Raw genomic sequence first — 72,089 nt, forward strand, 5'->3', positions numbered from 1 at the left:
AACACCGTGATTTGTTTTACCGAGGTTCGGTTCTAAAGAACCTAGTCCCCGTTGAGCTGGTCACAAAGACCGGGTCTCTTTCAACCCTGTCCCTCTCTCAAACGGTCACCTAGACCGAGTGAGCTTTCTCCTTAATCAAACGGGTCACTTAGACCCCGCAAGGACCACCACACACTTGGTGTCTCTTGCTTTGATTACAAGTCACTTGGGAACAAGAATGAGGAAGGAAGAAAGCGATCCAATTAACAAGAGCACAAAGAACACGAACAAACACTCTCTCAAGTCATTAGGTGGTTGGAATGAATTTTGGCACTTGGAGAGGCTTTGATCTTTTGATTTGTGTCTAGGAGTGAATGCACTAGCTCTTGTATTGAATGAGAAACTCAGAAAACTTGGATGCTTGAGGTGGTGGTAGTTGGGGGTATTTATAGCCCTCAACCACCAACAAGTCGTTGGGGGTGGCTACTGTTGATGGGTGCACCGGACAGGCCGGTGCGCCACCTGACACTGTCCGGTGCGCTAGCCACGTCACCCAACCGTTAGGGTTCTGGAGCTTTTGACCGTTGGAGGCTTTGTCTTCTAGTGGCACCTAACAGTCTGGTGCCACACCAGACAGACACTGTTCATTGTCCGGTGCGCTCTGACTCTGCCGCGCACTGTTGCGCACTGTAGCGTTGCAGTGAGCCGTTGCAGTCGACCGTTGCGCTGGATAGCCGTTACTCCGCTGGTGCACCGGACAGTCCGGTGGCACACCGGACAGTCCGGTGAATTATAGCGGAGTGCGCGTGAAGAAACCCGAGAGTGGATCGTTGGACTCTGCACGGTCCTTGTGCACCAGACACTGTCCGGTGGCACACCGGACAGTCTGGTGCGCCAGACCAGAGCACATCCGGTTTCTTTGCTCCTTTGAATTTGATCCCTAACTTCAATCTTTTATTAGTTTGTGTTGAACCTTTATGCACCTGTAGAACATATAATCTAGAGCAAACTAGTTAGTCCAATATTTGTGTTGGGCATTCAACCACCAAAATTAATACTAGGAAAAGGTTAACCCTATTTCCCTTTTGTAAGTGCAATCAACCCCAAGTGAGGGTTTTGGTGATTTAATGACAAAACAAATAAGGGTACTAACAGTTTTTGTTCTCAGTGTATGATTAGAAAGAAACAGGAACTTAAGGAAGCACCAAGGACTTCATGCAACGGACTTATAAAAATTTATGTAAAATCTTGTGTTGCATGATGTAATTCTTCCTTATTCTTTTCCGCACAGGTATAGGTGTTTGCTATAGCTCAAGTCCCCAAATTCAAAAGCTATTTTTGAAAACCAAAAATCACTCTAACATTATTTGGTTGACCATGGTTAGGGTTGAGAAACCTAGAGTGTTCTTGCTGAAAAGCAACTGAACTTCTTCAACTGCAGCTGAGTTTTCCAGCTGAACTTAACTTCAGCTGTGTTGAGCTTCTTCAGCTGCAGCTGAGCTTTTCAGCTGAGCTGGACTTCAGTTGAGTTGAACTTTCAACTCCAGCTGAACTTCAACTTCAGCTGTGGACCTCTTTGACCATACCTAGCTGAACTTGCCCCCGGGCAGCTGAGCTGGGGTTTTCTCTCCAAAACTCTCTGGTCTAGACCAGCTGAACTAGTCCTGGGGGGCAGTTCAACTGGTCTCTGACCCCTCTGACTTCTGATCTGCAGTCTGCCATTCAGACTGGCAGTCAGGTCACCAGGGTTGTCAGGGGGCGGTTCAACCGCCCTAGGGGGCGGCTCAACTGGTCCTGTCCTATCTGACCCGCCTGCAGGTTAGTCTGCCAGTCAGTCTGGCAGTCAGACTGGCAGACAGTCTGCTGACCTATCAGGGGCGGTTCAACCGCCCTAGGGGCGGCTCAACCGGTTTTCTGTGAGGTTTCTAGTCAAACGGCTAGTTTTTGAGCCGTGACTATAAATAGAACCCTCTCTCTCCCTTCTTCAATGCGGCTGGACACTCACACATTTATTGCTCACCTAACTTGAGACAAAGCACTCATCTCTCCCATCTCTCTCACACTTAAATCTTGCTCAAGATTCAACCTTGTTGGAGGAGCTCTTGGGTGTGAGGTTTGTGCTTGTGCTCACGATTTGGCTTTCCTCTCCCATCTCTTTTTACAAAGACTTGAGCTTGTGCAAACCCCTCTTGTGCTTTCTTGGTGTTCTTGAAACCCTAGGTTTCAAGACCTTTTGAGGTTGCTTGGGAGTCTCCAAATTTGTGGACGACCCCAAGAAGTTTGTATCACCCGCTCTTTGAGCTAAGATAAGAAGAGATTGCCTTGACGGCTTGACCTTTGTGGTCAGCTTTTGGAGGATTAGGGTTGAAAAAGACCCAGCCCTTTGTGGGCTCCTCAACGGGGAGTAGGACACCTTTGTGGTGTGGCCGAACCTCGGATTAAATCTTGTGTTTTGTGTTCTTGCTTGTCTTTAACTTAAGATATTTTTACTTGCAAGATTGACATAAAGATTTTTCTGTAGAGTTTATCTAGAAGTGAAATAGCCTTTACATATTCATCTTTTCATTCTAACTTAGCTATGCCTTACTTCTCACAAGAACTCGTGAAATACTTTTTTGAGTAGATTTTAGTCTAAAGTTTATAAAACAGTTGGATTGGTTCAGAGTGGTTCAACTTGCGCACGTAGCTGTTGAACCGACCTGCACCAGTCGAACTGTGTATTTAACAATCTTTCGAAGTTTGTTGTGAAAATTTTTAGATTAGCCTATTCACCCCCCCCCCCCCCTCTAGGCTACTTTCACCTTTCAATCTCCCCCTTTTTGGTGATTGATTCCAACACAAACCAAAGCAAATATATAAGTGCAGAATTTGAACTAGTTTGCATAAGGTAAGTGCATAGGTTACTTGGAATTAAACCAATTTATAGTTTCACTAGATATGCATGGATTGCTTTCTTTTATTTAATATTTTGGACCACATTTGCACCACTTCTTTTGTTTTTGCTAATTCTTTTTGAAAATCTTTTCAAGATCTTTTTGCAAATAGTCAAGGGTATATGAATAAGATTGCAAGAAGCATTTTCAAGATTTGAAATTTCTCCCCTGTTTCAAATGCTTTCCCTTTACCTAAACAAAACTCCCCCTGAATGAAATTCTCCTCTTAGTTTTCAAGAGGGTTTTACCAATATTTGAAAATACAAACCAATTGAAAAATTATTTGAAAACATAGTTCGATACCAATTTGAAAATTTTTCGAAATGAAGTTTTAAATTGGTGTGGTGGTGCGGTCCTTTTGCTTTGGGCTTAATACTTTCTCCCCCTTTGGCATTTATCGCCAAAAACGGAGACTTTGAGAGCCCTTTTTACTTTCTCCCCCATTGGTATAAGTAAATATGAGTGAAAAGATTATACCAATCGAAGAGTAGTGTGGAGTGACGACGAAAGATAGAAGATACCGGTAGAGTTGAGTGGAAGCCTTGTCTTCGCCGAGGACTCCATTTCCCTTTCAATCTATGACTTAGCATAGAAATATACTTGAAAACACATTAGTCGTAGTCATGAAAGAGATATGATTAAAGGTATACAAATGAGCTATGTGTGCAATGTTTCAATCAAAATTCCGAGAATCAAGAATATTTAGCTCATTCCTAAGTTTGCTAAAGGTTTTCTCATCTAATGGTTTGAAAAGATATCGGCTAATTCTTCTTTGGTGCTAACATAAGCAATTTCGATATCCCCCCTTTGTTGGTGATCCCTCAGAAAGTGAAACCGAATGTCTATGTGCTTAGTGCGGCTGTGTTCAACGGGATTATCCATCATGCGGATAGCACTCTCATTGTCACATAGGAGAGGGACTTTACTCAATTTGTAGCCATAGTCCCTGAGGGTTTGCCTCATCCAAAGTAATTGCGCACAGCAATGGCCTGCGGCAATGTACTCGGCTTCGGTGGTAGAAAGAGCTACTGAGTTTTGTTTCTTTGAAGCCCAAGACACCAGGAATCTCCCCAGAAACTGACAAGTCCCTGATGTGCTCTTCCTATCAATTTTACACCCTGCCCAATCGGCATCGGAATATCCTATTAAATAAAACGTGGATCCCTTGGGGTCCAAAGCCCAAACTTAGGAGTATAAACTAAATATATCATGATTCTTTTCACGGCCCTAAGGTGAACTTCCTTAGGATCGGCTTGGAACCTTGCACACATGCATACGGAAAGCATAATATCCGGTCGAGATGCACATAAATAGAGTAAAGATCCTATCATCGACCGGTATACCTTTTGATCTACAGACTTACCTCTCGTGTCGAGGTCGAGATGCCCATTTGTTCCCATGGGTGTCTTGATGGGCTTGGCATCCTTCATTCCGAACTTGTTAAGTATGTCTTGAATGTACTTTGTTTGGCTGATGAAGGTGCAGTCTTGGAGTTGCTTAACTTAAAATCCTAGGAAATACTTCAACTCCCCCATCATAGACATCTCGAATTTTTGTATCATGATCCTACTAAACTCTTCACAAGTAGATTTGTTAGTAAACCCAAATATGATATCATCAACATAAATTTGGCATACAAACAAATCTTTTGCAATAGTTTTAGTAAAGAGTGTAGGATCGGCTTTTCCGACTTTGAAGCCATTAGTGATAAAAAAATCTCTCAGGCATTCATACCATGTTCTTAGGGCTTGCTTGAGCCCATAAAGCGCCTTTGAGAGTACACGTGGTTAGGGTACTCACTATCTTCAAAGCCGGGAGGTTGCTCAACATAGACCTCTTCCTTGATTGGTCCATTGAGGAAGGCACTTTTCACGTCCATTTGATAGAGCTTAAAGCCATGGTAAGTAGCATAGGCAAGTAAGATACGAATTGACTCAAGCCTAGCTACGGGTCCATAAGTTTCACCAAAGTCCAAACCTTTGACTTGTGAATAACTTTTGGCCACAAGTCGGGCTTTGTTCCTTGTCACCACACCATGCTCATCTTGCTTGTTGCGGAATACCCACTTGGTACCTACAACATTTTGGTTAGGACGTGGAACTAAATGCCATACCTCATTCCTCGTGAAATTTTTGAGTTCCTCTTGCATAGCCAGCACCCAATCTGAATCTCTTAGTGCATCCTCCACCCTGTATGGCTCAATAGAGGAGATAAAAGAGTAATGTTCATAGAAATGAGCAACTCGAGATCTCGTAGTTACCCCCTTATGGATATCACAAAGGATGGAGTTTACGGGGTGATCTCGTTGAATTGCTTGGTGGACTCTTGGGTGTGGCGTTCTTTGACCCTGAATCCCTTGATCATCTTCCTTGTCTTGATCAACTTCATCTCCCCCTTGATCCTTGTCCTCCTCTTGAGGTGGCTCATCCTCTTGATCTTCATCTTCATTGTCTTGAGCCTGATCCTCATCTTGAGTTGGTGGAGATGCTTGCATAGAAGATGACGGTTGATCTTGTGCTTGTATAGGCTCTTTGGATTCCTTAGGACACACATCCCCAATGGACATGTTCCTTAGCGCTATGCACGGAGCCTCTTCATCATCTAGCTCATCAAGATCAACTTGCTCCACTTGGGAGCCATTAGTCTCATCAAACACAATGTCACAAGAAACCTCAACTAATCCAGTGGATTTGTTGAAGACTCTATATGCCCTTGTGTTTGAGTCATAACCAAGTAAAAAGCCTTCTACAGCCTTGGGAGCAAATTTATATTTTCTACCTCTTTTAACAAGAATAAAACATTTGCTTCCAAAGACTCTAAAATATGAAACATTGGGCTTTTTACCGGTAAGGAGTTCATAAGATGTCTTCTTGAGGATTCGGTGAAGGTAGAGTTGGTTGATGGAGTAGCACGCGGTGTTAATTGCCTCAGCCCAAAACCGGTCCGGAGTTTTGTACTCATCAAGCATGGTCCTTGCCATGTCCAGTAGAGTTCTATTCTTCCTCTCCACTACACCATTTTGTTGAGGTGTGTAGGGAGAAGAGAACTCATGCTTGATGCCCTCATCCTCAAGAAATCCTTCTATTTGTGAGTTCTTGAACTCCGTCCCGTTGTCGCTTCTTATCTTTTTTATTCTCAATCCGAACTCATTTTGAGCCCGTCTCAAGAATCCCTTCAAAGTCTCTTGGGTTTGTGATTATTCCTGCAAAAAGAATACCCAAGTGAAGCGAGAATAATCATCCACAATTACTAGACAGTACTTACTCCCGCCGATGCTTATGTAAGCTATCGGGTCGAATAGATCCATATGGAGTAGTTTCGGTGGCCTGTCCGTTGTCATTATGTTCTTGTGTGGATGATGGGCGCCAACTTGCTTTCCTGCTTGACATACGCTACAAATCCTGTCTTTCTCAAAATGAACATTTGTTAGTCCCAAAATATGTTCTCCCTTTAAAAGCTTGTGAAGATTCTTCATTCCAACATGGGCTAGTCGGCGATGCCAGAGCCAACCCATATTAGTCTTAGCAATTAAGCAAGTATCGAGTTCAGCTTTGTTAAAATCAACTAAGTATAGCTGACCCTCTAATACTCTCTTAAATGCTATTGAATTATCACTTCTTCTAAAGACAGTAACACCTACATCTGTAAATAGACAGTTGTAGCCCTTTTTACATAATTGAGATACAGAAAGCAAGTTATAATCTAAAGAATCTACAAGAAAAACATTGGAAATAGAATGGTCAGGTGATATAGCAATTTTACCAAGTCCTTTGACCAAACCTTGATTTCCATCCCTGAATGTGATAGCTCTTTGGGGATCTTTGTTTTTCTCGTAGGAGGAGAACATTCTTTTCTCCCCTATCATGTGGTTCGTGCATCCGCTATCAATTATCCAATGTGAGCCCCTGGATGCATAAACCTACAATTTAGGCCTTGTTCTTAGGTACCCAAACAGTCTTGGGTCCTTTCACGTTAGAAACAAGCACCTTGGGTACCCAAACACAAGTCTTTGACCCCTTGTGTTTGTCCCCAACATATTTGGCAACTATTTTACCTGATTTGTTAGTGAGCACATAAGAAGCATCAAAAGTTTTGAATGAAATATTATGATCATTTAATGCAGTAGGAGTTTTCTTTTTAGGCAATTTGACATGAGTTGATTGCCTAGAGCTAGAAGCATCATTCTTATACATAAAAGCATGATGTGAAACAGTATGAGATTTCCTAGCATGAACTCTCCTAATTTTGTGTTTAGGATAATTAGCAGGATATAAAATATAGCCCTCATTATCCTGAACCAAGGGAGCTTTGCCCTTAACAAAGTTAGACAATTTCTTAGGGGCCTTAAGCTTGACATTGCTTCCCTATTGGAAACCAATGCCATCCTTAATGCCAGGGCGTCTCCCACTATAGAGCATGCTTCTAGCAAATTTAAATTTTTCATTTTCAATCTCATGCTCATTAATTTTAGCAGTTAGTTGAGCTATATGATCATTTTGTTGTTTAATTAAAGCAAGGTGATCATTTATAGCATCAACATTAACATCTCTACATCTAGTACAAATAGAAATATGTTCGACAGTAGATGTAGAGGGTTTGCAAATATTTAATTCATCTATCTTAGATTTTAGCATGGCATTTTCATCTCTAATCCAGGAAATAGAATTTTTGCAAACATTCAATTCATCAATCTTAGCAATAAGACTAGCATTTTCATTTCTAAGATTGGAAATTGAATCATTACAAACATTTAGCTTTTCAACCTTAGTAATTAAACTAGCATTCTCAGTTCTAAGGTTTGAAATAGACTCATGGCAAATGCTAAGCTCTTTGGTTAGGTTTTCACATTTCTCTACTTCATGAGCATAGTCATTCTTCAACTTAACATGCTTTTTATTTTCCTTAAATAAGGAATTCCTCTTGGCTATCCAAAAGTTCATCCTTCTCATGAATAGCTCCTATCAATTCATTTAATTTTTCTTTTTGTTGCATGTTAAGGTTGGCAAAAAGAGTAAGCAAGTCATCTTCATTTTCACTAGAACTACCCTCATCACTAGATGTAGTATACTTGGGGCGGTTCTAGTTTGTACCTTCTTTTTGTTGTCCTTTGCCATGAAGCACTTGTGGCCGACGTTGGGGAAGAGGAGTCCCTTGTTGACGGCGATGTTGGCGGCATCCTTGTCGGAGGAGGAGTCGGTGGAGCTCTCATCGGAGTCCCATTCTCGACACACGTGGGCATCGCCACCCCTCTTCTTGTAGTATCTCTTCTTTTCCTTCTTCTTCCCCCTCTTGTCGTCGCCCCTGTCACTATCACTAGACATTGGACATTTAGCAATAAAATGACCGGCCATACCACACTTGTAGCACACCCTCTTGGAGCGAAGTTTGTAATCCTTCCCCCTCCTTTGCTTGAGGATTTGACGAAAGCTCTTGATGATGAGCGCCATCTTCTCATTATCGAGCTTGGAGGCGTCGATGGGGAGCCTACTTGATGTAGACTCTTCTTTCTTCTCTTCTGTCGCTTTGAATGCGACGGGTTGCACCTCGGGTGTTGAGGTGGCGCCTTGCTCCAAGTTGACGATGTGTTTGGAGTCTTTGATCATTAATTCAAAGCTCACAAACTTTCCAATTACCTTCTCGGGAGACATTAGCTTATATCTAGGATCACCACATATTAATTGAACTTGAGTGGGATTACGAAATACGAGGGATCTAAGAATAACCTTGACCATTTCATGGTCATCCCATTTTGTGCTCCCGAGGTTGCGCACTTGATTGACCAAGGTCTTGAGCTAGTTGTACATCGCTTGTGGCTCCTCTCCTTGGTTGAGGACGAATCGACCGAGCTCCCCCTCAATCGTCTCTTGCTTGGTGATCTTGGTCACCTCATCTCCTTCGTGCGCGGTCATTAGGACGTCCCAAATCACCTTGGCACTTTTTAACCCTTGTACCATATTATACTCCTCACGACATTGAGAGACGAGGAGTATAGTAGTTGCTTGGGAGTTAAAGTGCCGTATTTGGACGACCTCGTCCGAGTCGTAGCCCTCGTCCCCCACCGTAGGTACCTGCGCTCCAAATTCAACAATGTTCCAAATGCTTGCGTGGAGTGAGGTTAGGTGATGCCTCATTTTATCACTCCACATACAATAATCCTCACCATCAAATTATGGTGGTTTGCCTAATGGAACGGAGAGTAGAGGAGCGCGCTTAGAAATACGAGGATAACGAAGTGGCATCTTACTATACTTCTTGCGCTTATGGCGCTTAGAAATGACGGACGTCACGTTGGAGCCGGATGTGGAGGGCGACGAAGAGTCGGTCTCGTAGTAGACCACTTTCTTCATCTTCTTCTACTTGTCGCCACTCCGATGCGACTTGACGCGGAGAGGGGATCCCTCTTTGGCTTTGGTACCGAACTCCCTTGATGGAGCCTTCCCGTGGCTTGTGGCCTTCTCACTGGTTTCCATCTTCCTCTTGGCGGATCCTCTCGACATCTCTTCGAGTTGTTAGACTCTAATGAAGCATCGGGCTCTGATACCAATTGAAAGTTGCCTAGAGGGGGGGTGAATAGGCGGAATCTGAAAATTACAAACTTAAGCACACACTACAAGTCGGGGTTAGTGTTAGAAATGAATCCGAGTCTGAAAGAGAGGGAAAAAACAAATCAAGCGGATGAACACGGTGATTTGTTTTATCGAGGTTCGGTTCTAAAGAACCTAGTCCCCGTTGAGGTGGTCACCTAGACCGAGTGAGCTTTCTCCTTAATCAAACGGGTCACTTAGACCCCGCAAGGACCACTACATACTTGGTGTCTCTTGTTTTGATTACAAGTCACTTGGGAACAAGAATGAGAAAGGAAGAAAGCGATCCAAGCAACAAGAGCACAAAGAACACGAACAAACACTCTCTCAAGTCACTAGGTGGTTGGAATGAATTTTGGCACTTGGAGAGGCTTTGATATTTTGATTTGTGTCTACGATTGAATGCACTAGCTCTTGTATTGAATGAGAAACTCAGAAAACTTGGATGCTTGAGGTGGTGGTGGTTGGGGGTATTTATAGCCCTCAACCACCAACAAGTCGTTAGGGGTGGCTGCTGTCGATGGGTGCACCGGACAGTCCGGTGCGCCAGCCACGTCACCCAACCGTTAGGGTTCTGGACCTTTTGACAGTTGGAGGCTTCGTCTTCTAGTGGCACCGGACAGTCCGGTGCCACACTGGACAGACACTGTTCATTGTTCGGTGCGCTCTGACTCTGTCGCGGACTGTTGCGCACTGTAGCGTTGCAATCGACCGTTGCGCTGGATAGCCGTTACTCCGCTAGTGCACCGGACAGTCCGGTGGCACACCGAACAGTCTGGTGAATTATAGCGACGTGCGCCTGAAGAAACCCGAGAGTGGCTCATTGGACTCTGTACGGTCCTGGTGCACTAGACATTGTCCGGTGGCACACCAGACAGTCCGGTGCGCCAGACCAGAGCACATCCGGTTTCTTTGCTCCTTTGAATTTGATCCCTAACTTCAATCTTTTATTGGTTTGTGTTGAACCTTTATGCACCTGTAGAACATATAATCTAGAGCAAACTAGTTAGTCCGATATTTGTGTTGGGCATTCAACCACCAAAATTAATACTGGGAAAAGGTTAACCCTATTTCCCTTTCACGATCGCAATGGCCAATCCTAAAGATCACAACAACGTTGTCCTAAACATTAACATAAGGCTGACTAACTCGTCGGCCGATGAGGATGAGAAATTAGAAGACCACATAAAAAGGTTGGACGAGCAATTCCAACGACAACAGGCTTAGATAAGCAAGGTGGCGAAAAAGTGGTACCTCTCGCACTTCAAGGTAGATCACCACCAGAAGGTCGTCAAGGAGAGGGAAGTAAAGTACGATTCACTATCAGCCTTGCTGCATCAGCTCCCCATTGTAACACCACACCATTAGCCAATGTTCAATCTGTTAAAATTTATTTTGATAATTGGATTAAAAGTATAATGGAGGATATAGTGAATATGACACATGTATTAGAAAATACTCATACACCTGATTTTTTGTCACATAAATTGGGCACTGAAATAACTGCGTCAAAAACATCGGCGACAAATGGGGCTTCTCAGTCCCAATCATATTGTGGTATGTCGATGCACTAATATCCGGGGAAAATGATGTCACCATCCTCACTACATGGTAGATCGACTCTCGGCACGGCCCGACAGTCCGCGCACGATCATGGACTGTCCGACCCTCCAACGGACCATCCGACACCTTACGTCGGACAGTCCGGAGTTGCACCGAGCCTGTCACAAGTCTCGTAGGCAAAGCAATGCACGACCGGACGGTCCAGTTACAATACCAGACCGTCCGGTCCCTCTGCGGAGTGTCTGATCCCCAAGATCGGACTGTCTGGGTGTGCATACGCAAACCAGGACACTGCACGCCAGACACAATCTTTATGCTCCACCACACCTGTAGCGCACTATAGTCGCAGCATGCCATCACCCACGCATGAGGCCAGAAAAAATACAGGTCGCTGAGCTTGTTTGGCCTGCTAAGGCCAAATCTGCTGCTCGCTCTCCCCTGTATTCGGCACAAAGGGAAAGCTAAGTTCACATTTAATGTTGCTAAGTGTGATAAAATATTTGATGAACTACTTAAGAACGGCAACATTAAATTGTCGCACACAATTCCTCTGATTGTGGAATTGAAAAAGTGTATATTGTAAATGGCATGGTTCCTTCATAACACCAATGATTGTAATATCTTTCATCGACAAATACAATCGGCTGTAGACTAAGGTCGATTGAGATTTCAAAAAATGAAGATTGACAGACAATCTTCCTGTCGACACGTTAGGACCGGTGGACAAGAAAGTCTTGGTTCGACCACATTCAGCCGATAAAGGCAAAGGAAAAAAATATTACCATTGGTTACCCTCGTGCACCAAATCTAACACATGGGGTGTTTACTCGGAAAGCTCCGGACAAAAGAAAGGCTAATAAGACCGGAGGCACCAGGGGGCATGGTGCACCAGGTATGCCCAAATGTAAATGTTTTGGGGGTGAAGGTCGTGATAAAAAAGGATAAAAGGTCGAAGGTTACTTTTGAGCAACTTCTAACTAAATATCATGAGCAAATTAAGGCAAAGGATGTTGATCAAACTGGCATTGCTAAGCCATCTAGATCACCTTTGAAGCCATCAAAATCACCTCCGAAGCGTAAATCTAGAAATCAGAATTGGCGAGAAGAGTTTCATGTATCAGCAACATATCCTCCTTTTGGGCCGCCAATACCAATGCAATATGGTTCAGCTCCTTCGCACTTTCATCCTTATCCATCTTGGGGCTGGTATGATTCAAATGCTTATTCTTCTTCATATTTTAGACCACATAACATAGAATATTCATCTCATTTCGATTCTGATTTTGAGAAACGATCATATGAGAAACACCGTTTTATTTCTAAGAATCGGTCTAGAGCTCAAAATAAGAATTGAATGGTCAAGCAAGTTTATGTAGTGAAGAAATATGATAGAAAAGCCAAAAGTTCAGATCTGAATTCTTGCATTACAGAGCTGGAGGAAGTGTTAGATACTTCGGCTAGCAGTACCCAAACAATAGAGAAATTAGCTAGCGATAGTCCAGGTACTAAATTTGAACTTAAGAAGCCTAATGTGCCCAAACAACCGAGAAGCCCACTCGGATTATCAATATGACACAAGAGGCTAGAAAAACTCGGTGCACAGGAGTTGAAGGAGAGAGGCATGACATGGGCCCCTAATGGGGGTTCTCAAGATCCAGGTAAGGATGATTCTTTTGGAAGAAGTGGAGTAAAGGCAAACAAAAGAAAGAAAGCAAGTACAAGACGTTTGGATGAAAGGTTTGCCCCAACTCAACAAAGCTATTGGTCATTGCATCGTCCATATTTTTCAGCTATGCCATATACGTCGCCCCAAGGTATTTTTGGTTATCCTTTATGGCATCATTTTGCTCCATATGCATCTTCATATTATGGAGGAGTGCAACTGAATTGCTATGCATATGGATAGTTGTGATATGCTGCTACTTACATGAAGTCGAAGTATTTCAGTTGTTGGTAGTAATGATTCTTGCTATAATTTGCTTCGGTCATGTTTATTCAAGGGATGAACATGCTTATAATATTTTCTTATCACTATTCGGTTATTATTTAATTGCGAACTACATAATTAGTATTGCTGGATAGTTTCAAGTAAATGATTCATTTATTAGTGCAGCCAATACTCGAACTTATGCATCATTGAGTTGGCTATTATTGTGTTCTTCCATGGGAGCAAGCTCTATAGTTCATTAGACATCTTTTCTCTCAGTGTTTGGTATGGCCGATGAATCCTTTCTAATCATCGTGCTAAGTTTATGTCCCCATCCAAAGGGTAGGATGGACGCTCAGGGGGCAAGCATAATCAGATACCCGATCATGGTCACCTACTCTGTGTACGCCGAACGGTCTGGGGTAGGCGCGGACAGTCCGACCACGAAGGTCGGACGGTCTGCGAACAACCAGAAGTAGCAGCGATCATAGACCGTCAGACCACATCGTCCTAAGATAAGTGCTAGTGAGAAAAAACTTCAAGAACTTTTGGCCGGCTCAGCAGAGTCGGTCCTACTTTAATCAATTGCTTGCTAAATATATGAAGAAGGTCGTCCCACACGATCGGCCACTAAAACGAACAAAGTCAAAAGGACGATCTGTGCGAAAGCAAAAGCTGATTAAATCGGCCTAAAAAGTGGTACAACCAAGATCGCCTGGCCATCCTCCTCTTTGGATGTCATGGTGCTTTCCAGTTTATTCATCACCGATGTGTTGTCCTACTCAAGTGTGGGTTGGTACGGCGATGAATCCGTATTACTGGCCCAACCTGTTTGCTTATGCGGGTTGGGGGGCACCACAAGTTTTGCCAATTGGCATGTTGATCAGACAGACATGTCAAAAGAAGATGTAATCCAAAATGGCCTCTGTACATCGAATATTTATATTATCTGATCACAAGAGCCGATGACTTGCATCGAGCTGAGTCCTCACTTCGGGAACAAAATAACTCATGGGTCTATTGTTTCTGATGTGCGCTGGTGCTTTTGGTTCGCCAAGCTCCACCAAAAGGCAGGGGCATATGTTGAGCACCAAAACGGGCGGACGGTTTGGCCCTTCGGCCCGGACAGTCCGCGTGCCCCACGATTAGATTAACTCGGGTGATTATCCTTATCTCATACGTGGTTATCCATCTAATCACGTGGGAGTTGTTGGCTATCTCCTAGAAACAGGTCTATACCTCCTCCCCTATAAATATAAAGGGGTACGGCTGATTGAGAACCTGCGATCCAATTGAATCTATCTACTTTATTTACCTTTCATGTCCTAGGAGTAGATGTAGTGTAGTTCTAGTTATAGCCTTCCGCATATCCACCTCCACCCCTATTCGACTCTAGGTCGTAGATCCGTCCTGGGGTGGCCTGCCGACCCCAGGACGACCCTATGATCTTTACCCCTTCTGAGGGGCAAGATCTACTTCGTCTACTTCAATCAAGACCTCTTCCTCGAATTGATCTCTTAATTCCTAGGCACCTCTACATCGTCTGGGGACGTCCCGGGTGACCTGCTGACCCGGAGCACCCTAAGGTCTCTCCTCCGGGGACAGGACCTAGGTCCTACGAGGAGAAGAAGATGACCCCGCGCCATCGCGGACTGTCCAACCCAGAGCGCGGACCGTCCAGACTGCGCATAGGGAAGAAGTCGCTCCTGCCGCTAGGTCACAGACCGTTCGGACTAGAGCCACGGACCATCTGCACCCCCGCAGCGAGCATCGCTAGGAGACCCGACGACCCGTCGCAGACCGCCGTCAGTGTTCACCTCGCGGAGCCAAACCCAAGGTATTGCTCATCACGAGAACGCCCTAGGGTTCGTTGGTGTTTGGTCCCAAATAGGTGGTGACCATCATAGAGGTGTTGCCCCACCTTCAGGATAACCACTTTATTCGACCCTACATCATCTAAAGGTGCCAAGTACCGCAAGTCAATTCATTATAGTGTTTGGTGACCAAAAAGGCGCCAACACTCATGACAAATCTACTTCCATTTGTGGGTGCGGATTAAGACCCACCTCCAACAACTTATCCATATAACCGTGCTCCGTGCAAAACACTGTAGAAACATTAGAAGCAGCTTACTCATATAACCGTGCTCCGTGCAAAACACCGTAGAAACATTAGAAGTCAGTTGTTTGCTTCGGTTTAAAGCCAGCTGTTTGGATTGCTCCCGCTGCAATCCATAGAGACAAAACAGTGTAGAAACAGTAGAAGCCGGTACGGATTAAAGGAAAGCGAACATGTTGAGCATCTTCAACAATGCCTCAAATTGAAATATAGGGCTCTATACAGAAAAAACTACTCTAACACTACCCTATTTTGTAAAAATTTGTCAAAAAACATATATGACACTCTCTCAAGTGGCTCAAATATACTACACCGAACACCGTAGTGCCTTATAATCCAGATTTAGAGTTTTACCAGTTGGATCGGAATATTTTATTGGTGCCCTAAATCATATAGAATATACTTATTTTTAAATTATATGGTATTTTTATAGGACAGGTTGTTGGAGATGCCTTTATACTATATACTGCAATGTTTATAGGGCAGAGTTTAAATATAGAGATAGAGATAGTTAAGCTGCTGAATTTTGACCGTATAGCATAAATCCATGTAATTTCAGAGCAACTTTGTCGGATGCGCTGTAACCTGTTTATATTGGAGTGTTATCCCTGTTGAGATCTGCATGAGTGGGTCTCGAGCTGAGGGACCCGCAGGCTTGAGGCTCTAGTGCAAACCACGTATCCGCGTACAGTAGTTCTTTCAAGTAAACACTAAATACACTAGCTACAGACTACATCAGACTTCCATTGATGGACATCAAACACCTAAATGAGCCTCAACATTAAGACGAAAAAGAATGTTTATTTCCTAACCAAACTAGAGAACAAACATCAAGTCCCATATCTGTCGAGAATGAGAAAAAAATAGCCTTTTTTTAATCCAGGCCTGCCACATATTTTCCGTATCCTCGTAAATAATAAATCTATCTCCATGTGTGCAGTAGGGCTAGAAATAAATCATGGCTGGTGCAGCTGGCGCCTCGCTTCTGAGCTGCAGACGCCGGGAAGGGAATCACGTGTGCGAGCCTGCTTCTGGTAGCCACAACTTCTTCCGGATCACCAAGATCATCTCGTTCTCCTCTGATTCCGAGCTGGGCTCGGCATCTGCAGCCGCTACTGCTTCCCAGTGGAGCGCGTGGAGGTACTTCTTGATGAATTCGATGACAGTGCCCTTGTCCCTCACGATGGCAAACCCGGTAGGCCTGAGGATACGGTCCATTTCGAGGAGCAGGTCTTCAGCACTGCAGCCTCTTTTATCGAGGTCGGAGAAGACTGCCCATGCGTGGAGAAGATCATATGTTCGAGGATAGGTCGAGAAGGCTTCACACCTGCAAAGTGCAAACACATTATTGTATCTTGAGTAAACTGTACATGTGGAAGCACGATGTTGTTCCCCGCTTCTGCAGAAACTCGCCAATAATAACAATCTTGATTGCAAACAACAGATCCATTAACAAGCCTATGTATAACCATCAGAGAGAGAGAGAGAGAGAGAGAGTGGCCAATAGACCATACAATGTTAGCATTATGGGTCAAATACCATTGCAGCAACCAAAACAGATTTCCTTTAGCACAAGACACCCAGTATTCTCAGATGCATCAAGGGTAGAACAGTAGCAGAGTGGTTCTAATGAGTTTCATCCTAGGACCTAGGGTTCTTTTCGTCTATGCCATTACAATTTTCAAACTTCTGACATATGTCGTTACTATTTATCTATTTGGAAACTTGCCATTGCGATTGTCTTTGTACCCGATTCATGCCATTTTCTACGCCTGAAACGATACTGGACCCCTCTGACTGCCCTCTCTCCACTCATGATATGGACCCACAGTCATCCCCTTCCTCTCACCATCTTCCCACCTTCCCCTTCGCCATGGCCACGGAGCACGTACGCACTGGCTTGGCAGGGGCCGACGCGGTCTCCCGGGCATCGAAGGCAACGGCCAACGGCCTCGCTAGAGGCCGCGTCCCTGACCTCATGCTCAGAAACAGCATTGCGCCTGCCAGGACGAGGAGCAGCCGCGTTCTTGAACATGCCGTCGTCTATGGTGTCATCACCGCCTGCCTCTACCTCATTGACATCGTGCTGCTCAGGTGCGAGTCTATGGCCTACCACACAGATGTCGCCTCGCCGTCGGCCATGCAGACTCCCCCTCACCACTGACTCAGACGCCGCTCGCCGCATCCTACCTCCGCACCGTATCGGCCCCCGAGTCCCCATTCCCCCTCCTCACAGCAGCAATGGCCAGCGCCGGTAGGCCCCACTCACTTCTCACCACGCATTCACCGCCCAGCTCTCAGATCTCATCGGAGAAGCTGACTTATGAGGCCCACACGTCAGCAAGTAGATGAAGAAACAGCAGGGGTAGTTGATCCATACGATAATGCAATGGCTTTTGGTCACTTGTGCATGGCCCTAATACCACCAAATTCGCAGAAAATGGCATGATTCAAGTTGAAGAATTGTAATGACAAGTTTTTAAATAGGTGAAATAGTAATGGCATGTCAAAAGTTCAAAATTTGTAATGGCATGGATCAAAATAACCCTTTCGTAGGATTTTTGGCGGTTGGGAAACTCCTTACAAAGTATTGAAGGAATTCGCTCCTAAGTTATAGTTGCATAGGTCAGCACAGCCAATAGGTTCAGCAGTGTTTCATCATAAAAATTCATTCGTTCTCTTGTAAGTTGTAACCTAAAGTCTGATCAGAATATAGCTGTGAGAAACAGCATTCATCGTCAATATAAAGATGTAATTTGCCCTTTAATTAACTAAAACGTAAGGGCACAAAGCATGGCACACCACTGCACCAGGCCTGCCCTTGAATAATAACAATGGATAAATTTATAGGTGCTTAACACATACCAGTCATGATTGCTGCCTATCAGCCCTCTATCATAGATTATCTTGAGGGTGCTTGGTCCATCATGTGGCACAACATTCATCACCCATACGTCTTTTTCCTTGAGTGCAGCAGCAAATGACCCAAAATTTGCTTTCATGTCCATGATGTTTCTAATAGTGTCTGGTTTTACCTTTGGGCCCAACAAACTCCAATATTTTTCTACTCGTTGCTGCCACATTTCCTGCACAGCAAGAATTACACCAGCAATCTTTATGCAGTTCTTCAGACTCAAATAAGAAAGTTTTGAAGATAAACGGTATGTCATGATCATAAAGACATTGTAAGGTCAACTAACCGTGTCCTTTTCAAATGTGTCAGCAGTAACATACAAATCAGCAAGACGGGGAGGCGGGGTTGTTAATCGAGCAGGCCAGGGAGCTAGCCCACTTCCCCCATCTCTGTGCATTTCTGAAAATACAAAATGACTTGTTCAGTATTCTCCTTGCATCCCAAGATTAGAAAAAGTGAAATAATAGGGGCAGAGGGAACTTCTACCCTATTGCTAGCTATTACTAACAAACATGAAAATTATGTACTGAAAACATACAATTGTTTCCGGAATTGTTTATCTACAGAGAAGGAATCATGCCTTGACATAAGCAAAAAAAAACATAAGACCATGAATTAACAAAGAAACTAATTTAGTGTTATATTCACATCCCAAAGCCAGAAATCATGTATGACAAATGAGAGAAGCAAAATATCACAACTACGTACTTTTTTTCTCAGGAAAAAAGTAGGGTGCACCCTTAGTATCAAACGACTAGTTGGGAACAGGATAACTACTCACGTTCAGGATACGGAGTAATGCAAGCTTCCATTGGCACTCCCCATACTGAATCTGGATCATCGCCACTTTTGCATAGAGGTGGCGTTGTACCATGTGCTCGTCTCTTGTAACAATCATTGTTCAGGGGTTTCACCCAAATAACAGTTTGGTTTCTTTTCTCTGCAATTTTCCAGCACATCCTTTCTACAAGGGCACTCATTTCTTTCCAGATTCGGAGATCTTCCTCATCTTGTGCATATGCTTCAGGAGAGGAGTAAGCAAAATAACCTCCAGGCCGTAGCAATCTGTCTAGTTCGAGCAGAAGAATCCCATCTCTTTGAAGCCAGTCGATCCTACAACGTGAACAATGGGCTAGTTCAAATGATCTACTCGGGTATGGAAGCCTTTTTGTTCCCAAAACACCAAGATATGCAGGGATTCCTCTTTCGAGTGCAAACTGAATCTGATTCTGATGCACGTCGTTTGGTGCCAAAGACATTGCTATCACATTAGAAGAAAGAAGGTATCCTCCGAAACTAGCAACTCCACAACCAACATCAAGAACTGTACGAAGCATCCCCTCATTGTTTATATTGTTATCTTTGAAATTTAGCATCTGCCAAATAGTAGAGATGGTCAGATAAAAGAATTTCAGGGAAACTTACAAAGGAGTCAAGACAAAAGGCTTACATTTGCAATATTTGATATGTATTTGTCAGCTCCATGGTGAAAATGGGTCCCACCACCTGGAAACTTGATTTTTTCACCAGCTTCAACCATCCAGTTCTGGTCTGACTTCTCTTTTGCAAGGTGAGTGTGTGGAATGTTTGCTTTCCATACTACATCACGACTTTTTGGCCATTTTATAGGGACCTGGAAAAAAAATTGTGGGTCGGATACAGCTCAGCAAGGATGCAATCAAACAGAACTAATTTCAGATAGGAAGGTCAGTCTGTCAGGGCACGTGTTATTAACAAGAAAAAAATATGAATAAAACAGAAAAGCACAGGGAAAACTTATAACCATGTCTTGAGACAACTAAGGCAAAATTATCTTAGTCAACTTGCAAAAGAGCTTGTATTATTGATCGAATGAAGCACATACTACTATATACAAGATGCAGTATTGCAGTTGCTGCAAATATTACATTAAAAAGACTGGTTGAAAGCTTGAAATAGTCAGTCTATGAACTCAAGTCAAGCGAAGATATATCTCATGCAAGATCTAATTGGAATAAAAGAACACTTTGAGAGAAGAGTTAGATCAGTAGTGACCTTATAGCCATGTGGTGGAGGAATCAAGCAATTAAAACGCCTTTCAGGTGGAGGGCAATGCCTCTCATAGTGCTCCATCAGGTTTAAATCCAGCTTCAGCCTCATTTGATATATCAAGTTCCGATCCAAGCAGGGGATCAGCTCAGAGTGCCGGTCATCACACACCTAAACACCCAATAAAAAACACTTACAATCATGAATAGACAATCCACAAAAGAAAAGGACTGATCACTCGTTGGGACTTACAAGAAAGCTCTTAGGCTTGACATCATCTGCATCCCCGGTTCCAAAAATGGACTCTTCAGAACCATCATCACTGCCCCATCCAAGTGACCGTGAGAATTTGGTCCCGTACTCAAATGCGGTGCTCCCAGCCTGTCCATTGGAGCCCGAGAAATACAAGAAGAGGAGGCATAGGCACACGATCATCACACAGCACAGCACAACCGGCTTGCTGTTCCCGGAGTCATTTCTCCCCCTCATCTCGGATCCTAACTTGCCTTGCCCTCCCTCTAGTAAGCACAGGCCCCAGGATTCATAAACGACTGACTGGAATTCCTCCCCTCTCAGTCACAGATCTGCAAAGAACATCAATCCTCAGAAACAACCCTATCACTGTCAGAAGCTATCAGTAAACAAGAAACCCTACCACAAACACACAACCTGCAGAACTGAAACCAAGATGGAAGCCTCCGAAGAACGGAAATCGTTGGGAAGAATTAAATTCTCCAATCAAACGCCACAAGACATGTCCAATATGCAATTAAACGGGGAATTTCCTGTCAAGTAAGCCAACCTTCAGTGCCCAAAGCTGAAAAAGAAACAGCAGCAGCAGTGAAGTGGGGGACAGAACACAAAGAGCAAAGACCACCACCCCTTTAAATAAAGCTCCCTTTTGCGGGGTTCCGATCTCGGGGGTTCTTGTTGGAGGAAGCGGGCTTGGAGTTCGGTTCACCCGCACCGAAACTTACGAACTTGGATTAGGCGGCAGAGCATACACGGAAAAGAAAATTCGGATTTGACGCTTTTTTTTATTAGGCAACCAGACGCATAAAAAAACTTTGAATTTGACGCGGTTCAAATGCGCGACAGCGACGAGCACCACTGCGGCAGGGTACAGCAGTGCGACGCGTGATGGAAGTGGAATACGTGCGGCGCAAGAGCAGAAACAGATTGAAAAATCGCAAACTAACCACTTGAACGCGCAGCCTACTCCCAAAACTGACGAAACCAACTGAATCCTAATAGACGAGAAAAACACCGAACGGAAGCAACAACAGCACGGGATAGAAAATCCACCGCGACCGCTGCGCAGGCACCGGGCTGAAATCGCGCAAGCGAGCGCGCGTATCCACGGCTGCTGCTACCTCCGGCGAATCCCGTCGGCTCCGAGGGAGCGCCGGGCCATGCGAACGGCGGCAACAGATCGAGCAAGGCTGCCCCGCCCGAGGCGGCGGCCCGCATTGCGTCGCGGGCCGGCCGAGAGGAGGGAAGGGGTGGAGGGACAGAGCAATGCACCGTATCGCGGGTCGCAGCGCCACCGCGGGGCGCGGTCGTCTCCGGTCTCAGGGCAGGGTCGGGGCGGAGAGGCAACCAGTCGCGGGGCGAGCGAGCGAGCGAGAGCCAGCGGAAGGCCTCGACTTGCGGGGTAGTCGGGTAGAGCGAGCGAATGTGGGTATTGGCCTATTGGATGAAAGCTGGGCTGCGGTGAGTTAGTGGCAGGATGACGACGACGCGGGGATTAATAATTAATAGTAACATGACAATTAACTATAGATGTTTAATAAGCACGAGGCACGCGAGCCCGACACAAAGCCCGTTGTTTGGGTCTGGTTTGAGCCCGGCACGGCCCGGTTCTATGCGGGTTCGGACCGGCCTAGACAGAAAACTAGGCATGGTAGGCTAGCACAGCACGGCCTATTTACCCTAAACCCGTTAAATCCGTTTTTTTGCACTAAAACGTGTTTACCGGCCCGTTTAGCTGCTTTTCGGTCCGCTTTTTCGTGCTAAACGGGACAGCCCGACCTGTTTAGGCCCACTGCGGGCCGGGCTCGACCAAGAAATCGAGCCTGTGGGCTTAAACGGTCCGGCCTAGTTTTCTAACCGTGCCTGGCGGGTCGGGCCCAGGCCGGACCGGGCCGGGCGGCCCGTTTGGCCATCTCTACAATTATCTGAGCCCAGCAGATTTTCACGGATCGGTTTATGAAAGTAAAAAATAGACAAAAACGGATTTAGATTGTATACCGCGGCTGCTTATCCATCCTACCTTTCGTCATATCTCTTAAGGCTAATTTGAAAGCCACAAAACCTAAAGGGATTGAAGAATCTAAAATTTCACTTATTCAATTTGAATAAAAGGGGGATTTTAGTCCCTTAAAACACTCTGGTATTTTAACTCCTAAATTAGTCCTAATTTTAAACTTAGATCTCGTTTGGTTTCAGGGAGTAAAGATTATTAGTCTCTTCATTTTAGTCTTTAAATTATCAAACGGTGGGACTAAAACATAGACTAAAATAGTCTCTAGTGACTAAATTGTCAAACAGTGGGAGTGACTAAAAAGAATTAAATCATATTAATTTCACTTTTCACCCCTCATTTATTTCAATTGCACTATTTTTGCGGGAAAATGCTAAAAGGCATTTTGGTCTTTTTATGATTCATTTAATGTGTTCTTGATACTTTAGTCCCTACAACCAAAGCAGCGCAGAGACTAAACTTTAAGACTCGTTTGGTTTGAAAGACTAAAGATTAGTTTCTCTATTTTAGTATCAATTAATCACTAAATTGTCAAACAATGAGACTAAAATAGAGACTAAACAGTTTGTCTCTAGTCTCTCGAGAGGTGACTAAAAGTGACTAAATCATATTAATTCCACTTTTGCCCTCCTTTATTTTAGTTGAACTAATGGCGGGAGAATGCTAAAGGGTATTTTGGTCCTCTTATGAATCATTTAATGCGTTCTGAATACTTTTAGTCCCAAGAACCAAACAGGATAGAGACCAAACTTCAGTCATTTAACTAAACTTTAGTCCATAGACTAAAGAACCAAACCAAACGAGCCATGTTTGATTTTCTTAGTCCATACTAAAGTTTAGTCCATAACTCGTTTGGTTATAGAGACTAATAAGTAGTAAGAACACATTAAACGACTCATAAGACACTAAAAATGCTCCCTTAACATTCTCATACTACTAGTGCAATTGAAATAAATGAAGGGCAAATATGAAATTATTATGGTTTAATCCATTTTAGTCACACTTTGAGGGACTAGGGACTAAAGCAGTTTAGTCTCTATTTTAGTCCCACTATTTGGCAATTTAAAGACTAAAGGCTTGTTTGGTTTGTGACTAAATATGTCACACTTTGCTTAAGATTAGTCGTCCGAATTGAATAACTAACCTTACGCAAAAAAAAGTTACATAAACTATGGCAACTTAGCTAGCGAACCAAACATGACTTAAATGTGATTAAAATAGAGAAACTAATCTTAGTCCCTAAAACCAACCAAACGGGCCCTAAAGTAACCAAACAACTCTTAAAACTGTACAGCCGTGAGTACGAGGAAGAGCTGGATGCTGAGAGGAACAGAATAAATCTTAGATTAGCATCAGATTTAGCGGCGTTGGTTGGGAATTTTGGACAGAATATTTCTGTCGGCGTCCGTCTAGTGGTGCCACTGTAGTGACGCTACTGTTTGCCTGTGCATCATGGCGCTGCCGACCTGCCGTGCTCTTGTCACGTGAGCCAGATTCCACGCTCGCTTTTCAATTCTAATTAAAAAAGATTTTCCCCCCATTTCGACATGCTGGTATCAAATCGCACGCCATTGCTACAAGAATCAGCGGGGGCATTGTTACCAGAACAGCAAATAATTGCGCAGAATTAAATCTCCGAGAAGAGTTATCTGCCCGATCAGACGGATGGCCAACCAATCGCATCCCCCATCGGAATCAAAGCTGTGTCGGCTCTCAATATCTCATGAGAGAAGAGATGGGCCCCGGCTCCTCGAGCCTGCCTGCTTGCGCACAGGAATGTACGATCTGAGATCCGGACACAGCTTGTGCACGCAGGCACCGACGCACTGGCTGCCCAGTGGTGAGGTGGACTGGAGCGATTGCTGAAGCCTAGAGAGTAGACAGACTCACACAAGAGAGCGAAAATTTTTTTTGGTGCAGCTGCAGCCACCCCTCACAAAAGCAGGATTGATCCCACCTACAGATCCACCAGATAACGTTTTAGTTATGTTATTGCTGCTACAAGTGGGGTCAATCCTTTTTTTTGTGTGAAAGGCTGCAAACATCCTAGTTTGCAGCCGGCTGCACCAAATTTTTTTCCAGAGAGAGAGCATAGCCGCACAGGACCGCCTACACTCTACAGTGACCCCCACTGAGACAGCAGACAGACACATGTGGTGCCCGCCAATTTTGGAATGCCTCATGCCTGTATCGGCACTCAGTGTCATCATAACTGCAGGCCAAATTTGGTACAAAAGATTGAAAACCTCTCGCAATCATACTGGTCATCGTTTGGCTGCAAATACCCCAGCAAAGACTTCTTTGGGGATCCTATGCCACGAGAAAGAGTAATAAACCCTAAGTTACAGCAAGCCGTGTCGCTTTCTCCTACGAATAAGGCATGTTTAAATCAAACGGTATTTACATCAACTTAACATCTCTACCTTCTGCCTGTGGGAATTGAACAAAACGAGTCGCCACCACAAAATCCCCACCGTTTCTGTGCGTCTAACAAACGCATTTACACGACGATCTCGTGGCCAGGGACGCCTCCATCTTGTCCAGCAAATGCGCTATGAATGCCAACCCTAAGACTAGCTCATCTCCCTGTCTTTTCTGGTGACACTAGCTCTTCAAGATCTACTAGACTTGTCGTGGCAGTCTTCGCTCTCATCAATCCACAGACATGTGGTGCCCACATGCACCCCTACCACAGTGGTGCAGTGCTTCCTCGGGGTTTAATTGACCGGTCAAACATCACCTGTTCCCTGCCATCGCATCTACTTGATCTGCATGAAGCCCGATACATCCGCCATGAAGCTAAGGAGGTTTTTCCTGAATCTCTGCCTGTTTGGCCGGTCGAGTGAGCTTGAGAGATTGTTTGAACTTGTAAGGTTATGGAACGCAGTTGCCAGCCTTGATTTTACGGTCGGATTCTGCTGTTTATCCAACAACTCATGGACCAACCTCTGCAGACAAAAGCAAGGTGACGATATGTAGCAAAGAACACAACTAGTATCACGTTTGCGCCTGATCTGATGACTGTTAATCCATTACAGAATAAAATGGACGTATTGGTATAACATTGTCTTCATGGTATTTTATCATCTATAAATTAAAAACACACAGTAGAATACCAAAGGAGAACCAATGCTCATGTTACTAAGATTATAATATGCATAATATATTACTTATTTTCAGATCAGAGGGAAGGGAGGGGGAGGAACCTGATATAGCTCCTGTTCACAGAACAATAAAGGAAGCAAAGCATCGGCAGCATAACCTGCTAACTCCGATCTGCAAAAATAGCATGCCATCTTAAAAGTTTTTACATAAAATTAGAGCTACTAAATGATTGGCAAATTATGCCAAATAAAATTTACTTAGCTTAAGATTCACATCAGTCAAAACCAAATTACTAATACGCAGAGCTCACCTGAAATCTTCAAAAAGAAGTATTTGCAACAGAAGTCTCAAGAAGTGACTTGATATGCTTTCCTGCAGTTTGCCATTAGATCCTTCAGATTCCATGAGCTGCGAGTTCAGTCTTCCTCTCCCTCCTAATCTTTCTTTGAAATTGTATGAAGCAAGAGCATTTACTGCTGCCAGGCACCTCTCAACAACATCGCTATCCTGCATATTGATCCCCAAACTTACTGGTGCTAACCAAAAAAACAACTTATGACACAAAATAAACAGAGTAAATGCAGATAAAGGAAGTGCACATGCCTGATTACGGAGCCCGAAGTCAAGACTTCCAATAATCCTTGTAAAAGCATCACTATTTAAGTGAGCAACCTTTTCCGGGTACAGTTCCAACAAGTGCGATATAAGCACAAAATACTGCAAAGAAACCAGACTAAAGATTAGCATTTGGTTTTATTATCCTCTATTACAAAAAAAACTAAAAGAGAAAAGTCAAAAATACTTACATCACGACTAAGTTTAGGGTATTTCAGAAGATCCAAAGATATCAAGGGGGTCACAATATCAAGACCAATGTAGATAACCTGTGAAGGTAACATCTCAATCTTTATTAAGTTTCAAACTAATTAATGTCAGTTCTTTATGGGAATAATAGCAATAAACTTGGCTAATAAATAAGTTATTTGACCTCAGTAAGTTTTCTTCCCTGGATGGAAAATATAAAAGCTAGCAGAATGCAGCACCTTACAATTTCAAAAGAAGACAAGTTTGACCTTTGTATTTGTTTGTTAATTTGTATCCTAAAGGTTTTTTATTATTATTAACCCAAGTAGAGTTAGCTAAAAATGGCATGGACGAAATGAAAGCTCTGGTATTTTCTGTGGGGATTCCAAGTCTCAACAACCCGACATTCAACAGGCAAGATAGAAGGCCAGCAACTACATAGTTTTTTTTTTTTTGCAAGAAACATCAGCTGCATACCTCTGCGATATCAGGTGAACCTTCACCGCCACAATCAGACAGAAAGCCAACCTGCATTGACAACTGTGTCTATTAGTTATGTGGAGCTTTTCGTCAAATTACACAAACAGGGTGTAAGGGAACAAAAGTTACCAAATCCTTCGAACATATATTTGTCAGAAGACGAAGCAAAGCTCGCAGATCCTTATATTTTTCTGCTTGTGACTCATTACGCAGACTTGAAGAAAGAGAGAGCATTACCTAGAAAATAGAGATACCATAGTCAGGCCCTGAAGAAAATTATCTACAAACTCCACAAATGGTAACATTAATGTTGGGAAGTGGGACATATACAAACAGCATGCCATATTTAACCTTTTTAATGCATTATTACTCACTTAGCACATGCCATATTCAGTTCAAGGCAAGCCCTGAGTTATCAACATTAGATGACTACATGAACCTGTACTGGTGTCACTTGAACATCTCCATTTAGATCTTTTCTATGTCTAAGTAGATTAGCATTTCTGCATAAATTAGCACACAAAGCACCAGAAGCCAAATAAAAATAAATACAGAAAAAATTAACACTGAGAATTGAAGAGCTTGAAACTCAGGACAACGATGGAGACTGTCATCTTCCCTTCCCCCCACCCCCCTCCCTCCTACTCCCCTCCCTCTCCTGACGCCTTCCCCTTCCTGCCCTGCGCCGGCGACCAAGCCATCTCCGGCAACCATCCTCCCCACCAGCCCCACGTCAGTTCTTACTCCAAGCCCGGCGGCCACCCTCAATGCGTCGGGAACCTCTAGTTTTCGTCCCTTCACCACTGCTGAAAATCGCAAGGCTTGGTGTGAAGTTACGCCTCCTTCCAGAGTTCCGTCGGGAGTGAAGTCGCCATCCTTCAAGGAGGTCCTTCTCGTGGCGGTGTCCAATGTCCCGGACTCAACGGCAGCTGGCGGCGCTGCTCGCCAGACAGCCTCGACCAAGACTCTGTCATCTGCTTCCTGTGGTGCGACCCCGGACACGGTCTTGACGGCGCTCGGCGGCGCTACTCGCCAGACTGCCTCGACCGCGCCCTTGCAAGTGTCACCCAAAGGCACCTCCTCGTGAACGTCCGGTGCTTACGAAGCTCCCTCCCTGTGATGCTTCTCAACATAATGATACACAGTTCTCCTGCGTGTTCGAGAAAAAAATGAGGCAGACACGCTTCCTGAGCTCTAGTGCTTCTTCCCTGCCATCCCCTGTCGAGGTGGAGCTGCGAGGAATCCCGACGCACGCCTAGGAGTTGGCCATGACAGAAGCCCTCCTAAATGATTTCTGTGGGATCACGAATATTCATCTAGACTCTTAAAATCAGTGAGAAACGTTCACCTGATGTTCTTGTCCTGAACTCATACCCAAGGAGATGGCGCTTGAGATTGTGGAACCAGTGGTGATCGAAGGAGGAACCCTATGCCACACGCTCTCTTACGACATGAACGTCAAGGTGCTCCCGTTCGATCTACATCCCATTGAGTCGGGACCTTCTCCTTCGATGGACGGCGATCAAGGACGCCAGAAGAGGCGGCGACGACGACCACAGAAGACTTCTGCCTCAGCGAAGGCTGCTTCAGGGGGGAAGGGGCGACGGCGCGCGAATCAGCTCGCCCCCCCATGCACTGCACGGCTGGGCCCATGGGACGGTTCATTTCCCTCCGCGGACTCAATTCCCGATGTCGTCTGATCGACGCACCGAGGAAATCTCATCAAGTTCGTTGGCGACTAGATATGAGCCTAAGGAGCCCATGTCAAAAACCTCCCTAGAAGTTGTCCCTCTGTCGCCCCCTTGCAATGGCTCGCGTCCCCGAGGATGTCGCGACAGTATTGGTCCTTTGCCTCGAGGCTGCAACGACCAAGAGGGCCTGACCTCCTGCTCTCAGCGTCAGTGCAAGCTCCTGTGGGATATTCTAAGTGGGTTGTTGGCTTTGTCATCAACTTGGGTTCTCCTCAATGGTATTCCTGGTGAACTGATCAACCATCGCCGAGGATTACGCCAAGGAGATCCTCTGTCTCCGATGCTTTTTCTAATTGTCATGGATGTGCCCCGGTGAAGGAAGGCGACGACGGTGGGGAACATTGCGGCATCAAGGGCCCAGGCCACGCCCGCGCCGCGATGGAGGAAAGCGACGGTGGCAGCTGCCAAGCTCGAGGAGATGGCGACACCGACGACCTAGAGGAGGGGGCGGGACGGCGTTCGTGGTGAAGCCCGGGGGAGGTCGGTCGGCCGTGTGGGGGAGGGGCCATGGACCGCCCATGCCAGGGAGGTGGCCGTGGCTAGCAGCAGTGAGGCCGCTCGCGCCAGAGCCGAGGTCGCCCGTGCCTAAGGGAGGTGGGGGTTCGGCCATTGAGGGAGGGAAGTAGGGGGAGAGGGTGGCGGCCGGAGCATTGTAGGGGAGGTGGCAGTTGTAGGGGAGGAGGGGGAAAACCAGCTAGATACCATGTTGGGAAAAACCCTAACCCTAACCAGGGTTGGAAATGTATTAATAATTGAGTAAGGTGGGTCAAGACCCATTACAATAGGGGTCTATACAGAAACCCTAAACAGCCCTAAACACAATTACGCTAACCTTATTGTTGTTTTTTTGTTGTTCGGCTGTAGATCTCATGCGTGGTTCTTGTTCGAGAGAAAAATTTAACGCTCGTGTTAATATCTCTAGCTGACTTTATTAAAGGATCATCCTTACTTAAGTTATCAACATTAGATGACTAAACAATAGAGCCATTTGAACAGTATCGTCAAATCTTTTCTATGAACAAAGTCCACTAAGGAGATCAGTATTTCTGCAGAAAATAACAAGAAAAGCACAGGTACAGGCTTAAATATTTTTTGGCATAGGGAAGCTGTCAATGGTGAACACCAGAAAAGAGAAGGAAATTGTAACTAGTATCATGAAGTTACTACAATTGCTGGCATCGTTTCTTTGAGAATAGTTACGGTCAGAGTCATCAGTCAAATTGGCAAAATAAAAAGAATATTATGATACAGAATAAAATAGAAGTATTCATATCCTTACCTTCCCAATGTTATGAGAGGAGTATATCTGGAGTAGTTGCAAGCAAAAGCTCACCAAAGCTGATGTCTCTTTAGCATCCAGGAATACAGCTTGACCATCAACAAAGTCCACCACAAACTTGAGTATCATGTATACGACTGTGGACTAAAGGGATGAGGAAAAGTTAATTGCATGATCTTCAACATTCACTTGTAGAGTGATAGTATGAAGCTTGAAAAATAACATTACATGATTTTTGTAGACCTCCAGAAGAGTCAAAAGTGGGTTCATCACAGTATGAGCCATCTCAAATAGAACTTTTTGAGTTCGGGGTTGAGTAGCTCTAGCAGCGCCTCTTAGTCGTTCCAATAGGCAACAGACCTACAACCATTGACCTATGTCCTTTATTCTTCTCTAAAAGAGCACAAAGCAAACATTATACATACTTACCATGTAAATAACATCTGCTTGCTGTGCCACAGATTTTAGATCACTCCTGCTAGCATTTTCTACCAGGCACCCTGCCACTGGTCCCATGAGATCCCTCAGGTACCTTAAAAGGAATCAATACAGGCACTATCAAACCTCTCATCTCTGTTTCTTAGAATAACAGCCAGAAGTAAACAATAGTCCTACTGTGCAGATGCTTCAGGATCTTTGATGCAGGAAGCTGCAGAGGCAAGTGTTTCTGCTAGAGACCTCTGTAAAAAATAGCAATAGAAGCATAAGATTTTCAAAAATATAATGTCATAGGCTAGAATAACATGATTTGCACATGGTACATCACTTGTAAACGTCCACTCAATGAAAGCAAAGACCGTCCACTTGCAAAAGCTCTTGTAAGATCACGCCATGAATCCTAAAATGTACATGGAACACCACAAAGATTAGGAAAACAAGGAAAAAAATCTAGCAATCAATACAACATAGTATGTTTTTCTTGTTCAGGCAGAAACAAGCAGTACATACAATAATATTCTAGACAACACATTTAATGCAGTGCATGTGGAAAATGGAAGCCACAGCTTTGTGATCACTGCCGGAACAACCTTTTTATAACTATTAGTATCTTCTTGGTCATTAACATTTTGATCTTACAATATATCAATTCGTATAAAGAGCAGACCCAGTGCCAGTGGCTCCCACATGAGTGGGGGGTGGGGGGGGGGGAGGGATAAACTGAGCACCCCCCCCCCCCCCCCACAAATGCGGAGAGACTGCTTCGAACCCATAACCTGGTGACTCAGTAAGACAACTATTCAACTATCACCACTGTATCAGGCCTGCCCTTCATAGTAACTAGTACAAGAATCAATAATTTCTTCTAAATATAATGATACGCAGCTCCCCTATGTCCTCAGAAAAAAAAGAACGAGAATCAATAATTGAACTGGAGTGTGTTCACTAAAACATGGAATTACTGTACATCAGATGATACAAATGCTACCAAACATTTAATGCGTGCACAAATTAATGTGCATTGTACTATATGAAAATGCAAACATCAGTAACATGTCATTGGTTATCACAGTAGATTTGAGCTTACCAGTTGAACAAGATAAGTGCATGTGTGTTTCCGGCGAACGACTGTAGCAAGTAGCTTCTGGCATGTCAGTGTCTGTGAACAGGAATCAAAACAACATATAAGGGACATTGGAAACTTTTATCTTGTCTAACGCTAGTGAAAACACTCTAATGAGAAATCTTGAAAGTTGATGGCATTGTTAATGTTTGGTCAAGTTATGCAGTATTTGGTATTTTGGATCAATCGCACAGTGTGATGGAATGATAAGGCTAAAGTCACATCAAAGAGATAATGAAATCAAAAGATCAAGATGTTTTACTCGAGCATTTTTGCATTAGGCACTGCAAATTGAACTGGGGCAAACATGTCTGGGCACTCTGCACAATTCCATCATGATTAAAAAGTAAAAATGAAGCTTACCTGCAACTCATTTTCTCCCTGATAGGTAGTAAGAGCTAACATTGAAATGAGAACAACAAAATCAAGAACAAGCTCTCCTTGGTTATTTTCCCAAGCAAAACTGTTTAGCAGTTTTCTGGAATGTTGGGATCCATTTGTACCCACATTATCAATTTCTCTGCTTACTTTTCCTCTACTCACGTCAAGTGGCACTAAATAGGTTGCAACCCATCTGGCCAAGAACCAGATCACAGCCTGCCAACATCAATAAAGAACTTAAGACAGACTCTTTTCAAAATAAGTATAAAACAACGTCTAAGAACCATTCACAGAAAACAACAGTTAGCTCAGGTCCAGAACAAAATAGGGTTTCTTTTACATAAAGAAAATGAGGAAGGTAGATAATAATAGTACAGAAAAGTACCTCCATTAGTCGTGGACTGAAGTATTTTGCCCTAATTCCTGGATCTAAACACTGCCTGGAAAAATTTATTATAGACCTGCATCATCAAGAGACAAAATATTCACATTATATTGCTATAAGTATTAATACTTTTAATACAGTCAAATGGGTTACCAGAGCTGGAACTGGCCCAAAAAACAGCAGGTCAAAGTCTTTGCACTAAAAAACTCTAAAAACAGCAACAAACAGATTCCTGATTTTCAACGAAATGAAAAGGGGAATAGATTGAGGTAAGATTTTTCACCAGGAGAGTGTAACAACAGGATGATGTGCTGCTTCAATCACATTAGGGAATCCAGCCTGTAATGCTTCAGGGATCTGTTCAAATTAATTAATAACAGTGAGAAATTTTAACTTTAAGACATTTCTTAGCTTATAGAAGTAACAAAATGACACAAAGCATAGAATTGTAAAATTACGTGCCAAATGGTGCATCATGTTAGTATAAGTAGCAACTCAGTGTATGCACAGGCCCAAAGGGCTAGATGTATAAGTGTTACACATGCATAAAAACCCTCCAAGGCTCCAACTAGTGGGAAAATATGCGAGCATGTATAAAAGTAACCCAACTAATGGTGGATCTACAACACTAAGTTTGGAGAGTAAAAGTCTATGATGTGCCCTCGTATGTGCCTTCGTCCTTCGTGAAGAAATCAGCTAATTGAACCTTGAAGGCACATGGTGGAAAATCACAACCTGGTCATGCACCTGCGACCTCATGTAGGAAGCATCAACTCCAATGTGATTGGTTCAATGGTTCGTTCATGCTTCACAGGGTCCTGAACAATACTTATGGCACCAGTGCTGTCTAAAGAGAGAGGAGATGGTGCAGTAGCAGGCACATTGAAATCCTCAACAAGCCAACATCAGTGGTTTGCGGAAGAAATAGAGGCAAAGGGAGGACATTGCTTAGTAGCTTGGGGTAAGGTAGCGCGCCCTCGAGAGCTTGGAGGACCAGGCATCTCAGATCAGAAAGGCTTAGGATGGGCACTCCGAATGCTAGGTTATGGCTGGAAAAAACTGAACCGCACCGGCTATGGGGCATGTTTCCAGGTACAAGAGCAAGTTAGAGTGTTCTTCATAATGGACATTGAGACTAAAGTGGGTGATGGAACTCACATTTTTTTTGGTAAGACAGATGGTTACATGGGCAGTGTATTTTATTCTCTCGAAAGCACAGGGGAACTGCGCCTTACATTTTTTTGGTAAGACAGATGGTTACATGGGCAGTGTATCATATACATCGCTCTTCACACCCTTTGGTGGCCAAGGCCCAAGAGATATATCAAGAAAGGAAATAGCAGAGGCTCTCAATGAACACCTAAGGATTTGGGATACACCAGGAGCTTCGTCAATTTGAGCTTTAGTTGAGTACCTCGGCTCCGGGATCTCATCATGGATTTCTCGCTCAACCTGACATAGAAGATAAACCTCCTCAGGCCAATATTCAGCAAAATCGGCATATGAATATCTTTCAATGAGCTGATAGGAACAAATTTGCAAAAGTTGAGCTCCTGAGAAGTGCAAGTTTTTTTCTGTGGCTTGTAGCTAATGATAGATGTTGGGCCTGGGCGGCTGATCAGCTTGCGCTTCGTGGTCTGCCCCATCCTGAGCGATGTCTCTTATGTGACCAGGAACAGGAGACAATTAATCATCTCCTAGTATCATGCCCCTTTGCAAGGCAGAATTCAATCCTTTGTCATGTCGGGTTACAACAAATTGCACCTCAGCTAGCTGATATGGAGTTTGATGATTGGTGGGATAGACCTTGGCACAATTCCAGAACACCAAAAGAAGGGATTGAATTCCCTGGTCACGCTAGAGACTTGGATTATGGATACATCACAATGCATGTGTATTCGATGGAGACTCCTAGCATGTCAAGAGCTCTCAGCGCTACTAGTGATGAACAGCATCTTTGGGAGATAGCATGCATACGGAGCCTCTCTTCTTTGACTGGTCCGGCTCATGAAGAGTAGTAGGTTGGTGCCTGGGTGTGTTGGTCGCTTGTTTCAGCCTAACAGGCGCGCAAGTAATCACAGAACAATAGAGTGGTGTGTGGATGTTTTTGTTTGGTTGTGGCTGTGTTTGTCTGTGTTATGGGTTCTTGTCCCATTTTTCTTCTTAATATAATGATATGCAGCTCTTCTGCAAGTTCAAGAAAAAAAGTGGGTTGTAGGTGAACACCAAGCTCCATAGGAGTATCAACAGTTAGTGATCATTGGTGCAAGAAGCTATATTCAATAGAAGATGGATTGGTGATATTAAGGGAGCACTGACTGGGAGCCTTGATTGATTATCTGCACCTCTGGGACGCTCTGTCTGATTTGGTGTTGCAACCTGAGATTGAGGATAGGCATATCTTCTCCTTGGCGCCAGATGGACTTTACTCTGCAAAAACTGCCTATGCTGGCCTCTTCCAGGGCTGAAGCTCCTTTCACCATCATAAAAGGATCTGGAAATCTTGGACACCTTCCAAGTGCCGATTCTTTCTGTGGCTGGTGGCTCATAACAAATGCTAGACTGCTGATCGGCTTGGAAAAAAAGGCATGAACCACCCGACTAGATGCCCCCTGTGTGATCAAGAACCTGAAAACATCAATCATTTGTTGGTTTCTTGTGTGTTTTCAAGAGTTTTCTGGTATAACCTTTTAAGAAAGTTTGGGCTACACAGCTTATCCCCTCAACAAGCTGATGCTTCTTTCTTTGACTGGTGGGAGAGAGCTTCAGCTCAGGTCTTTGGTCTGGGGAAGAAAGGATTGGACTCTCTCATTACCTTAGGGGCATGGATGATCTGGAAGCATAGAAACAAGGTGGTGTTTGATGGGAGGGCTCCTTGTCTCTCTTTCCTCCTGCAGGCTAGATATGGCAATGGGTACCCGAAACCCGATAGGTTTTTACTCCATTAGGGTACGGGTTTCGGTCAATTTTTATACCCATGGGTTTATTAATGGGCATAAATCTATACCCGGCGGGTTCATGGGTACGGGTTTGTTCCTACAGTACCCAAACCCGTGAACCCCGTGGGTTTTTTAAACCCGACCAAACCTAATGCATATTGTCATTTTATTTTATAAACGAACAACAAACTTGTTATCTCCCTATTTACTTCCTAAGTAGTTGATGAGAGTGTTGCTTGCTTGCTATTATAGTTTTTACTAGCGTTATATATGTGATGGATGGATAACTTAGTGCAAGGTCAGTTGATTATACAACTTATTATTTGTATTTCATTCTCTCTACTAATAATTTTTATACCAAATCATGAACTCGGTGTTCATCACATAAATTTTAGACCATGATCTCATTAATCATTACAATACTTATTGATTATGAGAAGAATAAGCATATTGGAGATAAAACCTGCGGGTAACCCGTGGGTACCCGCTAACACGATGGGTACAGGTTTGGGCAAAATTTTAAACCAGTCATGGGTACGAGTTTTTTAATGGGTATAGATATTTTTCACGGGTACGGGTTTGGGATGGCAAAACCCAACGGATTTGTACCCGTTGCCATCTCTACTGCAGGCTGCTTGTGAAGAAAGAGAGAAATGGCAGATGGCTAGAGCCAAAGGTTTATCCTCTTTGGCTGCCCAGCTTCCTAACCCTTAGGGGTTGTTCAGGTGTGGGTTGTTTTGTTTCCTATGGATTGTTTTGTGTATGACTGTTTCTGGCCTCCATAAGGAGTGTGTTGTAACTGGGTCCTTTGTTGACCCTTGTATTCTTCTGCTTTAATATATGGGGGCGCAGTTCACCTACGCTTTTCGAGAAAAAAAAGCAGCACGGGAAAGGCAGGGACGGAGCTAGGCATGTTTATTGGTGTCAGCTGACACCAACGACTTTTCGTAAAATCAGTGAGAAATATTCTATATACAATGTTCGTCTATATAATTAACATCATTCTAGTGGGATTGACACCGATGGCTCTGTCAGCTAGCTTCGCCCCTGGGGAAAGGATGTCCTGAATGTACTTCTCATGGATGTCCTGAATGTACTTCTCATGGGATAGGTAGGTACCATCATATGTGGAAGAGACCTCAAGAGTCAAGACCAAGGAAGTAGCTGAGGTGATCCAAATCAGACATCAAAAACTTATCACTGTTGTTGAGTTTATGATCCAAATTCTGAAGAAGGCGGCCAAGTTGGCGAGCGAAGAGGAGGCCCGTCGCCGGGAGGCTTGGGTCGCCGGAGCGTAGCCCCGCGGTACGGATCGTTCCCTACTCAGTTTAGGGTTTCACCTCTATAAATATTCTTGTAAGCCGCATGAGATTGTTATCTCATTGTAAGTCTCCTATGATTTGTAACCACCCGAAAATAGTGAGATTGTTGCTGGCCGACGCCCGTGGTTTTTCCCCTTCGCCTTGGAGGGGTTTTCTCTGTGTTTGATCTACTTTGTGTCGTATTGTTTCATAACAACTGCGGCGCTGCTTCACAAAATTAATAAACTGAAAATCATCCCGTGTGATGAGCATGTCAGGAAGGCACAGGCACAGTGGCGGGCACACGGGCCCGTGGTAGGTAGCAGGCGGCGCGCAGCAGCAAGTGCAATGCAGGGCGCAGGCAGCCATGAGTATCGGTGCGTGGGCGGGTGCACATTGATGTGGAGCCACAGGGAGCATGGCAGATGCAGGTGGAGTTGCTGGCTGGCAAAGCTCACCAGCAGTGAGCTGGCAGCGCGAACACAGCAAGGTTACATGTGTAGAGAGAAAATGTGTGTGTGCGTATGTGTACACATCTAGCACATGAAACCATGTAAAATAAATCAAACTGAGCTACAGAAATATGAAGAAATGATATGAAGAACAATGAGGACATTCATGATACAATAGTAAAGAAAGAGAAACATGACAACATTCATGGACTTCATAAATGCTAGTAAAGGAAGAGAAGCTTTAGAGTAGTTACAAGTAGTGTTTCTCCTTCGCCAGAGTCAGTTAGGACATGACTAGTAACCAACAACAGCCAATAGAGCTCTTCCAGTGTTTGAGTAGGATCACTTTCACCATTTCTCTGCTTAGAAAAATCTATTAAATGTTAACTGTAAAAATACACCACCACAAAACAGTAGAATGTACAAGGCTACTGAAGCAGTATAGCTTAGTAGCTTCTCCTTTCTTAATAACTCAGGTAAATTACAAGATAACAAGAAGACCTGATTTAGCCGGGCAAATCGTTCTGAAAACAACTGTGCAAGAAATGGAATAGTAGTATTTGCAGAAGCCCGTGCTATTAGAGCATACAAGGCTAACTGTTCATCACGTTCTGGAAGAAGTACTTCATTATTATTTGATGAATCCAAAAGAGGTAGAGATACTAGAACAGATGAACTGTCGGGAATTTAAGCATACTTGAAACAGAAACATGAAAATATTCAGTATCATCAGTATCCTCGAACGCAGAATCAGCAGCAGCTATGTCAAAGAAAATAAGAGTAATCAGTATGCAGAATGTAAACAACATAGAAAATCTTTTACACCATCTGTAACATTCTTCAAGACTGAGGTTACATTTAAATGGGAATATAAAGAGATTTATACCCTTCAAGTGTGACTCCACAATCATCTTAAACAAACTTGAAGATGCAAGTGCTCCATCGGTTGAGATTGGATTTTTATCGGCATCTACGTCCTGCCAAAATAAAAAATTTATGTCGTAGTTCATGGTTATCTTTATCTAAGAAACAAAAGGCTGAATGAGCTTTACAAACAAAAAAGATACGACCCAATGAACAAAGTGCAATATAAACTACTTGACACGAACTGAGATCTTCCATGTATAAATAAAACATTTCTTTATCAAAAAACAAAAGTGCAGACTCATACAGGCCAGGAAGTCAACAATTATAAACCTTTCTGATAGGACTGCGCCTACTTCAGAGATTGTAGCAATGGGAGATTGTCGGGCCAGGTTTGAGAGAGCTAGGGCGAAAGGGAGCCGTGCTGTTGCACGGACTCTAGGGCAAAGATCACCTTCTTTATTGATCTTTTGCTGTCTTCCCTAATTACAATCCTGGCCTTATATAGATGGCTCTACTAAACCGTTCCTTAACAGGATCTCCTATTTCTATTCCAAATCTAATCTATCTTATCTATTATCTGTTTTGCAAGTCCTAAACAGGGTCCCTTATGGGCTTCGGCCGGCTGGCCCTTAGGCCTATTTCTCCTTCTATAGACCTTGCCGGTCATAACACTTCCATTGTTTCATGGGCAGAATTGATGAAGAGGATTTATTTTATCTGATGTACTCAGACATGTTTTCTACAAAGTGAAGTGAAATGTTCTAGTATATAGTAGTTATGAATAACACTTGTACTGAATAACAGCACCATGAGAGCTAAGGACTCTATACTCCTAACAATAGTTACTGGAATATTTTGAGAAGTGTCGATGCAATAATTGTAATTGTAACAGAATAAAAGATGTGCATATAACTATGTAAATGGGACCAACTAAGCATGTTAGCATGCATATGGCAAAGGGAATTAATCATGTCAGTTCAATCGGCTACAATGGTTTTACATTTAACTTCTTAATGCAATGATATGTAGCTTTCCTGCATATTCAAGAAAAAGTGGCTTTACATTGAAATATAGCCATAAAGGTAAATCCTATGGTTTTAAATGCTAGCTGAGTACAGTTTACATTAAAATCATCATATTAGCACATTCTCATCTCGTTTGTGTTCATTCAGCAGGTATGGACACTGATTTTCCAGAGGTTGGGCCTGATTGCAATTGCCCCTCAACCTTCTGAAGCTTGGTTCTCAAGCTGGTGGTGCAATGCTATCGTAAGTATTCCAAAAGAGATGAGGACAGGCCTCAATTCCCTGATCGCTTTACTAGCTCAGGATCTTTGAAACCACTGAAATGCATATGTGCATTGCATGAAGGGGGGCAAGCACAAATGTTCAGGTTGTTTTACAAATTGTGACTAATCAGAACAGTTTATGGTGCCTAACTTGAACCTCTCATCCACGAGCTCCTTCTTTGGTCGCTCGCCCCAAACACTTAGCCTTGTGGAGGTGGATAGGTCATGATCATTTTAACTCTCAAGTGTAATGTCTGCATTTCTTTTTCTTTGTGTGTTTTGGGGGTGCTAGGGAGTGGTATCTGCCTCTCTGGCCTCTCAATTTTCATTCTCTGTTTTTAATGAAATGAAATGGCACATAGCTCTCCTATGTTGTTCGATAAAAAATAAGCACATATAACTCTATTTTAACTTTTTTGAAGAACTTTTTCTTCAACTTAAGGTTACTAAGAGCAAACTGGTACTAGACCAGTCAAAATATCTTTAGTAATCCAATAAAAGAGTAAAAATGTGACCTAGAGTTATTACATGTTAATTGCTACCCAAGCTTATTATTAAGTTGCATGCACCAACCAATTCAACCCAAAAGCTTAAGCTGATGGGAAGAGGTGTGCAATTCACTTATATTATATTTCAACACTTATAAGAGAGAAAATAGAGGCAACAATCATATCTTTTTTTCGAAAACACAGAAGAACTTTGCCTCATTATATTAAGAAGAAAGGAAAAAAGAGGTCTGAGAAGACCAAATACAAGGGTCTCCTTACGGAGGCCAGTAACACAGAAAACTGAAATAATCCATAAGACACACACAACCACTCAAAACACACTAGACATCAGGAAGGAGGGCAGCAAGGTAGGAAAGACCTTTAGCCCCTGCCACTTCCCAAAACAATCTCTCTTCCCCTGCTAACCTAAGAGATAAGGCCAAACTTGTGGAGTCCAGCCATCGAAGACACATCTGTTTCGAAGTTTCCAATTGTCCAAGCCCCCAAGGCAATTAAGGGGTTGAGGCCTTTTCCAGGAAGACCAGCCACGGCTCCTGTGATTTGCTCCCACCAGTTCATGAAGGAAAGTAACCCTGGCTGTGGAGCCAGGCTTTCCAATCCAAAAGGTCTCAAAAGATGAAACCAAAAATCTCTTGTAAACACACAAGAGACAAGGAGATGGTCCAGTGTTTCTGCTTCCTGATCACATAAGAGGCATCTTGTCGGGTGATCCATCCCTCTTAGCTAGTTTGTCCACAGTCCAACATCTCCTGTGGGCAACCAGCCAGAGGAAGAAACGACACTTGGGGGGAGGGGGCAAGTTTTCCACACCAAAGAATAATGGCCAAAAACTGTTGAACCTGTGAAGACCTTCATAGGCTGATTTGGTCGAGTATTTGCCATCCCTAGCTAAACTGAATATATGCTTATCTTCTACTTCAGGCTGTACCACCACTTCTGATAACAATTCACACAACTGCAAGTAATCCACTAATGCTCCAACTGAAAGAGCCCCTTTGATGTCAGAAATCCATTTTCTGTTGGTTAATGCCTCAAGAACAGTTCTATTATTTGCAATTCTTTTTGGTATAATTGCAAAACCTAGGAGCCAGATCACTCACTCTTTGACCCAAGAGCCATTTGTCTATCCAGAACAGAGTGCGGGCTCCATTCCCCACATCTGAAATCAAGACAGTGGAGAAAAAAGCTTTTGCCTTTTTTGGAACTTGGATAGGAAATAACAATCATATGACACTGAATTTTGAACGGATTATTGCAAATAAGTCTTTGATTAAGTTGCATAAAAAGGGAAGGACACAAACATATTTCAAATTTGGTGCAAAGGTCAAGGGAAGTACCCCCAAAAGAACATTCCATGTTTCTAACAAAATATCAAGGGAATCTATGCCCCAGGTTTCCTCTTCACTCTGGTTATTCAGAACCGACTTGACAGCTTCTGACGTCAAAGCAGAAAGCAGATTAACTGTACCATAGGGCCTACAAAGTGCAAGCATGTCCATGTTAAACAAAATAGAATAGCAATCTCAGGTTAGCTGATATTGTAATAATAAATTGCATGAAGTGTACAAAATATTCTGAATATACTCACAATATGCATTTTCACTATTACAAAAAGAGCCAGATACACCAAGGAAAATCAGAGATGTAGCAATGGTATCTTGGTTACGTTACCATCTTACAAATTGGACATAGTAGTGCCATATTAAGGCCCAATTGACTAATATGTAGGAATACAAGGGACGAGTTACCAAAAATTAACCTAAATTGTGATGTCCAACTAGATAATGTACAACAAACTGACCTTATAGATTTTAGGAGGTTGTCAAAAAGTGAGCCAGTAGTTAAAGATGCGATTGAAAGCAAGGCATGGCAACCATCTATGAACTCACTGCAACACAATGAATATCTCGCTCATCAGCATTTCTCAAGTTTTTTCTCGGGTTAAATCAAGATTGCAAAGATGGATCCTGAGAGAACCTTTCACTTCCCCCATTTCGGATTGATGCTGTGATTACATCAGGAGGTTCAATCCATAGAACAACAGCAGATAATATCAGCATAAGGTGTTTAATCTGTGCATCCCCATTATCTGACAACAGAAAGAAAAGATGAAAGATTACATAAAAGAGATCACATGTGAATCATTAATATGTTTTCCATGATACGTCGAACTTGTAAATTCTAAAAGAAAATATTCAGCTTTCGACCTTGAACAGTCTAATTTGCAACCTCAAACTATCAGAATCGTCCACTGTCTCCCACCTACCACACATGCAACCCCCAAAGGTGTTTTTGTCTAACAATAGCACCAAACTGGGCAGTTGTGGGTGCCGCTTCCTTCAATCACAAATATAGGCCCATCTTAGCTTGCTCTAAGTCAAACTTCTTTTAAATTTTGATCCTCAATATCTAAAAATTTATATAGGTTGACAACACACTATCGACGTCAATAGTTTATTATAGCAACTACTTTTTATAATATATAAGTCTTTTCATTTAAAATGATAGATTTTCATAAATATTGCAAATCAAGGTTAGAGAAGTTTGATTTAATATTTGTGATTGAAGAAAATTGCATGTTCACAATTTCATTTCCTCATGTATGAGAAACCTCTGCATATTTATATATACACTTCCCCAAAACCTCATAATGTGTATACAGGTGCTACTGGTAATGGTGGTCTAACTTGGATACCATCTGTGATATATATATATATATATATATATATATATATATATATATATATATATATATATATATATATATATATATATATATATATATATATATAAAAGAAAACTGCTGAGGTCTAGTATTAGGATTGTGTTTCATAGTAGTCTGAGGTTGTAATCGACAGTTTTCTAGTATCAGGTAAAATTCAAACTAATGCCAGAATTTATGAATGGAAATGGAACCTTTTACAGATCATTAATAAACAATGACTCTTTGGAATAAGTATATACCATTAGGAAACACAGAGCCTGCCAAGGAGCATAACTGCACTATAAGCTGTCTGCAAGAGACAGCAATTGGAGAATCACCCCACAGTGTATCATATGAGTACTTTTGGCGCAAGGTGGTATAGAAGTTTAAAACCCAGGTAGGGTGTCCACTTGATATTAGAATCTCTCTCCACATAGACCCTGGCTACAATAGAAAATGCAACCATTTATAAGCTGGAATGGAGCAAACATGCAAGTAATTAGGATATACCTTCACCAACGAACGTTCAAACTTCTTCAGATTTATCGTATCAATCCTTAAGCCGAAATTTATCTTAGCATCTGAACTCTCGTGCTCCACAGTATGTTTGAAATTCCAACTTAGTATCTGAAACATCAGGCGCAATGCTGCTGAACATGCTCTTTCGTCCGGTATTGTTACAGTTGAATTCAAGATTTTGTCAGCAGTATTGAACACAGCAGCTTGTGCCCAGCAGTAAAAATCCTTGCAACAGACAATAGCTTGTCATAATGATAACAGAGGGTTCAAGACTTCAAGTGACATGACACAGCTGTAGTATTTTTCATGTAATGCCAAAACTTCTACATGTTTGGGAAGATCAATACCTTCAAAAACTGCACTTCGAGTGAGTATTCACATTGTTCGTGAAATTCCTTAGGCAGGCTCATAGCAGAAGCAGTTGAAGGGGAGAATTCTGAAACCTAGGTCAGACATTAAATTAATCTGCAGTTGCAAAAGAATAGAAAAAAATGGAAGAACCAATCACATCGGCCTCAAGAAATTGCATACCAAGGTTTCCAAGAAATTGATTGCAGCAAACTGTCGATTAGGCCCATGGATGCCCCGGATAGATTGCTCAACCTGAAAACAGTATCAGACATACAGATACAATGTTCTAAAAGAATTTAGTGTGCGATTTGATTGATTAAAATTCAAATACGAAAAAGAAAAAGAAACAGTGATGAAGTTGGAGGTTCTATGTTTGCTCAAATGTTCAAGGGTCCCAAAAAATCATATAAGAATAAATCATCTTATCCAACAAGTTGACCCACTTATAGTTTATCGCAGCTTGGATTTCTTTATGCTACATTTTTTATTGTTGTTTTATTCAATGTTACCAATGAAGAAAAAAGGAATGAAGTATACCATTGTTGCATAAAGATCCACAACCACAAAAATCTTAAGCTAATCCTGATTTGTAGGGCTGTAGTTGTCAGCTCAGAGAAGTACATACCTCAAAGAAGATAGCTGCTTTTTCTTGGTCCGAAAACTCAACCCTACCAACATATTCCGTGTCAAAACAAATATATTTGGGCAGACCCAGTGCTGGATGCAACCACATACGTGGGGTCTAGGGAGGGGATAAACCGAGGCAAGCCTTCCCCACGTAAGTGCGGAGAGACTGCTTCAAACCCGCGACCTGGTGACTCAATGAGACAGCTCTCACCACTGCACCAGACCAGGTGTTTGGCTGGGTTGTTTGCACATGATTGTCCAAGATGATATACGCAATAGGCAACATCTTTCCTTGAATCCAGATCTTGAAATAAACTATATGTGTTTTAGCCTGTCCACTTGAAGGCGATAGATTGCTCTAAGACTAATTAATATCAAAAATCTTTAACAGCCAAAGTGTTAGAGCAATCAATCACCTTCAAGTGGACTGGCTAAAACACAGATAGGTTATTTCAAGATCTGGATTCAGGGAAAGATGCCGCCTATTGTGTATATCGTCTTGGACAATCATGTACAAACTGCAAACAACCCAGCCAAACACCATATTCAACCTTTGTCTAGTCTGAGATCAGCAGGAATAAACGAATAAATAAATTACTAAAATAACAAATCAGCCCATTACTATGTGAACTCGTCTTAAGGAAATATTGTGTGCATGAATTGCAAACCACTCCATGAATGAAACCACGTCCAATTCAGTAACCCAAGCAATGAAAAATATGCAAGTATGAATATGAATGCAGCACGCCCATCATTTTCATACCGATGTCACAGAAAATCAGGGAACAAAAGGCAAATAAAAATATGAGTAAACTGAAGCTAGCAAACATGTTATGACAAGACGTCTTTAGACATTACACTTCTAAAGTAGGTAGAAACATAGAATGATAGAAACTAACCAGCCTCTTTTCAGTAATCTAGCTGCCACAGCGGAAACTTTCGATTGCACATAGCCATCAGGAGAACTTGCATGCTCCATAACATAGTTTAAACAATATCTACAAATAATAGAAAAAGTTATAGTAAGCATTAAAAACATGATGCTCCCACATTAATTGCAAGTTTTCTCCCTCAAAAAGAAAAACTCACATTATTAGGCTCCTTTTATTGTCATCTGTAAGAACTCCCCACTCCCTTACCGCAGCATCACCAATTGCACCAGCAGCTTGGAATCTTGCATTTGGTTTTTGGGATGTCTCTGGGAGGATACAATATTTTCAGCTCTTTTTGAGTATCTTAACACTAGAGAAGAGCGAGGCTTAGCTATTTTTTATGAGAAATGAAAATAATAGTTGTTTTTCTAAAAATGACACAAAAGCCCCAGAATAACAAATAATAAATGGGGTAAATTGTTATTGCTTGCAGTCTGCTGAACAACAATTCAGACAAACAAATAAAATGTATTATGTATCACCCTTCAAAATAGAAACAACATGTACACGGGTTATATGGAAGCAGCATAACTAATACAGCTTGGGATATGTGTCTGCTAGTAAGTCCTAACCTTATTCATTTATGAGCTTAAAAACAGAGATATCTGCTCTGTTGATAAATAATTCTGGTTCACCATAGGTGCATAGCAAGAGAACAGCATACCAAGAATGAATCTGCATACTTGATAAGGCATGAGAGACGAATGCAGCGAAGTTATCACTTTTTCCGCTTCAGATGGATTCATGTGCAGCTGCAAAATTACCCGTTGTCAAAAGCATAGCTGCTGAATCAACACTATGCAATAGATGGCATTCTACAAGAAAACTAGAGTGTTCATTAGCACCATGACAGTTCCATATATTAAGCTAAACACAGATACCAGGAAGACACTCCTGTTATAGAATTTCACATAATTTGGGCAGCTTGATTATTGTTAGGGAATAAACTAAGGATCCAGAGTTACAATAAAATAATATAATCAAACAAGTGGAAAAGTTGAGAACAGAGCGGGGATAGATTAATCAGGGTCAGCAAATGCTATTCCGACTGTGTCTTTCTCTGCAAAGCACAGTTCTACTAGAACCCCCTAAAGTCCTAATAGATAGCTCAATTGCTACACGCAGATTCCCAGTCTGAAATGAGGAGCTTCAGGTTATCCAATGAATAAATGTGTCACAACTCACAAAATATCAGCAAAGCAACACTATAGAACCAGTACTACCCCGTAGCATAGAGATTACATGCTTGAGAAACGCAATGTCAAGACAAAGAACTTTTAACTAACCGGCATTTACAGAATTCATAGCCAACTTTCAAATGTGTTAGAAGTTATTAAGGCACTAACATAAAATGTGTCAGAACTCATTGAAGTACCTGCATCTCACTCCTAAGCAATCAATTAACGTGCCCAAAATAAACAAATTAAGCAAGCCATTTAAATGTTCAAATGCCCAACAAAACAATCAATCAGTTGCGAAGCCTCATCTGACACGCATCAAACTGGATCCCATCACCAAATCCACAGAGAAGCACTGAGCTACAGAAAACGCCCAATCAGTCCCCCGACCATGGTTCAAATAACAAAGTGCAGTAAAATCTGCATAACCCAGGCACATCAGCGAGCACAGGTCCACGCGCGTTCTCCGAATCTAACGCCGGGGTACCGAGAGCAAAGTGCTAAAAGCACGGAACACGTGGAATTCAAGCTCGTCAACAAGGGTGTGGGCTGCGGAATGGGACCTGGATGAGGGAGCAGGCCTGCTCGATGGCGAGCATGGTGGCCTGTAGCTGCTGCGGATCGGGGGCGCCGCCGGGGAAGCCCTGCATGGCGGCGGCTGATCGCGCCCGAAGCGTGGTTGGCCTCCGCGATCGCCTAGGGTTTGGCTGCCGGCGAGCGGCCACCCTGCCGGGCGTGGAGTTGAGGGCAGGGAGGCGGCGGAGGCGGAGTGCGGAGGGGTGAATGGTGGCTGGATAGTTTTGCAGCTTGGGTCTTGTGGGGCCGGCGTGATTTGCTGGCTGGCTGGCTGCTGCAGTAATTTATAAATGTAAAAGTCGTGCTCACAATTGGAATGAAGCCGTACCCAAGCCTTCAAAGGCACTGTTTGGTCCATTAGTCTTAGGACTAAAGTTTAGTCCAGGGACTAAATTTTAGTCCCTATTATGTTTGGTTGTAGAGACTAAATAGATTCTAAATACATTAAATGCAACACATAAAGACCAAAACGCTCTTTTTTTTGTTTGACACCAGTTTTCTAGCAAGGGTAATTGAAGTAAATATTGCATTTTAGTCCCTTTTAGCACCCATGTGAGGGACTAAAGACTAAAGTCAATTAGTCCCTACTTTAGTCCTTCCGTTTGGCAAAATAGAGACTAAACAGGACTAAAAACTAGGAACTAAAGATTAGTCCCTCTAACCAAACGGGACCTAACATGTTTGGAACAACTTTTTTACTGAGAATGTTTATTGTATGACTTACACACGGTGGAAAAGGTATACATAGATTTAAGAAACAGTAGATTTCTTCCATCGTGACAACGCGATCGATTCTACGTTCAGTTTGATTTGAACAATTTTCACAAAAACGGTTTTATAAAAGCAGATAGAGAAGCGGAGTGTTTGACAACTAAAAGCCGACTCTAACTGTCAGAATCTAGTCATCTAGTCAGAAGATGAAACAAATAGGTCCAAGGTCATTAATATGGGCTTAAGAACTTCTCCAATATTTTTCAAAGAAAAATAGTTAATAAATTAATGAGTTTTAGCTAATTTCAGCGTATAGTTTTATGATGTTGTTTCTAAATTGCATGTTATATACAATAAAATAAAATTTAGATAAACATATGACGTTGTATCACATGGGAAGTGATGTCTCGTCTAATAAATGGAGAGGGATAATGATGCTAGTATATAATTAGGGTTTATTTTGTTAGAGACAAACACTAACCCACTATAAGAGTTTACATCTACTTACTTATTAAGACAGTAAGGGATAGGCTCACGTACATCCCACACCTAGCTAAAATTTAATTAAAAAAGCAGGCCCCAAGGGGATTCAAACCCACGACCCTCAATCAAATATGCTAAATATATTTGTAGATACCACTACACCACATGTGTGTTTATGTCTACATCTATTATAGTAAAAACGTATACTACATCTCTCCCGAAGTCCACCTACCCTTGCACAATGTGTAGTAGTAGATAAATATCACCGAGATTATTAAATTATATTTTTGGATTGAGGGAGTAGTATTTAAAGAAGAGTCTTGCATGTAATTTCTTTTGTTTGAATAATGTTTTCAACTTATCTCTACTACTTATTAAGACAGCACAGTCCATTCTCACCATTCCATGTTCTGCCTCACCATTCCCACGTACATCTCACGCCACCGTTCCATGTTCTGCCTTTTCCGATTCCCCCCTCCCCGTTTTCTTTCTCATTCCTCCTCCCCACAAAGTTCATTCACATTCCCACGTACATCCCACGCCTAGCTAAAATTTAATTAAAAAAATAGGCCCTAAGGGGATTCGAACCCGCGACCCCTCAAGCAAATATGCTTGTAGCTACCACTACACCACATGAGTGTTTATGTTTACATCTATTATAGTAAAAACATATACTACATCTCTCCCGAAGTCCACCTGCTACCCTTGCACAATGTATAGTAGTAGATAAGTATCACCGAGATTATTAAATTATATTTTTGGATTGAGGAAGTAGTATTTAAAGAAGAGTCTTGCATGCAATTTCTTTTGTTTGAATAATGTTTTCAACTTAAATTCTTTTTTTGCATGTGTGACATTTATTGTCCGTAATATTTTTTCATGGATCTGACTTATAAGTCATTTTCATAAATCAATGTCAAAGATGAATCCATGTTTCTTACTTGCAAACCCCAAACAAACACCACTAGCACGAGGCGCTCGCGTTGGTGTCGCTCATTGACGACGAGAAGAAGCTTGACGACTGCTAGTTCGACCTCTGGAAGCAGTCCTACGTGGCCCATGCGCCGCTGTGTACGGCAAGCTTCGGCGCAGCCGCCGCTTGGACGCGGTCCAGAGCAGCTGCACCGCGCTATCCATCGTAAAACAGGGGGGCCTCATGGTCGTCGCCAATGCCGACGACTCTCGGATTGTTCTGGGCACCGCAACCGACGACGACGCCAACACGTCGTCCAGCTCATCATCCACCTGAAGCCCAACCTGCCACGTAAGTCGCTACTGACCGGCCATGAATTCTTGTGTGCTGGGATGACGGTCATTGTTGCTGTTGTATGAGTGTCCTCAAACAAGATGTATATAGAGGAGTAGCACATCCGGTGGTGCAACGACCATGTGTACTACCTCGCTGATGAGCCCGGGGTGCACTTCATTTGGCAGCCTAGCCAAGAGTCATCGGTACTCACCATGTCGCGTGCGTTCGACGACTATTATATCAAGGATTGTGGCGTCATATCGGCGTCGGAGGTGAGCAAAGCAGGACCGATAACAATGACCACTCGCCATCGTTAGGGTAGCTTTTGTGCCGGCCTGCCTTTAATTCTCTTCGTAAACACACACTTGCCTTTTTGTTTAAGCAAGCGTGTATGGTGGTGCGTGTTTGATAACTAACGATGTACGACGGAACTTCTACCGGCAGGTGTGGCACGTGCTCTCCAATGATGAGACCATGCAAATCATGATATATATCGAAGTCTGCATGATACTGATGGTTGCAATGTAGTAGTGAAACAACTAAATTAAAATAACAAAATTTATGTTTGGCTAGGATCACAAATGAATTATGAAATATTTTCTTATAACAATATAAGACACATTTTGTATATAAGTTATCATGATATTATATATTCCCGTTGCAACGTACGGGTACTCACCTAGTTTGGTTTAATAGAACTAAACTTTAGTTCCTTTTAGTCTTTAATTGACAAACACAGATTTAAAAAAGGCAAAGCAAGTTCCCCTTCCACGTTTCGTGTGGCAAGGAAGCAAGCAGCCTCAACGTCCAACTTTTTGCATTTTATGCCTTTTAGGGTTTTATTTCACAGTACGTCATTTACAGTTTCATTTTAAAAAATGAACTATGTCTCAGCGCTATTATCATTGGCGCCTAGGTACAACATGTGGGCGCCAATTTTTTTTGTCGTGCATAAATAAGAATCCGGGCCACGGTGGAACTGACATGGCACGTACCTCGGCACCGTAGATCTTGGCGCCGAGGTATGCGCCCAGATCCATGGCCCCTACCTCGGCGCCAAGATCTACGGCGCCGAGGTACGTGTCTATAAATATGCCCCATAGGTCGTCAGTTTTTTATACTCATTTCTATTCTCGAAACGACAAACATCAACCTAATTTATCGACTTGGATCCATTATTACTGTGTACCAATGTAAGCTCTCTCCCTTTTTTCCTATTTTGTTATGTATGATTAATAGGGTAAGGGTTAGGTTTTGGATATCATTTTTAGAAGTATTTCTATTGTCATATTATCAATTTGTAGGATGTCTAGGCGCGGTAAATCTGCTAAACAAAGGTAAATTGTGAATGAACTCGCCAAAGGTGGGAGTTCATGTGAAGTGTAAGGCTTACCAAAGATGATGGTTAGAGCTGAGCATTGCTTTTAAAGTTGGTCAAAATTTTATTAGCAATTACTAAGTATAAGTAAATACCAAACCCAATTAAGTAGTACAACAAAAGTAATAACATCACCTGCGATGCAATGCATATGACAAATTGAATTTAGTTCCATAAATTAATCATGTGAGGGTCCGAGCTGCTCATGACCGTGAGCACGGCTAGTATACCAGTTTTACACTCTGCATAGGTTGCGCATCTTTACCCACAAGTCATGTTACCCATCTGCCAAGAGATCGCGACTTCCCATACACCTCTACCGAGGAGGCGAGGCAGGGTAACACTACGAGGCCTTTACAAAGTTCCACTAGCTTCAGAAAACCCGCTACAGTTTATAGGAAGCTCCAATGCAGGGACCCCTCGCATGACCGCCATCGCAGCAAAATCATCCCAAGGACCTCCCCACACTGACCACTCCCCTACTGCCCTTGCCCCTTTCGGGTAAGGTAATCATCCACTAGCTTTCCTAGTTAATCAGCCAAGGGCGTCCATAAACCCTTGTGGTAGCACTGTTTTCCCGGGTGGTTCTCCATGTTCCAATTAACATAATGATCTTAACATGAACAATAAATAACAACTGATAACAAAAGTATAATCATGAATAGTGTAATTTTCATTCCCAAAACCACATAAAGCACTAGCAAGTACTACCCAAAAAGTTCAGTGGTAAACAAGGTATAAAGATAATCAAACTAGGGTAACTTATTGGGTCCCATCAAAATTAACCTATGCAGATCATTATGATTAATTAGAACATGAGTGGGTAAAAAGAAGTGATCAAGGGCACAACTTGCCTGGGACTTGAGATTCCAGTTACCAGGATGATCTTCAGATTCTCGTGACCTCACTGCTATTCGTAGCAATACAAACAAAAATGGTATAGGCAAAATTAACATCACACCAAACCTAAGCACAAACTATAAAATAATATTCTACGCGTCGCTACGAGATTGTAGGTACAAGAATCACTAAATTTGGTTTTATGGTTATTAAATTATGAATTTCCGAAGTTATTGAGTACCTATAATAGCATAACTCATGTGAATGATTTTAGTTCAAGTTTCATGGCTAAACAAATTTACTAAGTGATAAACAATATTAAAACAAAATTAATGCCCCTGAAATGAATTAATTTGGAGTTAAAATGAATTAAATATGAATTAAACAAGTTCTAACAATTATTTTTACATTAAAAATCATTTTATAAATGATTTTATAAGTTTTATTCACTGACTGGACTGCGCACTAATTTCAGAGGAGTTTAGGGTTTCTGGGGTAAAATTTCCTAGACTCGGTGAATAGAATCTGTGGACTACGGGTTGTTTATCAGTAAGCCTAGGGACTCTTTAGAGATTTTGCCAAGCGAAGGGGTACGGGCTAATCTGAGCCGTCCGATCACAGACCGACCGCCTAGATTAGATCATGAATTCGATTAAAACGGTATGGAATCGTGGTCCTTGGATCCGGAATCTATGGTTTAGATTAGGTTTCCCCTTGCACGAAACGGTACGCTTCAACAGCCATAGGATCGAGATCCTAAGGCCCAGAGTCTACGAAACCCGATCTAATCATAGCCGCTGGATCGAGATCCAACGGACTACACCCTTTCTTCCTCCCCGGCTAGCGGTGCGGACGCCAGAACCAGCCACGGCGGATCCCCGTCGGCGCACGAACACTCACCGGACTAGTGCCCTAACCAAAACGATACACAATCCTACTCGAAACAGCGACATCAATGAATCACCGAAGGAGATACTCACCGGCGCTCACGACACGGAGGCCCCCGACCACGACGGAGTACGGTCTACGGTGGAAGAGGGACACCATCGAGCGATTCCACGCGGCCCCAGTCGTAATCCGAGACGGTGAGGGCACGGTTCCCATCTCTAATCACCGGCAAACGTCCCCAGGGTGTCTTCGTGGGTGAACGCGCAGTCAAATCACTGGTCCACGACCGACTCGCGTGGAGCTCCACCCCGGTGAGGAAATCATCAACCGAGGCCTCCACACGGTGGCGCTGCTACGAGGCGAAAGTTGTGGCACAAGGTAGATGGCGAGAGGGGGGCAGCACGGGTTTTATACCCAGGGTAGCGGCCAAAGTCCGAGTCAGAGCAAGCTGCGAGATCCACGATGGTTTGTTGAACCACCCGCGCTGATTCCGCGTGAGCGGTGGAGGTTTACCGTGGAGCTTGGTTGGGGAAGGATCTGAAAGCGAGGGCCCACCGACCGGTGAGAAGGCAAGCAGAGCGTGGCAGAGTGGGAGCCAGGCGTGAAAGGGAATTGGTGGGCCACGCGAGCTGAGCGAATTTGGGCCGACGGAGGGTTTGAGCCCAAAACGGGTACATCTTCCTTTTCTTTTTCTTTTTTCTTTTATTCTCCTATTTTGGTTTTCATTTTCAAATTTCAAGTTTGAATTCAACTCTGATTCATCTTTCTGTTTCAAATTTAAAACAGATTCCAATGCTAGTGTGTCATATAAATCCTACTATTTTCGGTATCGTTACTTATTTATTCTATCTCTTTAAGTTTAGAGGCATAATATATAATTCAATAGGAATGATTGTGTTCTAAAAAAAACATAATCAATATATAGATATGTAGATATATTTATTTATTTATATATATTAATTAGAATTCCAACCTCAGTATTCAAATATATATATATATATGAACAATTTAATATTATCATTTATGTGTTCCAAGAAGGTGTTTTCATGGATATGATGATCTTTATCAATGACATCTTTTGGAGAACCTCTTTCAAATTCCAAAATAGGTATTTTGGGTGTTACAAGAAGGCCAATGGTAAATGGAGAATGTGCATTGATTTTACTGATCTGAACAAGGCTTGTCCAAAGGATGAGTTCCCATTACCAAGAATAGATTCTCTAGTAGATGCATGATCTTCGTCAGAGCTCATGAGTCTGCTAGATTGTTATTCAGGCTACCACCAAATCTGGATGAAGAAGGAAGATGAGCCAAAGACCAGCTTCATAACCCTCAGTGGTACATATTGTTATCTTCGGATGCCTGAGGGGCTCAAGAATGCTGGAGGAAGCTTCAGCAGGATGACAACCAAGGTCCTTCACTCTCAGATAGGCAGAAATGTGCTAACATATGTTGATGACATTATAGTGAAGAGCATGAAGCAAGAAAACCACATTACTGATCTGCAGGAAACATTTGCTAATTTTAGGCAAGCTGGCCTGAAATTAAATCTAGAAAAATGTGTCTTCGGAGTGAAGAAGGGCAAGTTCCTTGGCTGTCTAGTTTCAACGAAGGGGATCGAAGCCAACCCAAGCAAGATCGAAGCTATCCTTCAAATGGAGCCGCCAAGCACAAAGAAGGGGGCCCAACGGCTAACAGGAAGACTGGCATCTTTGAATCGATTTATATCTAGATCAGCAGAAAGAAATTTACCATTCTTTGAAGTACTAAAGTCAGCTGAAGTTTTTCAATGGGGCCCAACTCAACAGAAAGCTTTCGAGGAGCTGAAGCAATATCTGATCGATTTAACAACATTAACTCCACCCGTGCTAGGGGCTCCATTGCTATTGTATGTGGCAGCTTCGCACTTCGCAGTGAGTGCGGCACTTGTACAAGAGAAGCTCGAAGGACAAGCTAAAAAGCAAGTCCCAGTATACTTTGTCTCCGAAGTTTTGAGTTTATCAAAGAAAAACTATACAGAATTGGAGAAGGTGGAATTGGAGAAGGTGTTGTATGCTGTGTTAATTGCGTCCAGGAAGCTTCGACATTATTTTCAAGCATATCACATAATTGTTCCTTCATCACAACCCCTGAAGGATATCATGAGGAATAGAGAAGCTACTGGAAGGATTGGAAAATGGGCCGCGGAGCTTAATGAATTCACTATTGACTACGTGCACAGATCTTCAATTCAATCTCAAGCGCTAGCAGATTTCATCGCTGATTGGACGCCAGGGGCTCACGAAGAGGGGACAAGCAAAGATGCCGAAGCTTGAATAGTGTTTTGCGATGGTTCTTGGGGAGCCTTCGGTGCAGGAGCAGCTGCGGTCCTAGTGGCACCTTTAAAAGTTAAAACATGTTATGCAGTCAAACTGGATTTCAGTTGCATAAATAATATTGTTGAGTATGAAGCACTTCTATTGGGGCTTTGGAAACTAAGGGCAATGGGAATAAGAAGGGCCATCCTAAAGACTGATTCTCAAGTTATTGCTGGCCATGTGGATAAAAGCAGCAAGGCACGAGATCCGAAGCTTGAAAAATATCTGGATGTAGTCAAAATGATGTGAGCAAACTCAAAATGATGTGAGCAAGAGAACTTCAGAGGGAGAGAGGAGAGGGAAGAAACAAATCGAATGATGAAGATTAATACAAGTGGATACGTCGATTTGTTTCCTGAGGTTTGGTTCCAAAGAACCTACTCCCCGTTGAGAAGACCACAAAGGTCGGGTCTATTTCAACCCTTTCCCTCTCAATCGATCACTTAGACCGGTCCAGTGCTTTTTCTCAATCTCACGGGTCACTAAGACCCCACACGGATCACCACACAATTAGGTGTCTCTTGCAAACTTTACAAAACACTTACATAGTTTAGAGAGAGATGAAGAAAGCATGATTAAGAAAACCAAGCAACAAGAGCAACAAATAAAACACGAATCACACTCTCTCAAGTCACTAACCACTAATGATCACTTGTCTCAATTGTGGAACATGGAGAGATTGGAAGCTTTGAATGTGTTTTGGAATGGATTGCTAGCTCTTGTATTGAATGTGTATGAGTGGAGTGGAGTGCTTGGATGATATGAATGGAGGTGGTTGGGGTTGTATTTATAGCCTCCAACCACTTCCTAGTCGTTGCTCCTTTTCTGCCGACCGTGGACGGTTCACGCTCCTGGTCCGGACGGTCCGCCCCTACACATCAACGACTGAAATCGCAATAGTCAGTAGTAACGGCTATATCAACAGCTATAGTGCATTTAATGTGTCGTCAGATGTCAGATAAAGCAGTCGCAGACGTTCCGACCGTGCACCCCGGATAGTCCGCGAGGACGCTAAAAATGCATTTTACCGAACCCGCCACCTTCGGGTTTTTCTGGTATTTCAACAACCGGACGGTCCGCGCCTGAGGTCGGAAGGTCCGCGCTTGGTTTCGGACTGTGCTCGCTTCTCCATTGGACGGACCGTAGTGTTAACTTGTGTTTTTGCAGTGTTCCTGTCCGAGGCTCACCCTGGTGTCGCGGACGATCCGCCACAAGGGCCCGGACGGTCCGCGCATAGGTGTTTTCCAAAAAGCTTCTCTTGTTTGGAATAATCTACGGTATTCTGGAGAGTCGACTTAGAATAGTTGTAGATGAACTTATGCACCTAAGAAATGATCAACTAGGGAAACTAGTTAGTCCATAAGGTTTGTGATGGTTGTCAAACACCAAAATCGATTATAGGAAATGTTTAAGTCCATTTCCCTTTCATGTACCCATATAAGTTGATGACATCCTATTCAATGTTGATACGATAGAACAATGAAAGAAAGGATGTTATCGATGCAACAAGAAGGGACATTTCATGGAAGATTGTCTAAACAACCTCACACCTAAGGTCAAGAAAAAGTGGTGTAAGGTCAATGCTCTCACAACAATCAAGGCTTGGATGATTCATCAAGTGAAAATGAAGCCCAACACAAAGACACAATCAAGATTGTTCATCACCATGCTCCTCTCACAAGTGCCTTATAGAACAATTTAACATCAAAAACTCATCCTCTAGTGAGAGTGACAGTAATAGTGATAGTAATGATGAAAAACCCTTCAATAAAAAGAACTTGCACAAACTATCAAGTTTTTTTGAAGAAGTTTGCACTAAACAAAATGCTCAATCAATAATGCTAAAATCAAAACTAATTACCTTGCATATGCCTTATCAAAATTTCTAGAACAATATGAAAGCTTTGCAAATCTTAATATTGAACCATCTAACAAAATTAGGCAATGGGAAACTAGTGCAAACACTTCTACCAATGAGCACTTAATAAAGAAAAACGATAATGGCTGCCTCAGCTTTCGACAAGTCTTCGCTCTTCCTCAATGAACGCCACACTTGCCTCATGGCCAAGGAGAAGAAGGTACGTATTCGGGACACCCCCAAGTACACTTCCTCTAGTGATGAAGAATCTTCTGATGATGAAGTAGATTACTCTGAATTGTTTAAAGGTTTAGATAGAGCTAAGGTAGAGAAAATTAATGAATTGATTGATGCTCTAAATGAAAAGGATAGACTTTTAGAAAAGCAAGAGGACATTTTGTATGAAGAACTTGATAAATTTGTTAGTGTTCAAAAATCTCTTGCTCTAGAAATTAAGAGAAATGAAATGCTATCATCTAAGTTGTCTACTTGCCATGAATCTGTCTCTAGTTTAAAGAATTTAAATGATGAATTAAATGCTAAGCTAGAGAAAGCAAATGCAACTAGATCATATGTGGAACATGTAGTTGTTTGCAATAGATGCAAGGACTTTGATGTTAATGCTTGTGATGAACATATCATTTCTATTGCCAAATTAAACAATAAGGTGGCAAGTCTTAATGCTCAACTTAAGACTTGCAAAGTTGATTTCGATAAATTAAAGTTTGCTAGGGATGCCTACACTATTGGTAGACACCCCTCGATTAAGAATGGACTTGGTTTTCAAAGGGAAACCAAGAACTTAACAAGCCAAAAGGCTCCCGTTCTCAACAAGGAGAAAGGGAAGGCCCCTATGGCTAGTAGTCCTCAAAGGAACCATGCTTTTATTTATGATAAAAAGATTGCTAGATGTTCTAGTTATCATAAAAGTTATGTTCATGCTGCTTGTAATGATTCACATGCTATGTTTGCCTCTAGCTCTACTTTTGTTCATGGTAGAAGTAGGCCTAGGAGAAATAATTTTGTGTCTCATGTGCCTAGGAAAAATCATGTTGTGCATCATGTGCCTACAAAAATATGCAATGAACCCACTACTGGTTTTTATACTTGCAACACTTCTTTTGTACTTTCATGTAAGAACGAAAAAGTAGTTGCTAGGAAGTTGGGATACAAATAAAAGGGAGACAAGACTTGTATTTGGGTTCCAAAAACTATTGTGACTAACCTTGTAGGACCCAACAAGAGTTGGGTACCTAAAACCCAAGCGTAATTTGCCTTGCAGGTTTATGCATCTGAGGGATCAAGCTGGATTATCGACAGCGGATGCACAAACCACATGACGGGGGAGAAGAAAATGTTCACCTCCTACGTCAAGAAGAAGGATTCCCAGGATGCGATTATCTTTGGAGATGGGAACCAAGGCAAGGTTAAAGGATTGGGAAAGATAGCCATTACATCCGAGCATTCTATCTCCAATGTGTTTTTAGTTGAATCGCTCGGGTACAACTTATTGGTTGTGAGTCAATTATGTAACATGGGCTATAATTGTTTATTCACAAATATAGATGTATCAATCTTTAGAAGGAGTAATAGTTCATTAGCATTTAAGGGTGTATTAGACAACAAACTCTATTTAGTAGATTTTTCGAAAGAGAATGCCGATCTAAATGCATGCTTAATGGCTAAGACTAATATGGGCTGGCTTTGGCATCACCGTCTAGCACATGTTGGGATGAAGAACCTTCATAAACTTCTAAAGGGAGATCATGTGTTAGGACTAACTGATGTCTGCTTTGAGAAAGACAGACCTTGTGTAGCATGTTAGGCAGGGAAACAAGTGGGAAGCACTCATCACAGCAAGAATGTGATGACGACATCAAGACCACTGGAGCTTCTCCATATGGACCTCTTTGGACCCGTTGCCTACCTTAGCATCGAGAGAAGTAAGTATGGTCTTGTAATTGTTGATGATTTTTCCCGCTTCACTTGGGTATTCTTTTTGCAGGACAAATCAGAAACCCAAGGGACCCTAAAGCGCTTTCTAAGGAGGGCTCAAAGTGAGTTTGAGCTTAAAGTGAAAAATATAAGGAGCGACAACGGGTCCGAGTTTAAGAATCTGCAAGTTGAAGAGTTTCTTGAGGAGGAAGGCATCAAGCACGAGTTCTCCGCTCCCTACACACCACAGCAAAACAGTGTGGTAGAGAGGAAGAACAAGATGCTTATAGACATGGCAAGAATGATGCTTGGAGAGTTCAAGGCGCCCGAGCGGTTTTGGTCGGAAGCTGTGAACACAGCTTGCCACACCATAAACCGGCTCTATCTGCATCGCCTTCTCAAGAAGACCTCCTACGAACTCCTTACCGGTAAAAAAACCCAATGTATCTTACTTTTGTGTATTTGGGAGCAAATGCTACATTCTGGTGAAGAAAGGTAGACATTCTAAATTTGCTCCCAAGGTTGTAGCAGGGTTTTTACTAGGGTATGAATCAAATACAAAGGCGTATAGGGTCTTCAACAAATCATCAGGATTCGTTGAAGTCTCTAGCGACGTTGTATTTGATGAGACTGATGGCTCTCCAAGAGAGCAAGTTGATCTTGATGATATAGATGAAGATGAAGTTCCAATGGCCGCAATGCGCACAATGGCGATAGGTGATGTGCGACCATAGGAACTACAAGAACAAGATCAGCCCTCTTCCTCGACGCTGGTGCATCCCCCAACTCAAGATGATGAACAGGTACCTCAAGAAGAGGAGCGTGATCAAGGGGGAGCACAAGAAGAACAGGTTATGGAGGAAGAAGCACCACAGGTTCCTCCAACTCAAGTCCGAGCGAAGATCCAAAGAAATCACCCCGTCGATTAGATTCTAGGTGATATCAGCAAGGGAGTAACGACTCGCTCACGTTTAGCTAATTTTTATGAGCATTACTCGTTTGTCTCTTCTATTGAGCCTTTCAGGGTAGAAGAGGCCTTGCAGGATCCGAACTGGGTGTTGGCCATGCAGGAAGAGCTCAACAACTTCAAGAGAAACAAAGTATGGAGCCTGGTGCCACGTCCAAAGCAAAACATTGTGGGAACCAAGTGGGTGTTCCACAACAAGCAAGACGAGCACGGAGTGGTGACAAGAAACAAGGCTCGACTTGTGGCAAAAGGTTATGCCCAAGTCGCAGGTTTGGATTTCGAGGAGACTTTTGCTCCTTAAGCTAGGCTCGAGTCAATCCGCATTTTGTTAGCCTATGCCGCTCACCATTCTTTTAGGCTATACCAAATGGACGTGAAGAGCGCTTTCCTCAACGTGCCAATCAAGGAGGAGGTATACATGGAACAACCCCCTGGCTTTGAGGATGACAGGTATCCCGACCACGTGTATAAGCTCTCTAAGGCGCTCTATGGACTTAAGCAAGCCCCAAGAGCATGGTATGAATGCCTTAGAGATTTCCTAATTGCTAATGCTTTCAAGGTTGGGAAAGCCGATCCCACTCTTTTTACCAAGACTTGTGATGGTAATCTCTTTGTGTGCCAAATTTATGTCGATGACATAATATTTGGTTCTACTAACCAAAAGTCTTGTGAGGAGTTTAGCAGGGTAATGATGCAAAAATTTGAAATGTCGATGATGGGCGAGTTAACATACTTCCTTGGATTCCAAGTGAAGCAACTAAAGGACGGTACTTTCATCTCCCAAACGAAGTACACTTAAGATCTTCTCAAGAGGTTTGGGATGAAGGACGCCAAGCCCGCGAAGACACTGATGGGAACCGACGGGCATGTCGATCTCAACAAAGGAGGTAAGTCCGTTGATCAAAAGGCATACTGGTCCATGATAGGGTCATTACTTTATTTATGTGCTAGTAGACAGGACATTATGCTTAGTGTATGCATGTGTGCTAGATATCAATCCGACCCCAGGGAATGTCACATTGTGGCCATTAAGCGAATTCTTCGATATTTAGTTGCTACGTCGTGCTTCGGGATCTGGTATCTAAAGGGGTCTACCTTTGACTTAATTGGATACGCAGACTCCGATTATGCAGGGTGCAAGGTTGATAGGAAGAGTACATCAGGGACGTGCCAATTTCTAGGAAGGTCCCTGGTGTCCTGGAGTTCCAAGAAACAGACATCTGTTGCCCTATCCACCGCTGAGTCCGAGTATGTTGCCGCAGGGCAGTGTTGCGCGCAACTACTCTGGATGAGGCAAACCCTCCGGGACTTTGGCTACAATCTGAGCAAAGTCCCACTCCTATGTGACAATGAGAGTGCAATCGGCTTGGCGGATAATCCTGTTGAACACAGCCGCACTAAGCACATAGACATCCGGCATCACTTCCTGAGGGATGACCAGCAAAAGGGATATATTGATATTTTTCATATTAGCACGGAGAACCAGCTAGCCAATATCTTCACCAAGCCGTTGGATGAGAAAACTTTTTGCAGGTTGCGTAGTGAGCTAAATGTCTTAGATTCGCGTAACTTGGATTGATCTATAGCATACATGTGTTCTATGCCTTTGATCATGTTACCTTGAGCATTTACATTATTTATTGTATATCTATGGTGCTCAAGTTGTACAAGTCCTCCCCAGATCTCACAAGTCCATATGCAAATGGTGCACATATTTAGGGGGAGATGTGCTACAACTTGACCCTTTGAGACTAACCTGTTCGGTTGAGTATACTTGATGTAGTCTAAAAGGTGCATTGAAAGGGAGAGATGAACTTGGACGATGCAAAGTCTTCCACTGCACTCTGGTATTCGTGTAATTACTTCCAAGTTCATACTTATGCCCTTAATGCCTTTTTGCTCTTAATTGACATTTTTGGTGAGGCAATGGGGTTAAAGGGCCAAGAATGATCCCGTTTTGGTGCTTAATGCCAAAGGGGGAGAAATTAAGGCCAAAGCAACTGGATCAGCCAACCACTTGAGAATTTTGAAAATAGTAGAGTTAGAATTTGTGATTTGCCCAAAATACTCTTATTGCAAAATTTGGTCTCTTATGGGGGGAATTTTGATTATGGAAAAGGGGGAGTCTTTGGCACTTGATCAATTTTTCTATTGAAATATCTCTCGATTTGCTCAAACAAGTGTGTTTGACTTAGAGATAGGAAAAGAATTTGATTTGCAAAAACAAACCAAGTGGTGGCAAAGAGTGATCCAAATATGCCAAATCATTAGCAAAAACAAGTTGGTCTTGAATTGCATTAATGTTGCACTTCTTTTGGTTGCTTTTGGATGTGTTGGCATAAATCACCAAAAAGGGGGAGATTGAAAGGGAAATATGCCCTTGGGCCATTTCTATAAGTATTTTGGTGATTAGATGCCCAACACATTAAATGAGTACTTATGTGCAAAATGAGTGAAGAATGCAAATCAAAGTGTAAGGTATGTTTCTAGGCTTAGTATATTATTTTGGTATACTAATGTGTTTGTCTAAGTGCTAGAAACAGGGCCAACAAAAGAAGAAAAGCATCGGAAAAGACTTGGCTGTGAACATCCAAGTATCTGCTCGGGCCTGGCACACCGGACAGTGTCCGGTGCGCCAGGCTGGCCGGCGATGAACTGGCTGCTCTCGGAAAAATGCAGAGGCGTATGGCTATAATTCACCGGACTGTTCGGTGGTGCACCAGATTGTCCGGTGAGCCAACGGTCGCCAGCGCCAACGATCGGTTGCGCTATCCACGGGCGACGTGTGGCCCACAGCAACGGTCGGTTGGGCACACCGGACTGTCCGATGTGCACCGGACAGTGTCCGGTGCGCCAACCGACCCCGAGGACCAACGATCGGGTGTGCCAGATATGGAAGGAGATCGCGCACCGGACAACTACAGTGACTGTCCGGTGGTGCACCGGACTGTCCGGTGCACCACCCGATAGAAGACAAGTTTGGCCTTCCAAGTTGGCCTCCAACGGCTCCTAGCTGCCATGGGGCTATAAAAGGGACCCCTAGGCGCATGGAGGAGAATACCAAGCTTACAAGAAACATTCTAAGACTTCTAGACTCCGACTCCACACAATTGATTCTCTGTGTTAGCGATTTGAGCTCCATTTGAGTTGCAAACTCTGTGGGTTGTGTTTCGAGCTCAATTTGTGACTTGTGTGTGTGGTTGTGCTGCGGATTTGAGTCTTGCGTGTGTTGCTCTCCCCAACCTTACTCTGTGCTTTCTTTGTGATCTATATTGTAAGGGCGAGAGACTCCAAACTGTGGAGATTCCTCGCAAACGGGAAAAGATACTAAAGGAAAAGACCGTGGTATTCAAGTTGATCGTCGGGTCACTTGAAAGGGGTTGAGTGCAACCCTCGTCCATTGGGACGACACAACGTGGAAGTAGGCAAGTGTTACTTGGCCGAACCACGGGATAAAAATCGCGTGTCTCTTGTGTTGCTTTCTCTGTGATTGTTGTGTTCACAAGAACTCGCTTCAAAGCTACTTAGCCGTACTAACACTTTAAAATAAGTTTTTGTGGCTATTAGTGTTTAATTTTACAAGATCACCTATTCACCCCCCTCTAGGTGCTCTCAGCATGTCAGATCAATCCACAGCTCCAGTCAGAACGATGACAAAGGTGGCCAGTTTCAGAGGCCACAACACAACACACAGTCTTCAGGTCAGCAGCAAAGCTCCTTCAGGCTACTAGCTCCAAGGCCAGAGGCGACAGGGGCTTCGGAGGTAGATATGGGGATCAACCCAGAAAGATCTATTGCTTATTCTATGGTGAATACAAGGGCCACACGACAAGAACATGCCAGATTATCATTCAAAAGCAAAAAGAGATCGCCGAAGCAGAAGCCCGGCAGAATCAGCCGAAGCAGGTCCTACATACTGCTTTGTGCCACTCTCCCTACATACCAGAATATGTGGGCAACCAACCTGCAGCTTCTGTTGCTTCGGCAAGCCATTCACAAGCTTCCTGGCCTCAGCTCCCACCACCACCACCATTGCAACCTACTTACACCCGAAGCCAGTAGCCAGAAGGGCGCCAACACCCCCAACAACAACGTGACTTCAGGGAAGAGTCCGAAGCTCGTACAATCAGCAACACTGTACCAGAATCAAAGCATATATACTGAGCAATATCCTACTTCTGAAATACTTTTATTTTCTATGCCATTTTGCTTTCTGTACAAGGAACAAGCAATGAAAACTTAGTTTTAATTTCTTGTAATAATTCTGTCTGTACCAGAATGAAATATATCTTCTTCACAGATTTACGAAGCTCAAAAGTCGTTCCTAAGGGAATGTAGAGCCAAAATTGATGAAGCTACAAAAGTCATTCCTAAGGGAGCGCAGCGTAAGTTTTTTGCTCAAAAGTTGTTCCTAAGGGAATACAGAGCCAAAATTGACGAAGCTACAAAAAGTCGTTCCTAAGGGAGCGCAGTATAAGTTTTCTGCTCAAAAGTCGTTCCAAAGGGAATGCAGAGCCAAATACCGCCGAAATATAAGGCGAATAAGTTCAAAAGTCGTTCCTAAGGGGATGCAGAACTTATACCGCCAAAATAGAAGGCGAAGAAGTTCAAAAGACGTTTCTAAGGGGATGCAGAACTTGTATCACCGAAATAGAAGGTGAAGAAGCTCAAAAGTCATTCCTAAGGGGATGCAAAGCTTGTGTACTCCAGTGTGGGCGTGAGGGTGTGTGTCTTTGACATCCTCATCATTTTGCATCATGTCATCACATCATTTCGCATAACATTACATCATACATCATATTGCATTAACGGCACAAGAATCGAATACGAAGCCAATCTTCGGCAAATGCTTCGTCAAAATGAAAATGTGCTAAGGCATGAAGTAAGCTTCGGGAAATACAGTTTTATCAGCCTTGTCATAAGAAGGGATCTCTTTATTTACGAAGCATGAAAAGAAGGGAAGGTGTTTTTTCGCCGAAGGCTCAAAAACGGTATGTGTGTAAATTTCATGCATCACAAAGAAATAAACTGCAATAATTTACATATTCTATTCAATATACATACATCAAATGTTACATAGTTTTGTTACAATAGAAGCCTAATACTCATTCCATTGTTTCATACATCAAACATTTCAAAAATTTTATTACAATAAAATATATTCTTCTCTAAGGACTTTTTCTGCAACTTCGTTCAAAAGTTTATCGACGACTTCGTCAATAATAGATTCAGCCATGCTTATGATGTCCAATGATTCCTTCATCTCTAGATCAGCTAGGGGATCATACGGCTCCGGTGACCGGGATAGTTCAGCTGTAGTAGGAAAATTGTTAATACGAAGCCTCGAAGCAAGTACTGAAGCTAAAAAATCAAAAACAGTACCTATGCGCCTCTCACGCTCGGCAGCCTCTTCAGCTCGCTTTGCTTTTTCCCGGGCGTCGTGGGTGTCTTTCTCATTCTTTTTTATAATTTCGTGGGCCAGCTCTCGGCCACCATTTACCCAGACATCAGAGTAGAATTTTCCGCCCGCTAAAGTTGCTTCGGCTGAAGGGTCCTTCGTGGCATCAATAGAGAAGGCAGCTTCGGCCTGAGTTATAGTCTTAACATGATCACAACCAGCTTTCTCTAGGATAGTTGCAATTCCTCGAGCGCTAGAGAAGGCGCAGATGTCCCCGCGGTCATTCAGTATTTCTTCGAAGGCTTCAGCTTCTCCACTTATCCATTCAATAACACCTTCGGGGCCGCCTCGGATAAAATTTTCTTTAGAAGAGTAGGCACCCACTTTGGAGAAGCTAGTTTTTAATTTCTTCACGCAATCCAAGGATTTTTCAAAACACTTTTCCTTGGATTCGTGAAGTTCTTGAACATTTTTCTCTAGCTTACTTTTCCAGTATTCACTAATCTCTTGGTTGGTTTGTGCAAGCGCACATTTTTCATTAGCTTCAACCAATTGCCTTCGAAGATCTTCAATCTCAGTTTTTTGGGCTTCGATCTGAGCATGGTAGTTAGCTTCATCTTTTTTCACTTTATCTACCAATGAAATCAAAATTTTATCTTTTTCCAAGCCTTCGTTTCTCAACTCAATCACCTCTGAACGAAGGTTGTTGAGTGCTATGGTACATCTCTCGTCTTCAGTATTCTTTTGTGCCCTCAAGGCATTACTAAGAATCAAGCCCTGTAAAGAAGAAGAAAGAATTGAGTATGACAATAAAATACTTCGTTTCCAACTTCAAAGTTAACTTTTATACCTTTATGTTGTTATACGCTAGACTATCAACAAGATCATCCTTCGACAAAATCGAAAGACCTTCTTCAAGTTTCGGAAATCCCATACTCTTAGCTATCTCCCGGCAGACGGATATTTCTTTGTTGTCCGGGAGACAGTATAGGAAGTCGTCATCGTTAGTGTCGTTAAACACTAAAGCTCCCTTCGGATATTTCAATTTTCACGTATAGTGTCTGGCTTCCAGAACTTCTTCTTCGGACAACTTTTTCTCCGAAGCATGACGATAAATATAATCAGCATCCTCGACAGCGGCTTTGGGGGCAGGAGATTTTGCCTTTTCTCCCGCGTCTGTCCCTTATGCCATGCCAACATCTGAAGCCTGTGGATCAGTTTTATCTTCAGGCGCGACGACCTTCGTCTCAATAGGCGCTGCGGGCTCAACTTCGACTTCAGCTTGGACTTTAGCAGCTTCAGCAATTTTCTTAATAGGACCAGGGCTCAAGGCCTTTGCGGTCTCCAAGACAATGTCTAGCACATTGGTCATCCTTCTCCTCTTGGGGGTTGCAGCAGGAGCTTTCTGCACTTTTGGCAATTTTGCCTCTGCTGGAGGACTTAAAATTTTTGGCATTTTCACCATTTTTTCCACCTGTGGTTCCTCGGCCTTATCATCCTCAGCCTCGGCTAGCCCGACTGTAGGCACCTTCGGCACTACAATCGACTTTTCAGCACTCTGCACAATCGAAGCAACTTGCTTTGCTTCGGCAGCTGAAGAAGTACCCTCACCAAATTCAGGCACTACGACCGGTTCAATATAGCGCGACCGATGGGTCAGAACCTTCACCTTTTTGCTCTTTGGCACAGCTGCGATGGCCAAAGCGGAAGTCTTTCTCTTTTTCCCTTGCCCTTGTAGCGGGTAATGGTAGTCAGGGTATACGAAGCCAATTGCATTAAATACCCTGTTCAATCTTTTTTTGCCCGACCTCTGAAGGCTATGGACAGAGCATTATCTTCAGCCTTGGAATATGTCCCAAGTAGCTCGTCGCTGGTAGTTTCAATACATTTCAACCAGTCATCATCTGGCTCATCAAACTTCTCCCAAAATCTGAAGGTATATTTCAATTGGACTAGGCCACTGTCATTAGACTCGGCAGTAGTCTTCTTCGACATATCCCAACTCTCCACAAGTGGTCACACCCTAAAGGATATGTGTTCTTGAATTAAATCCCTCGTGCTAATGAAGGCGCACACAATACTAAAGGCCTTCTGGCACGCTTCAACATCGCTATCAATATTCACCTTCGGCCTTTGGAGGTCGAAGCGAGACCAAATGGGGCGCTGGATAATTTCCTTGATGTCTTCTCTTTTCTTTAAATCATTTTTAACGTAAAACCACTCCTCCATCCAGGCCCCAGGCCATCTTTTCCGGAATGTTGGCACTGGGTGACTTGCATTGGGGCGAGCAATAAATCCATAACAACCGGAGTTGTTGTGGTACTGTTCTTTGCCAGTAGCCTTCATCTCATATAAAAGCTCGCGCATACTACAGAAGCACTTCGCGCTTGGCTCTAGCCCTTGACTCCTTACAGCCCAGACAAAAATCCCCATCCTAATTATAGCTTCAGGGGTGATCTGATGAAGGAAGATCTGGTATATTTTCAGCACTTCAACCACAAACTTGCTCAAAGGGAACCAAAGACCAGCCTTCAAAAAGCTTCGATAGATAACAACTTCATTTTCCTCAGGAGCAGGGACGATGTTGTCTTCACCAACCCTCACGATAGACATGTCGCGAAAGTACCTTCCTCTCATGTTGTCAATATGACTCTATTTAATAGTCGATTTTCCGAAGACGGCATGGCTTGGTCGCCAAGGCCGATCTTCAGAATCTTCATCTCCACTCTCCACATAATAACTATCACTGTCATCAGAATCTTCAGACAAACATTCTATTATCTCTTTAGTAATCTTCTCTGTATTCATTTTTGCCATAGACTCATAAAATCTGGCGATAAAAGGATCCGCAATTTTCTTTTCTTCATACAACTTCGTCTCCTCAGTAAGATTCGTATCCTCAATCATCTTTTTTTCCTCAGTCATCTTCTCCCCAGACATGGCACAAACACGTCTTTAAACCGAAGCTCAAAAAGCTTGAAAATCAGGCAAGAGCTAGTGAGCAAGAGCTAAAAGTTTGAGAAAATAATGCAAATGGCAGAAATGGCATATCAAACGCCGCCGGTGTGGTTTCCTATTTATATACCTAGCGCTCTGCAACTTGGAGGGCCCCGTCTATCATTGACTGTTGCTATTCTAGCAAAGGGAAGGTGTTTTTTCGGACCTTCGGCTTAAGGCCTTCGTTCACGTCGCAGTCTAAATTCGTTGTTAGAACAAATTAATACTGCGAGGGGCTACTGTTGGGGGCCTTCGTCTTCCGAAGGTCCTCAAAAACATGATTAACAATGTTTCCCAAGTGTATTATATGTACAGGAACCTTCGGACTCGGAATGAAGTTGTATACAATAAGAAAAGCATGGTCGGGATGAAGGTTGAACCAGTTCCGAAGCTACACGCAAGGAAGCTTCGGCTCAGCAGCAGAGAAAGGAACCGACTTAAAGAGGAAAAGGCTATCTAGTCCTCGATAGATTGTCCTTAAGTCAATAGTAAACATAAAGGGCATGAATGTAATTTTACACAGGCTGCGCCCTGTGCCTATAAATAGATGAACAGTACCCCGCACTGTTCACGCTGACTTGTATTCACTCGTGCGTCACGCTTGGACTTTTGCCTTCTGTCAAGCCGAAGGTACAAATGTAATTCGATATTGTTCATATTCATTTATGATGATATAATAAAGATATATTGATAATGATATATGATCATTCATGTTATCTCTCGTGTTTCATATGCTTCTTCTTTCATTATTTATATACTTCGATAATGAAGGTACATCCTTCATGACCTTCGTCTGAAGATCATTATATCCTAAGGGAGATAATGCTTCGAAGGACGAAGGGACTTTAATCATTAATATTTTGTGTTGCCTTGTTCTTAACTCATAGCATTTGAGAACAAGTCCCCAACAGCAACCTCCACCCAAACCTTGCCCAACTCATCAAGGGCGTGGTCCAACTCTGTGTTGAGCACGACGGCAAGGTTGACCATGTTGTTCAGCCTAGGATTGCCCTCACCAACTGGCGAGACAATCACACCTCCAGCACTGCCGGTCGAACGGCGAGGGTAGTACTCCAGGTCAAGGCCATCAGCTACCCTGCTGAACAACGAGCAATACTGAGAAAGTGCACGTCGTGCTGCATCTTGCATGGCTGCCTCGACAGTATCCCTCTCAGTAATAGAGTAGTGCTCTAAGAAGGCCTCTGCACCCCAGATATCATCATCCGGACGGCGCACCAAGCAAGTAGCCTCCCACTGGTCCGAGTATAACCCGTGATGATGCTGGTAGACTACACAACGGTACTCGATGGACCAAGTGTGTCGGTCGAATGCCCGACGCAGCAAGGTGTCGAGAGCGTCGTGGAAGTGACACCCGCGAGCGGCGTCACGAGTGATGGGTCTAGCGATCCATCCCTCTGGCTCCGGCTCCTCCGAGCGCTCCGTGTCGTGGCTCGAACTGCCACCAGCGTCATCGTCTTCTCCGTCTCTGTCAGGGTCTCCTCCAGCAGCCAGGATGCCCTATGGTGGTGCAGGGGGCATCTCTAGCTGAGGTGCATGGGAAGGCGGCCTCCTAGACTTCACCTCTTGCTAAGGCGAGGGGGAAGAGTCCTGCTGCTCCTGCTTCTGCTCCTAGCGTCGGCGCTCCTGCTCCTCGTGCAAGCGATGATGCAGTCTCTCCAGGTGACTGGACTAACCTGGCACCGTGCGACGCAGTGGACACTCCGCTAGGCGAGAAGGCAAAAAGGGGATCACAGACTTACGTGCAGTGCACCTAATACGAGCCATCTACAAAACATCGCAAGAACAAGAGTGAGAGTAGACCTATAAGATCAGAAAGTAAACAGAAAGAAAAGTGAGACAAAACTTTTGAGATAAGTAAATAACATAGAGTTGGTCAAGATGACCAACTTTTGAAAGGACACTAAGGTCTAGGTAAGAGTAGGGGTCTATAGTCCTTAGGGCGACCATTCTAGTCTAGGTTAGCGGTCCTACAGTCAGCAAGGTTCTGATACCACTTATGTCACACCCGGTTTTGGAAGGTAAACCGAATGCGAACCATGTAGTGCCAGGATCAGAACTCACGTACACAGCGATTACATAAATGGACATCATTACACAATGCTCGAAATAAATAGCGGAAAGGTACTTTAATTACATCAAGATGTCTGAGACATCCACATAGTCTAATACATATCCATAGTGTTCAACATTAATATCAAAGTGCGGAGTAACGAAGCATAGAAGATAAGCCTACACAGGCATCTGACTGGGAGTTTGCCACTAAAATAAACTAGAACTCATCGTAGTTCTGGAACTCCTCAAAGTCCTCCATGTTGCCAACATCTCCTCCTGAGTACTGAGTGCAGTGGGGACAACCTGGGATGGGGTGGTTTGTAAAGCAAGGGTGAGTACACATCAACGTACTCAGCAAATGTCCTGTTTGGCTAAAGTGGACTAGCTGTATGTGAAGTTAAGGTTAAGCAGTTGCTTTTAGTAAGTCAAGTTTTATTACTACAAGTAGAGCCAAGTTTTAGTAATAAACCCAGTTATTACCCAGAGGCACTCCCTCCAAGAGGAAATACTAGAGATCAAAACTATAACCATCATTGCTAATCATCACCATAAAAGTAACTAAAGTTCTTCTAATCAAAGAGGATCCCAAGGCCTCTCATAACCGTGAGCACGACTGATATACCAGTTTCTAACACTCTGCAGAGGTCGCACACTTTACCCACAAGCCGTGATTCTCATTCTGCCCGGGGTTCTAGCCTCCCCATTGATCACTACCAAGGTGACCTAGCAGGGTCTCACTACGTAGCCTTTACAAAGATTTCCCAGAGGTCATAGCCACCCGTTAGGTTTCTCCAGTTTGATAAACACAATGCATCTCCCAAAGGAAGGGTGACTAACAAAACCAAATCAAAGAACCTCTGCAACCAGCCTCGGCAGAGCAAGTACTATGCTCGGACCCCATTGACGGCCCTACGACGAAGCCAACTACTCCTCTGGTTCCTCTAATTAATCAGCTAAGGGCGTCCCATTCCACTCTCATGGTTGCACTGTTATCCCGGGTTGTCACTCCCTAAACAGGTCCTTACGGAGAGGTACTCAGGAAACAGCCTAAGCCCCCTAAAGTATCACAAGAACCTCATCAGGATAACATCATCGTATCATAAATAATCACATCATGTTCATTTATTAAGTTAAAGCAAAAGCATAAGCTAACCATGATTAACCCAAAAGGTAAACAAGGATAAGGTAAATACAGACTAGTCAATCCTTAAGTTTCAATAATGTAATGCGGGACAATGAATTATAAGGTAACGTAGGACATGATAGGTCTGAGAATACTTGCCTTCACCAGGTTGTTGCTCAGAGAGATCTTCGGCAACACACTCAGGAACCACGGGCTGCTCGTTGTCTAAATAAAGCGATCATACATTCAATACATTTGGAAAGTACAAATGAACAGCACATCAAGCATGTACAAACATTGGAACACATCTCAAAAAGGTATAGTATTAAATAAAGGGGAATGAGATCAAATTATAAAATGAACTAATCTTAATTAGGAATTGATTACTCTCTAAGTGTTAGGAACATATCTCAAAAAGGTAAAATAGTAATTAAACAAAGAAAGAGATTAAACTATAAGATGAACTAATCTCCTTTAGGGATTGATTATTCTTTAGGTGTTGTCCATAATTACATAACCTAATTCTATTCATTTTATTGAGACCTAAAAGTTAAACCAGAGATAAATTCATATAGTACATTTTATTAATCTCACAAGATTAAATATACTTTAACTTATAGGGCTTTCATTTTATTTATTTCATTAAATGAGTAAATCAACATATACATTAATCTTATACTCTAGGTATGAAATTAAAGTGTACAGACTATAGATAAACATAATTTATTTGGACAGAGAATAATCTTATGAACATTTTGCAATTTGAACCACTAAATTTAGAGTTCATATGAAAAAGATATGAAATAAACAAGTTTTGAAGTTTGAAATATAAAATTAGAGCTAATTCTATGATTAAATAAAAGTACAGGTGGCTAATTAAAAGAAACCAGGGGCCAGCGCGCTAAAACTCAGGACAACGGGTTGATTTCCTAAAACCCGAGGGACTCTTAAGCAAAACCTACACGTGAAGGGGTACGGGGTAATCTCAACCATCGAATCAGAGATCGACGGACAGGATTAGATCCCGTGGACGCGCGTGCGGGCGCGCGGACGTGACTGACAGGCAGGGACAGGGCGTCAGTGAGCCAGGGCGGGCTGGCCAACTAGGCCCAGCGGTAGGGGCGCAGGTGAGGGGGAGAGAAAAGGGCGGTCAGATCCAGATCGGAGGGATGGGATTAGATCCATTCAGCTAAAGTTTAAACCGCCCGATCTCGGACGGACGCCCGAGATCTAACAGCTGGGGCCGGACCTAAACGAGGTGGCGCCGCTCGGTCTCGCGGCGAGGGCTCACCGGAGACGAGGGGGGCAGCCACGGCGGGGCTCGAGTGGCTTAGGGAAGGGGTCAGACACGTTCAGTGCGACACGACGAACACGACCGTGGGTGCATGACCGACACGGGGGTGCCAAAGAACGCAGACCGCAGTGGGAAAGGTTCCAAGGCGGCACAGCTAGCTCCGGTGAGCAATTGGACGGGCGCGAGCGCGATACTTGGCAAAATAAGGGCATGGGAAGGGTGCTCACCTCGAGTGCGAAC

At 43.1% G+C, this 72,089-nt stretch overlaps 2 protein-coding genes across 18 annotated transcripts; both read right to left on the reverse strand.

The window, feature by feature from the left end:
* Positions 1-15,768: 15,768 nt before the first annotated feature.
* On the reverse strand, positions 15,769-21,766 carry LOC103643455 (probable methyltransferase PMT1). 8 transcript variants are annotated; one of them, XM_008666646.3, is made up of 9 exons: positions 21,571-21,751; positions 20,716-20,863; positions 20,299-20,630; positions 20,053-20,217; positions 19,469-19,651; positions 18,800-19,394; positions 18,305-18,417; positions 17,970-18,190; positions 15,769-16,431 (listed from the first exon to the last, which is right to left on the reverse strand). In XM_008666646.3, exons 3-9 carry the CDS (start codon positions 20,533-20,535, stop codon positions 16,116-16,118), a joined length of 1,830 nt encoding a protein of 609 aa, XP_008664868.1. In that variant the 5' UTR covers positions 20,536-20,630; positions 20,716-20,863; positions 21,571-21,751; the 3' UTR covers positions 15,769-16,115. The 8 variants fall into 8 exon arrangements, with proteins under 8 accessions (XP_008664868.1, XP_008664870.1, XP_008664871.1 ...); XM_008666648.3 differs by having other exon boundaries at positions 20,702-20,831; positions 21,571-21,739; XM_008666649.4 differs by having other exon boundaries at positions 20,702-20,863; positions 21,571-21,726.
* Positions 21,767-24,522: 2,756 nt separating this feature from the next.
* LOC103643456 (exportin-4) lies at positions 24,523-46,557 on the reverse strand. Of its 10 annotated transcripts, none has more exons than XM_020546758.3 (32): positions 46,286-46,557; positions 45,209-45,296; positions 44,702-44,810; positions 44,512-44,610; positions 43,611-43,653; positions 43,166-43,237; positions 42,982-43,077; positions 42,626-42,742; positions 42,376-42,559; positions 41,389-41,500; positions 41,213-41,299; positions 40,749-40,887; positions 37,634-37,724; positions 37,445-37,507; positions 37,249-37,358; positions 37,002-37,106; positions 32,339-32,412; positions 32,056-32,131; positions 31,653-31,886; positions 31,254-31,325; positions 30,495-30,566; positions 30,344-30,408; positions 30,158-30,260; positions 29,957-30,088; positions 29,729-29,872; positions 26,828-26,935; positions 26,696-26,746; positions 26,221-26,298; positions 26,018-26,131; positions 25,725-25,921; positions 25,516-25,585; positions 24,523-25,257 (listed from the first exon to the last, which is right to left on the reverse strand). In XM_020546758.3, the coding sequence occupies exons 1-32, from the start codon at positions 46,370-46,372 to the stop codon at positions 25,069-25,071; spliced, it is 3,381 nt and encodes a 1,126-aa protein (XP_020402347.1). In that variant the 5' UTR covers positions 46,373-46,557; the 3' UTR covers positions 24,523-25,068. The 10 variants fall into 10 exon arrangements, with proteins under 10 accessions (XP_020402347.1, XP_035820164.1, XP_020402349.1 ...); XM_035964271.1 differs by having other exon boundaries at positions 45,228-45,296; positions 46,286-46,556; XM_020546760.3 differs by having other exon boundaries at positions 42,626-42,859; positions 45,228-45,296; positions 46,286-46,556.
* Positions 46,558-72,089: the final 25,532 nt, after the last annotated feature.

The sequence above is a fragment of the Zea mays genome, chromosome 1, assembly GCF_902167145.1.
Source record: "Zea mays cultivar B73 chromosome 1, Zm-B73-REFERENCE-NAM-5.0, whole genome shotgun sequence".
Taxonomy (NCBI): domain Eukaryota; kingdom Viridiplantae; phylum Streptophyta; class Magnoliopsida; order Poales; family Poaceae; genus Zea; species Zea mays.

Excerpts from the sequence above, each read along its gene's own strand:
- LOC103643455 (XM_008666650.3), bottom strand. The coding sequence starts at position 20,535 with ATGAGGGGGAGAAATGACTCCGGGAACAGCAAGCCGGTTGTGCTGTGC. Across the intron at positions 20,218-20,298 it reads TCAAGCCTAAGAGCTTTCTT|GTGTGTGATGACCGGCACTC; the intron begins GTAAGTCCCAAC and ends TTGGGTGTTTAG. Across the intron at positions 18,418-18,799 it reads CATTACTCCGTATCCTGAAC|AAATGCACAGAGATGGGGGA; the intron begins GTGAGTAGTTAT and ends TTGTATTTTCAG.
- LOC103643456 (XM_008666652.3), bottom strand. The coding sequence starts at position 46,372 with ATGCAGGGCTTCCCCGGCGGCGCCCCCGATCCGCAGCAGCTACAGGCC. Across the intron at positions 37,107-37,248 it reads GATTTGCCCGGCTAAATCAG|AGAAATGGTGAAAGTGATCC; the intron begins GTCTTCTTGTTA and ends TTTTCTAAGCAG. Across the intron at positions 26,747-26,827 it reads ATATATGTTCGAAGGATTTG|GTTGGCTTTCTGTCTGATTG; the intron begins GTAACTTTTGTT and ends TTGTCAATGCAG.